Source organism: Conger conger, chromosome 12, assembly GCF_963514075.1.
Source record: "Conger conger chromosome 12, fConCon1.1, whole genome shotgun sequence".
Taxonomy (NCBI): Eukaryota; Metazoa; Chordata; class Actinopteri; order Anguilliformes; family Congridae; genus Conger; species Conger conger.
In genome coordinates, this window is record NC_083771.1 from 27,815,758 (window position 1) to 27,879,374 (window position 63,617).

Genomic DNA, 63,617 nt, shown 5'->3' on the forward strand with positions numbered 1-63,617 from the left:
TCACTCTTGATAAGAGTGTCTGCTGAATGCCATAAATGTAATGTTATATTGTTGCTCACAGCTCTCCTACCATTCCTGAGCCTGAGCCTATTACACCTTTTAGGACTAGATCTACATTTCTTCCCTGTGACACTAATCCCATTCTCAATACTGTTAATACAAATGTTACATATGAGGATTTTGTGCCTGCTCTCCCATCCTATATTCAAGACACTCAGGTACCCAACAACAATAATTATCATTGGATCATCTTTTTCTTTGTTACCATGCCAGTTCCAGACCAGCTGAATGTATGCCGCCTACTTATTTTATTTTACAATTGACTGTGTGGACTCTCAAGAATAATGTTAGTTTTTTCAAGACCAATACTTTCTGCCTGAGATATATTTTCTTGATCTAAAGATAAAATCCAATGGTGTTCTCCACATGTCTACATTCTGAAAACCAACAGATTGCAATACCATGCTCAGAGCTTTCATCCTCCATGATTGATTGAAAATGTACCTTTTGGCCTATTTCAGAGACTCATAGGTAGTTTTCAATTGGGTGATGCCGTAGGTTTTGCTAGAGGGGTGATGCTCCACATATCCTCTTGCAGGCTTGCAATGTACATAGAAAATTAAGAAGGATCTTATGTTAGTTCACTTGGTATGTCATGTTAATATCACTCGCTGTTTCTATGTTGCCATAATACCATGGTTGTGGTTATTGACATATACACTTCTGAATGCTTATTTAGTGCTTATGAATGTAATATTTAGTACTTATGAAGGAGTTATATAGCTCAGAAGTACGAGCCTTCAAATAAAGCATTACCCATATTTCTTTATCTAGTTTCATATTTACACTCACTGACTACTTTATTAAGAACACCTGAACACTTACTTATTCATGTGATTATCTCATCAGCCAATTCTGGGGCAGCAGTGCAATGCATAAAATCATGCAGATACAGGTCAGGAGCTTCAGTTAATGTTCACATCAACCATCAAGTTGGGGAAAAAATGTGACCGTGGAATGACTGTTGGTGCCAGACTGGGTGGTTTGAATATTTCAGAAACAGCTGATCTCCTGGAATTTCCACGCACAATAATCTCCAGACTTTGCAGAGAATGGTGCGAAAAACAAAGAACATCCAGTAAGCAGCAGTTCTGTGGGCAGAACATGTTTTTAAAGAGAGAGGTCAGAGAAGAAGGGCCAGACTGGTCGAAGCTGACAGGAAGGTGACAGTAACGCAAATAACCACACATTACAACAGTGGTATGCAGAAGAGCATCTCTAAACACATAACGTGTCAAACCTCTAAGGCTAATAAGTCTAAAAAAGTCTAATAAATACCTAATAAAGTGCTCACTGAGTGTAGTACTTAATTGATTTCCTATTTTCTTCCTCCAAAATATTTGAGAATGTACCACACTTAGGCCACAATATTATCATGAGGGTGCAGCTAAGGTCGCTGGCTGGGTCTGAGTACAAGTTCTGACATATCCCTGGCTCGTCATCTTAGCTGCTCAGGGTTGCAGTGGGCATGTCTGCCTCTGCATTCAAATAGAAGTGGTGCAATAGTCATACGGATGAAATATGGGAAATTCCTCTTCTTGTGTTCATGAATTTTTTTTCATATGAATGTGAGTGTATGTTTTTTATAAATATGTGTATTTGATGCTGGATTTTCCTATGTGAGAAGAGGCACACGGGCCACCATTATACCAGGCTCAGAAGACTAATGGCAGTTTTATAATAAATAAATGAATAATGGACTTTCAGTTACTTAAATGATGTAAATACACATGTATCAGAATTCCATATATGGATTAATCATTGGAACCTTTGGGATCATAAAAGTAAAATGTGATGAAGTTTGGAAGAGCAAACTGATATAAATAACTCCTGCCCTGCCTTCATTCAAACCAAAGGAATCTATTTTTCTATTATTCAGTTCTAAAAGAGGAAACATATGGTTGACCAGCAGTGACCTTTCAGATTTCAGTTCTGCAAACTGCTTGTATCCTTCATATTCATTTATGTGCGATGATATTCCCGTATATGTATATGTGCATGTGTGTGTGTGTGTGTGTGCAGTAATCGGTGTGAAGTATGTGAAACGGTGTACGTGTCTGCAGGAAACTGTTTTAAAAGTGTGTTTGTGTGTGTGTCTTACAGTAACCGTGTGCTGTGGTGTGTGTGTGTGTGTGTGTCTGGGCGCATGCATACATTTGTGTGTCTGTGTGTGTGCGTGTGAAAGCAGGGCGGTTACACTGAATGGTGGCTGGGTGTGAGGGGGAAAAAACATCACATGGATGAGTGGTAACTGTCCAGACAGAGCTGTGTGAGCAAGTGTCACCTGGGTGGTCATGTGACAGGGCGGTTCTTCTTCCCCCACCTACATTTTCCATTTCAGAAAATGAGACGAAACAGGATTATAAAAACAATCATATTTATTGCAACAAGTCAGTCCGAATCACCTGCCTGTCCGCTGCTCACACGCAGCGGTCAGTAGCATAACCGGGTCGCTGATTCTGCATCGCTGCCGACCCACACATTCACATACACGGACAGACAGACTGACGTTCCCTTTCTCACACTCCGGCAGACAGACAGACAGACATCCTCAGTGACATTTCCCAGCACAGAGGTCAGACAATTAATAAACATTATTGCCTCCTGGTGACAGCTCAAAGGACAGACTAAAAGCCAATGTGGCTATTATTTAGCGGTGACAGCAGCCACATTACCACAGCATGACCGCACCATTACCACAGAGCCTTGTCACATCATTACCACGGGCTGATTTGTACGGTACATACTGTAAACAAAAGACAGGTGTCCCAGGAGTGCATTCTTTCGGCTGTAAGTACTGTACACTGCAGTTAGGTATTACCCAACTCTATGAAAAGTAAATAAAACACTGTTAAATAAATATATTTAAATATATAAATAAATAAAAAGCAAACAGTTCTCAAGCCGTTCAGGTCCATTTCCTCGAGAGAACAGACAGGAAAATGCATGTAAATAAAATCATAAAAAGTGAAAATGATAAATATGTAAAAAGACTATCTCAGCATGACCCTCGGAGAGATTTCTGAGCCTGTATTCTGTCTCTGGGACCTGTGCTGTCCCTCCCTCAGGAGGTCCTGCGTTTGGCGCCCCTGAGTGACCTCCCCGTCCTGCTCAGACATGTCTGATCTTTGAACTTCAGGTCCTTAAGTTCGTGGTGCACGTGAGACAGGAAGTCCTTGTGATTGGTCAGGACTGCGCAGCCGTAGATCTTCTGCTGGAAGATGTTCCGGGCCGGGCTGGTGACAGAGCTGTGGTCGGATTCGGACACCTCAGGGGGCTCGTTGGGGAACAGAGTTTGCAGGATTCTGCTGACACTGCCGGCCAGGTTGGTGATGTAGGTCTGGGCATCCTGGAGCCCCTTCAGCAGGGGGTTCTCCCAATCCTGCAGGTTCTTCTGCTCCTCCAGCACCATGGTGATGTGCTGCCGGAACAGGCCCAGCGTGGCGTGAATGTTCCGCAGACGTTCCGCTGTTCCGTATCCAGTGATCTCCACCCTCGGAACCTCCTTCACTGGCAGCTTACAGAACATCTCCGAGAAATCCCCCTGACTGCTCTTCTGGAGTAACCATGGAAACAGACATACCATCACATTTTTGTTTTCAAACGGTCTAAAAATATATGCAGAATACAGTCACCTGACCAGTCCAATTATTAAACTGTCTTTCCTATGGACTTACACTCACCGAGCACTTTATTAGGAACATTTTTACTTTATTACACCTACTTATTCATGCAATTATCTAATCAGCCAATTGTGTGGCAGCAGTGCAATGCATACAATCATGTAGATCAGGTCAGGAGCTTCAGTTAATGTTCTCATCAGAATGGGGAAAAAATTTTATTTTGACCGTGGAATGATTATAGGTGGTTTGAGTATCTCAGAAATTGCTAAACTCCTGGGATTTTCACGCACACTAATTTCTAAAGTTTGCAAAGAATGGTACAAAAAACTTTTAAAAAATCCAGTGAGCAGGAGTTCTGCAGACAGAAACGCCTTGTAAATGAGAGACGTCAGAAGAGAATGGCCAGACTGGTCAAAGCTGACAGGAAGGTTATCCTAATGCAAATAACCGCACATTACAACAGTGGTGTGCAAAAGAAAATACACACAACGCATCATAATCCTAAGTGGATAGGCTACAGTAGTAGAAGAAAAAAAAAGTCTAATAAATACCTAAATAAATAAAGTCCTCAGTGAGTGTATTTTCAAGTTTTTTATGATAGACACTAGTCAATTTATGCACTGCTTGAATGATATTTCTGTGGTTCCAAATGTGGTTCTAATATACTTACATATGTAGTCAGGAGACCCTCTGCCTGTCTGACCATCAGTTTGGAGAGAGGAATGCTCTTGTGCAGAAGGCAGGCACATTCTCCCCCCGACCAACACCTGCTTACAGACCCTTCTGCACTCAGCACCAAAACCAGCGATAGCAATGCTGCAGAGACAAAATATACCACATTTACAGTCACCTGCAATCTTGCGATTGACATCCTACTCTGAAGTGCTCACTATTTGCACTGTCATATAATCTCATTATGAACATTAGATTCTGTTCTGCTGAACATTTAAACTGTCATGCATTCTTACTATTAACATCATACTACTGTATATCCGGCTCAACATTTCTTTAATTAAGTCCTCAACACTTACTACAGAATCAATATATACTTAGTACCATCAGTATTATTATACCATCAGTAATGCAGGTGAAGAATTAAACACACCATGACCGCACAACAGCTACCAGCATCTAACCTCAAAACACCAGATCCAATACAGGTGAGAGGTCATACTTCATATCGGTAAGCATAAGGTATAGTCAAGCAATACTGACAGGCATACACTTGCAAACTCAAAACACACATACTCATACACACAGCCACACACACATATACAAATGCATGCACTCACATGCAGTCACATACACATGTAATCACAAGCACCCACAGTCAAATACACACAAGCTCACAAACACATGAAGAAAACCGTATATGTTCACAGTGAATAAGCCCCGAGTAAGTATTTACCCAGAGCAGGTGGATTCCATGCATGCTGTAGAGCCATTCTGATGTGGCTTAGCCGTGCACTGTTATAACGGTTCACTCATGATCGACTGTCTGAAGTACTTTTTAAAGACAGACCGCAAATTTGTCATGAGGAAATGACGTGTGAGTGAGGCAAGACTTTCTGAGAAATCTTTTTTTTTTTTTTTCATTCTCTTAAGGTGACATAGATTTGCCCCCGCCCACACATGCAGTGGGGTGCAGAAATTTTGGGCACCCCTGGTCTGTCACAATAAATCTGTATGTGATCAAAAGCAAATCTGAACTCTAAATGGCACAGAGTTAAACATAAGATCTTTCTGCAAATTTTAAAGCAAGATAGCCTTTTCTTTTCATTTTTTTTCCTGTTTATAATTATATAAAAAACGGAAAAGAGCCCTGTGCAAAAGTGTGGGAACGCTTTTTGGTTATTCTTTGTTACTTTTTAAAAGGATGATTACTCAGGTCCAGACCCAGGTTATTTACTCATAGGGCTCCAATGAGTCTGGTGTATAATTCCAGGGCTGAACTTTTTATTCTGAAGTAACATGCCATTCTGAAGTAACATGCCATCAAGTATCCAACTGCAGTGTCTGTTCTGTCTGCCTAACAACCATGGCTTCCTCTAAACAGTTGTCCAAGGATTTCAGAAAATCCTTACCCTTCAGATAAATGGAACAGTTGAAGTCAAGGCAAGGTCTGGAAGACCGATAAATATTTCTGATAGAATGGCTCAAGACTGGTGAGAAATTCTCAGAAGAACCACATATTGCTGCAAAAGAGCTGCAAAAGAGAATAGCAAACACAGGTCTAGCTGTTCACAAGAAAACATTACAACGTACTTTAAACAACAAAGTCCTACATGGCTGAGTTGCCAGAAAGACTGACCTCGACACAAAATTAAGTGTCTGAAGTGTGCACTACAGGCCCCAGACTTGAATATTATTGAAAATCTGTGGAGCGATCTCAAACATGCTGTATATGGAAGGATGCCAAAGAATACTTCAGAGCTAGAGGAGTTCTGCCAGGAAGAATGGGAAAAATTCCAAAAGCAAGAATTTGAAGACTTAGCTGGCTACAGGAAACGTTTGCAAGCTGTTATAGTTGCCCGTGGAGGAGTTACTGACCGAATTAAAAACTTTTGCATAGCGCCTTTTCCCTTTTTTTTAAAATGTAAAACATTTAAATGAAAAGTAATCTGGTTTAATAATTTTATAGAAATGTGTCATGTTTACACGGATGGTGCAGTGGGTAGCATTGCCGCCTCACAGCAGGGAGGTCCTGGGTTCGAATCCCGGTCGGCCAGGGCCTCTCTGTGTGGAGTTTGCATGTTCTCCCCGTGTTCGTGTGGGTTTCCTCCGGGTAACCTACGGGTTCCTCCCACAGGCCAAAGACATGACGGTTAGGCTGATTGGAGAGTCTAAATTGCCCATAGGTATGAGTGTGTGAGTGAATGGTGTGTGTGCCCTGCGATGGACTGGCGACCTGTCCAGGGTGTATTCCTGCCTTTTGCCCAATGTATGCTGGGATAGGCTGGATAGCGGGTTAAGATAATGGATGGATGGATGGATGGATGGATGTGTCATGTTTAACGTTTAACCTTTAGAGGTCAGATTTGTGTCTTTTCACTTTTTGTCCAGGGGTACCTACATTTTTGCACACTTCTGTATACACGCACACACATGCACACACACGTACACACACATTCACCCAGATAGACACACACACACAAACACACATGCGCATACACATATTGTACAGCTCCCGACCTGTATTATCGCACCTCACAAACTCAGTGCAAGGATATACCCCACACACCCCCAGCAGCAAACCGCAGTGTGTTACCACACTCCTGTAAACTGTAGCGTGCTACTGCCTGAGCAGGTAGTTGTGGCGCTCTGAAGCAGTAATTTATTTCATAATTGTTTGGAATTTAAAAAAAAATCCCCCTTCTGAATCTGGCACAGGTAAGGGCCTGGAGGGAGTACAGGCATTTCTTCTGTAGGGTTACAGGCTGCACAGGCCTGCCCTGAGCCTGGCAGGAAGCATCCATCACACAGGAGCAGGAAGTGCGGTTTCTCAACAGCTCCACGTGGCTTGGGAGGGGGGACCATTGCTTCAGAGAGGCCAGACACACACGTCACTGTGATTGCACCGGCCATTTCTCTAACCTCACACTTTCGTCAAAAGCTCCGTCAAAATTTAGCAACACCACACTAACCCAATCAGGCGAGTTGACCTGTAGTTCCAGAGGAAACAGAACGGAGGGCTGTAAAATGTGTGACAGTTAGCTGACCTCTGTCAAAGCTTAGCACTACTTAGCTTAGTATACTGTATGTACTGTAGACCAGAGTGCACATGTGTGCAGCAAAGACTGCTTCCTGAAAAAGATTGAACTTTGACACATTTTATTTGGCTTGCACTTTTAGCAAATTGGTTACAAGCCTTTCTCAATACTGAGTTCACTTTTTCAAAACTCTGCATCAGTGTTCAGCTTGGCGCAACGGTTAGTTTTTCTCGATTCACGGATTCACACATTGTCTGAAACTACATTTAATTTCTCAGAAACATAGACACCAAACACAAAACTGCAACGGTTTCTGTAAAATTTGGGAAATCTCGGTCACAATGTAAGAATGCCCTTTTGAAAAATTGCTAACAAGCATTCTTCAATACTGAGTTCACTTTTTCAAAACTTTTTCATACAACTTTCTGCACCAAGAGTAGCTTGGCACAACTGTTCATTCCAATGCACCAGAACTACCAAAAACTACTTCTTATCAACATCACACTATATGTTCTCTTACTTTAAACTAGGGAAAGAACCTCTGTGCATGCCTGATCCATCCCTGGCAATCATCAGCTGATATACAGTACCCAGGAATCCAGCATCCATCCTCCATGTTGATTGGCACCACAAATTCTCTCTCTCTCTCTCTCTCTCTCTCTCTCTCTCTCTCTCTCTCTCTCTCTCTCTCTCTCTCTCTCTCTCTCTCTCTCTCTCTCTCTCTCTCTCTCTCTCTCTCTCTCTCTCTCTCTCTCTCTCTCTCTCTCTCTCTCTCTCTCTTTTGTATTTCTTCCCATGTCTATCTTGAACAAAATCATTCCAATCTGCATCAACTTCAAACAGCCCTATTATGAAAACCTTTTTGGGGGGGGTTTTGAATTTTAGCCTATACTGTATGCTTGAACTCAAGTTTATCAGTTTTGAAATAGTGTGTAGTATTTGCAAATGAATGGCTGTAACTATGTACTGTTTTTGGTGGTTCAGCCAGACTGAGAAATGAATTAAAGATTGTAGAAAACTGTGCCCATTGAATACATTTTTTGTTATAACAATGAAAAGAAAATGAAAGTTCCTGTCCCCTTGCCTGAGAGTGCCACCCATTGGTGTTCCTGCCATCCCTCTACCTCATCGCTGTTTCGACTTTTTCATTGGGCATTTATGTACTTTTATTTGATCTGTTGTAATGTTTCTGATTTTAGTCTGTAAGTCTATTTATTCTTCTTGTTATTTATTATTATTAATATCTGGTTATCTGTCATCCATTACAGGTTCCTTCTCAGCCTCGCCTTTTCTCACTTCCTACTTTTTCGCTAGTTCATGTTCTAGATAGCACTACTTTACTAATAACAACTAACATAGATATTGTACAGTACTAATTATATTAACACACTAACTGTCTAACTAATTGACTAACAGTCGCTAGTTTTGGGAAAATTAGATTTAATCACGTAAACTAACATACTAACGATATCTCCAGTTTAGATTCTGCTCTGTAACTCCGCCTCTCTATTCGATCACTAATTACTTGCTTTGATTCAGCCTCCTGCTATCACTACGTCTCTTCACTCTGTGAAATTGTCTACTCCCTCATCCAGAGACGTTTGTATTACATGTGAAGGTCTGTGTGTATCCAGACCATGTTTTCGTTTTCCCCCGTTATTGTCCTACTATCCATTCATGTTCCTTACCTGTTGTTTATTCGTTTAGCCCTCCTCACTCCTGTGCCACGCCTAGTATGTCACTTCCCTTCATTTATTTAAACCTCAGTCTCTGCTAGAAATTTTGTCAGAACGTTGATCAATGTTCAGAGCTGAATTCCTTGTACTGTTTATTTGAGATTCCCTAAGACACCCCTTTGCCTGTTTTTTTAGTTTGCCTTACCCTTTGGTGTTGTTTTCCCATCTGATTATTTGGTTTCGATATTCATTTTCTGCTTTCATCGACTTTGTTTTTGCCTAGCCCTTTTGTAACTCAGCCCTCAGATTTCCTTGATTTTGACCTCTGCTTTTGTTATTTTGTTTTGTTAGATCCTTTTTGCATCTCAATTTGGCACTGTGTCTTGTGATCTCTTGGCTTGAAAAAGACAACGTTTTTTGGATACTCCTTGGTCTGCGTTTGCGTCTCTGGGACGATATGTAACATCTGTTTGCATTTAAAACCATTCTTTCAACAAACCGGTGTCAACCAGTGGCAGATGGGTTCCCCTACTGAGTCAGACTCTGCTCAAGGTTTCTTCCTGTTAGCCAGGGAGTTTATCCTTGCCACTGTTGCCCTTGGCGTACTCTTGGGGACTGGTTTCTCTATAAAGCTGCTTTGTGACAAAGGCCCTTTTTTAAACAAATACAGATAAAAATTGGTGGATTGATTGATTGATAGTATGCTTTTGATTTTCAGTGCTGTAATGTACGAATTGTTATTCCAAATTATTATTTTAGTATACAGACCTCAATTATGAAAAGAACACGAACAGTGATATTGTTTTGCTGTTTTATATATTCCATAATATAGTGATAAATAAATTAATAAAACCTCTAATTGGGTTTTATAGAAAGGTGAATAAGGAAGGAGATCAAATTTTTTGGTGTATATTGTGGACCGGAGCAGCCTGGTGGAAACCTATGTTACATTACATTAATTGCATTTGCCAGATGCTCTGATCCAGAGCAACGTACAGTTGATTACAGTAAGCAGGAGACAATCCTCCCCTGGAGCAATGCAGGTTTAAGGCTTCCTCTGATGATGTGAGAGTATTGCAGTATGTGTCAAGGACAGTGACGATAGGATATTGTGACAGCACTGATTGGTACTGTGATTCCCTCCTATACTGTACGTCAGCTACTCTGTAGTTCAAGTAGTGCATTGATATGTTACAGTAAATAACAATAGAGCAGACAATTCTCATTCTCATAGATGTTTGTATGTTTCAGGAACATGGTCAACCAAAGTCACCCCTCATTCCTCTTCCTCCTCCTGCTCCTCATCCTCACTCTACCCCTATCATTCTGACACCTTCTCTCACTCTCCCTCTGGCTCTTGCAACAGAGGGATTTGCAATATCAGCCATTGTTCTCCAATACAGGAAAGCTAAGCTTTTGTCCTTTTATCTGTGCTAAAGCTGTGATTGCACGTTGAATAATTACAGTTTTTACAATTATTAACAAGCATTATTCTTTACAGTTTTTCTTGATTGCTTACATGCTCAATTTACAGAACTTAAAGTTAATGTGTAAAGAGAACACCAATTATTTAAAAAACTATAAGCATTGCTTGTTTTCACACAGATTTCAGTCTCATTTAACACTTTTCCTATATGGCAAATGGCAGGCATTTATATAGCGCCTTTATCCAAAGCGCTGTACAATTGATGCTTCTCCATTCACCCATTCATACACACACTCACCCACCGAAGGCGATTGGCTGCCATGCTAGGCCCCGACCAGCTCGTCAGGAGCATTTGGGGGTTAGGTGTCTTGCTCGGGGACACTTCGACACCGCCCGGGCGGGGGATCGAACCGGACTGCCAGACGACTGCTCTTACTGCCTGAGCCATGTCGCCCCCGCTATATGTTTAACACAATTGTATTCTTTAGGCCCATTTTTAAAAAACCCTCAATACTCCAAATATTATACGCATCCTTCTTTCCTACTCTCGTGAGGGAAGGACATGATAGAGGAAAGGAGGATGCATTTTTTGAGTATTGGGCTGCACCAAAGGAGTAAGACTGAGGGGGACTAGAATGAGGAGGAGGAAGAGGACAAGGAAGAACAAGGAGGGCAAATATCTTAGACATGCTTTTTTTTGTCAATGGACTCTTTTATTGGATTAATACATGACTCTTACTTTTTATGTTCGCAAGTTTTATTTTATCTAATGTCAGCGTGGCCGGGAATGTAAGTGTTACAGCTTTAGGGAATTAGCAGGGATACAGGGAAGGTAAAAGTGGGTGGGGGGGGGGGGTGATGGTTATCTGGCACCCCTTATTCCGGCGTTCATGCAGAGGGTTGCTCAAATCTTCTAGTAGCCAGCCAGGGGAAAAAAGTAGCCAGCTAGGGGTGTTGGCAGTGGTTACACAAATTGTTCCGTTAACAAAGTTTTAGAAAAAAAGAAACAGCCAAACAGAGGTGTGTAGTCAGCCAGCAGGACCAGGACAGCTGGCACTTGTGGAACACCTTGCCCATGCCTTCCTTCCTCTGTTTTGTGAGGTTAATTCCTGCCTCACCAATTAATATGAATATGTGGTGTCTCTGGAAGTTATTCCAGATATATTCACTTCAAAAAAGTGTGTGTGATTAGGCATACTGTAGAAGTACAGTAAATCACTAAAACACATTAGGAAAGCTAGGCCATCGTATAGGCTGCAGTACTGTGTATTCTCCTGAAATATATAACCCAAAAATATTGTAAGACTAATCGCACCTCTAAGCGCTGACTTTTTTTGAATACCTTAAAATGGGAACATGGTAGGCTTGTTTCCTTTATATTCTGTTTGCATCAAAGGAAATATAAAAAGTACTGTTGGGCTATCATCATCCATTTAGCCACAGCATTTGGAACAGGCAAATATGACGGAGCTGTGACCAACCATGTATTCAATTACTCCTGGTTCTCAAGGCCTCCAGCTCAGAGGATGTCCCCCCCATTCCCCCTGCCATGGGCCTTCCTCTGTGGAGCTCCAGGGCCAACTCCTCCGGCTGAGGGATATTTCGGTGCTGGCCCCCACCAGCGGCCCCCACCAATTCAGTTTTCATTCAGTTTGCTTCAATTCTGAAAATACACGAAGATAAGATTAGAAAAAAGGGCAGACTGCTCTTACTGCTTCTGCCTTTTAGATGACAAATCCTGAAACATCAGAATGATTCAATTGGAGAGCCAAAGAACTAAGTAAATCAATCAGATTTATAAAACATTGGTTATTTCAAAATCAACTGTTTGATACAATATTAGGAAGCGAGAATGCACTGCTGAGCTTCATAATAGCAACACCTTGGTAGACAACAGAAGAGCACTGCAGTGAATGACCAAAGAATGCTATCAGATTTGAAGGAAAGCCCCTTTTTAACTGTCAGGCGGATCAAAAGCACTCTCCAGGATATGGATCAAGATGTGTCAACGACTTCCACAAAAAGAAGACTACATCAGCATAACCTCAGGGTTCACCGCATGGAAGCCACAGGCCTCAAGAACAGAACGGCTATGAGTTTGCTCAAAGGCACCATTTAAACTATGAAATCTATGAATCATGGTGGAGGGGGGATTACGGCTTGGGCATGTATTTCTAGCACTGGAACTGACTCACTCATCTTGATGATGTGACTCCTGCAGGACTCCTGGTAGCAGCAGGAGGAATTTTGAAGTATTGTGTACAGAAACATCATGTCCATTCAAATGCGACTAAATGCATTATAAAAACAAAATGAGTGACTACCTTCCAGCAGGACCAATCAAGTTTTTCAGGGCAGAAAGTGACCAAAAATATTCTTGACTGGATCCAGCTGAATATGCGGTTCATTGCTGAAGATGAAACTGAAACCCCTGCCCCTGAAACAAGCAAGAACTGAAGATGGTTGCAGTACAGGCCTGGAATAATAAGAAATAGGAGAAAAATAGTGGAATAAGTGGGAACCCATTCTCCCCATTTAATATCTACTTTTGTCTGCAGTAATGACTTTAATGTCATATTCTGATATGTTTTTCATAGATTTTGTCGAAATACTTTGTACTTCTGCTTGAAATGTGCTAAACAAACAATATAAATAAATAGTGACAGTCAGGGTGGCCTGATACTGTATATGCAGAGGTCATTTGTAGGTTGAGAACATTACAGTAAGTTCAGTGTGATATTACAACTTCTAGATCATGTGTGCACGGAGTCAATGACACAACATTTCAGGAGATTCAGAAGGGGAGTGACATTTTGACAGGGTTCATTAAGAACGGTTGAATAAAATCAGGAAGATTAGCCTCCTTGAATTATCATTGGATTACCTGCTGATATAATTTAAATTTGAGCCTTTTTAAAAATGTAAATATTGACTTTTTAGCTCTGTAAGAATAATATCCTTGTCCAGGTTCTCCCAACTTATGAAATCCAGACTTTTCTGCACATTGTTACCATAGAGGTGAATACAGAACCTGATTGTGTGACTGATAGGATATCCTGGGATGGGTGATGGGTACGTCGCTCTGGATATTAATCTGCCAAATGCCATTAATGTAATGTAATGTAATGTAATGTAATGTAATGTAATGTGATGGGGGATAGGATTGGCCTACTGTTGCAATGGGATGTTGTGTCTGGTGGAGACTAAAGTAAGCATTTACATTTACATTTACATTTTAGTCATTTGGCAGACGCTTTTAATCCAAAGCAGAACATTCAACTGCTTTTGACCTAATATTTACTTAGATGCGTAGAGGGTGGTGTGGCTGCTTAGCTTCAGCAGTTTGACACAAGAAGGGTACAAGCAGGTAATATTGCTGTTTAGCTTTGCAGCTTAACCTGAGAAGGGTGCAGGGTGGTGTGACTGCTGGCCCCAAGGGCAATAAATATGGTCTGGCAACAGCCTTCCACCGGAGTGCACATGCTTAACTACAGTTAATGGTACTTGTATGGTAGCCATAGAGGGTTCCATTCACATGCCTCCTCCTGCTTCTGATATCTAACATTACATACATGTAGGAGAACATTAAACTTTTCAAGATTATATATTTTTTTGAGAATTGATTTCAACAGACCAAAAAAATCCACATAAAGATGAAAAATAATATAATCAGAGGTGTTTAAAAAAAAAAAAAAAAAAAAAGTATTTGTCAACGGAAAATGTATTTACGATTAACCAGAAGAATGTGCTGGTAATTGGCACATTGAAAAGGTTTCACTTCCTGCTTCATATGTGTGATGAGATTTGTGTGCAACTACACAGCAGCAGGGGAATGGGGCCACTGGTCTGCACTGGGACCCCCCTCCCCCTCCCCCCAGAGATCTTAGCTCACAGGATACCAGGGAAAAGAGTGGGGGAACTCAGGTGACCACACATCCAGGTGCTGTGGTGTAGCCCATGTACTTTCCACAGTACCAGTCTCCTGTGCACCCCTGGGCTTCTTAGAAGCTGCCGCTGGCTTCTTGCCACGCAGATACCTGTGTACGAGAAAGCACTAAGGGCTGAGTCTGAGGGGCAAGACAGGATCGACAGGATTGGGTAGCACCGAAACACAATGCCACAACACATCCTGCCTTTACTTTCGCTTGACGCCTCAAACACTTTCACAGCACGAAGACCACAGAATTCTCCAGAAAGAGAAACTGAATTGAACTGAAACTCAGCTCAGATGCAAAGAAAATGCTCATATATGTTCATAAAATACCTTTAAATAACTTTGTTTTCAGTAGTACTCAGTATTTTATATAGTTTAATAACATAAAAAAATGCACCGATTTATTGATGGTGAATTAAAAGCTTATTGCGCAACAAAGAGAGCAAGTAATAATTCACTGACTATAACTACGCATAAACCAGATCCGTTACAGCACTGTGAGCATTGAACTCCTAACATACAGTTGAAATAGGCATTGATGGCATCATTACTGCAGAGGAAATGTGTGCGGGGCTGTAAAAGGAAAGCCCCGCTTTTCGAACAAATTCATCTGAGGAAGCAGCTCTGATCTTTTTGGTGAGGTGCAGTAAGAAACCCCATACTGCTCACTCCCTACTTAACTTCAGAAAACAATTCAGAGTAAAGTAAAATGTATACGATAGGACCATAAACTTCTTGATATTAGTGGTACTTCACAGTATACAATGTATTACGCATCATGCAGGGAAGATGGCAATTCACCCTTGTGCACCGCTGCAAAGGGGGTGCAAAGGACTGTGTAGTACAAGAGTGTAGGATAGTGGTTAGGGAAGTGGCTTACAGACCCCATAACACTCATAACAACACTATACAGACATGAATCTATGTATGTAGTTCCATGGAACTTCTGAGAGGCAGGTAGCAGTTGAACTGTGAGTCTCGTCACTCTGTGCCTCATTTTCACTAGAAAATGTAGATAACAAAGAACTTTGCGTGGTAAGTATGACATACAGGATGCCTAGAAACCCACGGGTGGAAATCAACTCATTTGCCAAATTTTTACATCCAAGTTCAGCTTTCTTCTCCAGCAGAACCTGATCACCGTCCATAATGCAGTGTCCCATAGCTTTCCCGTTGTGCAGTTCTGATAGACGCTGCTGGCTGGAAATAGAGTTGACTTAAGCCAAGGTTTCAGCCTCCCTTAGGTCATCTCTCATTGACTGAACATACTTGTCATAATCAATGATGCCATGCTGTAGTTTGTCAACATTGCAGAACATACTGGCAGTTGGACAGCCCTACCACACATTTAATGGAACAGTGCATACCCTGGTGTCTCATGTTAAAAATGCAAATGTCACAGTCTGTAGCATCTGTTGGCATATTTGTTTCACTCTTGAGACCACTGCTCTGATCAGCCTACACAATATTTTGATTGCCTCTTTTCCTTTTTGGCACTGCAGTAAAAGCAAAAAGAGGTTCTGAAATGCTGTATCAATTTGGACATTGAAAATGACTTCCCTGTAATGGTGTGACCCTATCAGTTTCAGCCATGGTTTATACTTTCCCTAGGCCTGTTGCTAAACTATTCTCATGACCAAACCTCACATTGCTAAAGCAATCAATCTATAAACACTCTAGAGGTATCTAGAAACATTTCATGACTTCTTCCTCACTTGGACCAAAAACAACAACAACAAATCATCCTGGTAACATAACAGACACAGAAATTTCTGATCACAAACTATCTTCTGAGTCGCATAAAGCTTGCAAGAATGTATTATACAATCCTTGTGCTGATATGTTCAATATTCTTTCCCTAGCCATCTGTTCCATCTGGTGTTCACCTCTTGGGCCTCTGTGGCTGTCCATGCATTCAGGCTTTTTGAATGGTGTTTGGACAGGCAGTGTTTACGTTCCTTTTGTGCAGTTCTTGGTGACGTTTTAGGTCAGAGAAGGAACCCTGTGGAGAACTCGTATTTTTGTTTTCAAGGGATTAATAATCACTGTTTGTTTTAGACCAGGTGTTGCGGTCTTCTGCGAGCCCTACTTTGGCCTGGTCTGTACCCTGTCCAACACCTATTACTGTTTGTCGTTTTATTTTTGTTTTATATGTTTTTATAATAAATGTGTATCTTGTATTGCTTTTGGGGGAAGTTTTGTTTGAACTTTGCCTTGTTTTGAGCCCAAGGGACTTTGTTGGTGCATCTAAACTGCACTCCCCACTTAGGGAGTGGGTGGCCTGTAGCATAGTGGTTAAGGTACATGACTAGGACCCGCAAGGTCGGTGGTTCAATGTTCAATCCCCAGTGTAGCCACAATAAGATCTGCACAGCTGTTGGGCTCTTAACCCTGCATTGCACCGGGGGCGGACTGTCTCCTAGATAGTCTAATCAACTGTAAGTCACTTTGGAAAAAAGTGTCTGCACTTGTGCTTCGAGATTTAAGTGCAGCACTCAACTCAAAAATCTTGTAGGCCTCCATGGACAGGCTCTCTCTTGGTTTAGATCAGAACGATATCAATTTGGGCATTTTAACAATGACTCCTCTTATCAGTCCAGGGTTAGATACGGAGTACCACAAGCGTCTGTGCTTGGGCCCTTTGATTTTCTCTCTATATATGCTTCCCCTGGGACAAGTTATTTGCAAACATGGCATTAACTTCCACTGCTATGCTGATGACACACAGTTGTATCTATTAGTCAAAGGAGGAGGAAGTTGTCTAAAGATTAAAAGAAATGGATGAAACATTTCACAACTTTTGCTAAACTCAGATAAGACAGAAATAATGGTAGTGGGGCCAAAGTCCCTGAAAAGTAAATCTGATGATATGCCAAACATTGATGGAATTTCAATCACTTCAAATGCTTTTACATTACATTACATTACATTACAAGGCATTTAGCAGACGCTCTAATCCAGAGCGCCGTATATCGAAGTGCAGATCAAACCCAAGTACAAGTGCGTCATCAAAGATCTTGGTGTTACTTTTGATTCAGATCTTGCATTTCATACACATATCAAAAACATCTCTTGGGTTGCTTTTTATCACTTGAGGAATATTTCCAAAATTCAGAAGATACTGTCCCTAAATGATACAGAAAAGCTTGTCCATGCTTTTGCTACCTCAAGATTAGATTACCGCAATGTTCTTTTGTCTCGACGTGCAACTTCCTCTCTGAAAGGGCTCCAACTAATTCAAAATGCAGCAGCTCATATTCTTACTAGAACAAGGAGATTTCAGCACATCAGCCCAGTGTTAGCTTCACTTCACTGGTTGTCAGTAAAATTCTGAATAGATTACAAGATACTACTTTTAAAGCCTTACATGGGCTTGCCCCTCTCTACTTAAACAATTTACTTCATCCTTATACTCCCTCACGAATACTCCGTTCGCAGGGTGCAGGCCTCCTTGTTATTCCTAGAATAACTCAAATTATCATAGGTGGCCTTTTCTTATCGTGCTCCTTTCCTGTGGAACACATTTCCTGCTCATGTTCGGGGTGCAGATACTATCACCTTATTTAAAGCTAGGCTAAAAAAAGTATCTCTTTAGTCTGTCCTATACTTGAGAGGCAGGAGTGGGTGGCTAGCATAAACTATAGAGTCTCTGGTGGACTTAGCGGTCAGTGCTGTCAGTGGATCATTGTTGGTAGTGTTGTGTTAAGCCGAACCAGTCATGGTCTGGTGGTGACTGTCTCAAGCCTGCCCCCATGGCTGTGTTGGCCACTGCTTCTGTTTCCCTTAGCTATGCTGCCATAGCCTTATTCTGCCGGGGTTCTCCTTGTACGCAGGCACCTCTCTCTCTCCTCCTTGACCAAGTACCATCTGAACCCCCTAACAATTGTACTTTCTTCTTCTCCCCGCTCTGGGCACCTGCCCGACTCACCCAACTTTTCCTGTGCAGAGCTCCATCCCAAGTTGTACAAGACTAGCTGTGCACCCCCCTCCTGCTACTGGTGATTCAGCTGTAGCAGCAAGCCTGGCCCCTGGCCTGAGAGCGCCACCCATTGGTGTTCCTGCCATCTCTCTATCTCATCTCTGCTTCGATTTGGTTTGATTTGGTTTGATTGGCCAAGCTTTGATTTGGTATTGCTTGTGAGCAATTGTAGGCCATTTAAATAGGCGTGTCAGAGCGACGCTAGCGTATATTAGACTGGCGAAAGTTGTCCTTAGCCAGTAAGTGCATCATTCTGACCAGGTGTTTAGTATCGCTGCGGGTTTTCCTCTTGACGCGGTAACGTAGATTTTTTAAAATTGCTCATTTGAACAGCAAGGGTTAGGGCTTGAGCCAGGTTGTTTGTCTATTACCTGTTAATCACTTCTACTGGTTGCATACCTGTAGAGTGATTGAACATTTGTCTTAAGTAACTTAAATAGCTGTGGAATTTATCAGTAGATTAGCTTTGATTTGGTATTGCTTGTGAGCAATTGTAGGCCATTTAAATAGGCGTGTCAGAGCGACGCTAGCGTCGCTCCGTCCCCGTTTGTGATGTTATGTTTCTCCCCATCCCAGTCTGCTCTCTCCCTCGAAGACCCCCCCTGCGACGTGGGCCTCCACGGCGTCGGAACCCCTCAAACCTCAGCTATCCCCCGCTGACCCCCTGTGAGGACTTTGCTGTCACAGGGGGACTATGGAACTGCCAGTCTGCCACTCGGAAGGCTGACTTCATCCCTGCGTATGCCTCCCTCCAGTCCCTACAATTCCTTGCCCTAACTGAGACCTGGATCACACCTGACAACACCGCCACTCCCGCTGCCCTCTCATCCTCCTTCTCCTTCTCGCACACTCCCTGGCCTTCCGGCCGTGGCGGTGGTACTGGTCTTTTAATTTCCCCCTCGTGGAAATTCTCTGTTCTCCCCCTCTCTGACCTGTCCATATCCACTTTTGAATTCCATTCTGTTGCAGTATCCTACCCTACTAACCTTTTCATTGCAGTTATCTACCGTCCTCCAGGGCCCCTGGGAAACTTCCTTGATGAGCTAGACACCCTTCTCAGCTCCTTCCCTGAGGATGGCACCCCACTGATTCTCCTTGGAGACTTCAACATCCACCTAGAAGCCTCCCAGTCTGCTGCCTTCCTACCGCTAATCCACTCCTTCGGCCTCTCCCTGCAACACTCTCCTCCAACCCACAAGGCGGGCAATGTCCTAGACCTTGTCTTTGTAAGGAACTGCTCATGCTCCAATTTCACGGTTACCCCTCTGCATACATCTGATCACCACTTCATCTCATTCTCCCTCCCTCTTCCTCCCCATCCTCCTCTCCCTCCTCCCTCCCACACTTCCTCAGCCCGCCGTAACCTCCGCTCCCTCTCACCCTCTTCCTTTGCCAGCACCGTCACCGCCTCACTCCCCCCTCTCGAATCCTTCTCCAAACTCCCCGCTGACTCTGCATCTGCCACCCTCCTTTCATCTCTCTCCTCCGCCTTTGACTCTCTCTGTCCCCCTGTCTCAAAGCCACCTCGCACATCCCCTCCCAGTCCTTGGATATCTGACACCCTCCGTACCTCCAGGGCCAGCCTCCGCGCAGCGGAGAGGAAGTGGGGGAAATCCAGAGACGCTTCCGACCTCATGACTTACCAGTCTCTCCTGGCGGCATTCTCTTCCGATGTCACTGCCGCCAAAGCAAAATACTATCAAACGCAAATTCAGAACTCTGCTTCTAACCCCCGGAAACTTTTCTCCATTTTCTCCTCTCTCCTCAACGCACCGCCTCCTCCTCCTCAGTCCTCCTTCGCTGCTGATGACTTTGCTGATTTCTTCGATGAGAAGGTCGCAGTCATCCGCAGATCCTTTACAACCGCCGCCCCCCTCAATGTGCCCTTCCCCCCCTCTAGGCCCATCCCTTCCTTTTCCACTTTCTCCCCCCTTACAGACTCTGATGTTTCTCAACTCCTGCTCTGCCACCACCCTACAACCTGTGCCCTTGACCCTATCCCCTCTTCTCTTCTCCAAACTATCACACCTGACATTCTCCCATTTGTCACCTCCCTTGTCAACTCCTCCCTGTCTTCCGGCTGTTTTCCGGCATCCTCCAAGAGGGCCCACATCACTCCGCTGCTAAAAAAGCCTACCCTGGATCCCTCCATCATCCAGAACTACCGCCCGGTATCTCTTCTTCCTTTCCTTTCTAAAACTATAGAACGAGCCGCTTCTACTCAACTTTCTTCCTTCTTTTCTAACAACAACCTGCTAGACCCCCATCAGTCTGGCTTCAGATCGGGCCACTCGACAGAGACTGCGCTCCTCTCCGTCAGTGAGTCACTTCATGCCGCACGAGCAGCCTCCCTCTCCTCTGTCCTCATTCTTCTAGATCTCTCTGCTGCCTTCGACACTGTGGATCACTCCATCCTCCTGTCTGCCCTGTCAGCAACGGGCATCTGTGGCACAGCCCTGGACTGGATTGAGTCCTACCTCTCTGGTCGCTCCTTCCAGGTTGCCTGGGCTGGTTCGGTATCGACACCTCGGCCCCTCGCCACAGGAGTTCCCCAGGGCTCAGTCCTTGGCCCGCTTCTTTTTTCTCTCTACACTCGCTCCCTTGGCCCTGTGATCACTGCACATGGGCTATCCTACCACTGCTATGCGGACGATACCCAACTCTTCGTCTCGTTCCCGCCGTCTGATACGCAGGTTTCAGCCCGTATCTCTGCTTGCCTGAGGGACATCCAGAGCTGGATGGACAACCACCATCTAAAGCTCAACCCAGGTAAAATTGAAATGATATTCATCCCTGCTAATACCTCTCCCCATCTGGATCTCTCCATTTCCCTCGGGGATACCACACTCACGCCGTCACCCAGTGCAAGGAACCTCGGCGTGGTGATGGACAGCAGACTGTCCCTTTCCGAGAACATTGCGGCGGTGACCCGGTCTTGCAGGTTCTTCCTATACAACATACGGAGAATCCGCCCCTTTCTCACCCCCTACTCGACCCAGCTCCTGGTCCAAGCAATGGTTCTGTCCCGCCTGGACTACTGCAATTCCCTCTTGGCTGGCCTCCCAGCGTCTGCCATCAGACCCCTCCAACTCATCCAGAATGCAGCAGCTCGTCTGGTCTTCAACCTTCCCAAATACTCACACGTCACCCCCCTGCTTACTTCCCTCCACTGGCTGCCTGTCATGGCTCGCATCAAATTCAAAACATTGGTGCTAGCCTTCCAAGCAGTTAAAGGGTCTTCCCCAGCTTATCTGCAAAAAATCATCAGACCCTACACCCCTGCCAGACCTCTTCGTTCAGCCTCCACAGGCCGCTTGGCACCTCCCCCTCTCAGAACCTCCACCTCACGCTCACGACTACTGTCTGTTCTGGCTCCACGGTGGTGGAACAAACTCCCCGTTGAGGTCAGAACTATAGAATCCCTCCCCACCTTCAAGCGCAAGCTGAAGACACACCTCTTCAAACAGCACCTCTCCCCATCCCTCCCTACCTCCCTGTGAACCTTAATTGTTGTGACTTGTGTATCAGTATTTTAGTTGGCTAGGTAAGCAGTGTTTGGATAGTTAACTTTGGTGACTTTTGCTCTGTTTGTTTGTTTGTTCAAAAAAAAAAAAAAAAATAAAAAAAAAATGGCCCTTGTCCTTATCTTTGTTGTACAGGTAGCAGTTGAAATTGTACTTACCTCTAGGGTCTTTCAGCGAACTTATCCCTGGTTATGGGTATGCACTTTGTCGTACGTCGCTCTGGATAAGAGCGTCTGCCAAATGCCAATAATGTAATGTAATGTAATGTAATGCTTCGACTTTTTAATTGGACATTTACTTTTATTCATCTGTTTTTCTTTTTAAAACCATTCTTTCAACAAACCGATGTCAACTGGTGGCAGATGAGTCAGGCCCTGCTCAAGGTTTCTTCCTGTTAGGCAAGGAGTTTTTCCTTGCCATGTTGCCCTTGGCATACTCTTGGGGACCGGTTTCTCTGAAAAGCTGCTTTGTGACAAAGGCTCTATACAAATAAAAATAGATTGATTGATGGTTTGGCAACCCTCGCTTATAGTAGCCATGACATCAATCAAGTTATGGCTTAATGCATAACAATAGTTGTAACTAAGTATATACTAAGAATAGTTGTAACTAAGTATATATTCTCTAAGTATACATCTATACATGTCTAGGAACCTTTTGACAACTGATTATTTGGTGTATTGTTTTGTTTTATGTTGCGATTTATTGTTTGTTGTTTCCAGTCATTAATTTGGGAAAACTAAAACATTTGATTGCACCAGTCAAGGCATGAACATGTAGAAGACATTTCAATATAAAATTTAATCTGAAAAAATAATCTGTTTTCACAAGATGAAATGCTGAAAGTATGAAATTAAATCTCTAAAAAAGCAACATAAAACTGAGAAACCTACATTTTGTGTAAAGGATTCATGCTGCCCCCTCCTGAAAACATGAGAAATTACAAATGGGAGTGAAGCCCCATCATGATGACAAATCCAAGAAGAATCAACATTTCAAGTTCCATACCTGGGTCAATTACATGAGTGTTTTCGATTCAAATTCTCTGTGCGTGATTAAGCTTGCCTGGTGAAATTGTGCCAACCAAAAGGAACAGAAGACAGGGTTCGCACTTTTTGAGAGTTTGCCATAGGTTCCAGCAGATAAGCTCATTACAGCACAGAAAAATATTTGAATCAAAAACAATTATGTAATCGATTCAGGTCCAGTTTCAACCCACATCGGGTCTTCATCAGGATAACAGAGTATTTGACTGCATCCACTCAAATAGACTTATGGGCTACCTGACATGATGACATCAGACTGAGAAAGGAACGCTTACAATACTTATAAAAATGCGTCAAACACCTCTCACAAGCCTCCAAGAAAATTCTACCCACAGTGTATCAAAACCATACTGTCAGAAAGAGCACAAGGGTAATCACCTCAATAATTCAGATTGAGTAACATGTCATGTTAACATAAACATCATAATGTCAATACAATTGATACAATAATTGAAATGAATACATTCTAGAAAAACAACATTAAAGACAATTGACAGACATTGCCCAGTGTGCCTAAATATTGTAATATAGTATCTCCAAAATATAACATACAAAAACAAATTCCACAATAGATGCACTAACACCCGACATTGCGGTGCATATGCTGATAAAGTAAGCAAATGGGGATACAAGAAAAGGCCTACTTGTTCTGAATGAGGAATGAGGTCTGGAATTAAATATACATATTTCATGAATTCATATTGAATTTGTCAAAAGTATGCAGTGCATGTACCGTAAAATACACATCGAATTTAGAGGACTGCATAAGGTGTTTTTAAAAATGACGTGTCAGTGAGAAAGCAGGCAGGCACTGACACATGGGGCTCATTCTAATCCCTTATTTGTATTTTTTTAAGCTAGAACTTGAAGTTAGGAACTCCAAGTCCTGCCTTTGAGCAAGGAAACATGAGTGCATCTTTTGCGGAAGCTGTTTTTTCGAAAGCGTGATTTATACGTAAATGATCGACCGATGGATCCAGCTCTTTTCAAACTGACGTTTGAAGAATGAAGGACATTCCATTCGCCCATTTCACGGTTTCTTTATTTTCCTGTCGTCACTTCCTTTTCCAGTCTCCCGATAGGAGGAGCTAGGAGTAGAGGAGCAAGGAAAAGAATATATAAAAGCAAGAAATATAAGCAATTGGAAGGAGCCCACAGTAAATTGGAATGGCAGAAATGCACTTGTGAAGTGACCCATGACCTCTGACAGCTGTAGCTGTGGACCCCTGCTGCTGTGACTGCTGTTACCACCCCCCTGCGCTAATGAAGCTAACATTTCCTCACCATGTCCCATTCCTGTACAGTATATCCCCCAGGGAGACACAGGGCATAATACTTCACGTGAGGATAATGCCCTCTGCAAGACAAGTGGTGTAATAGCACATGCAGGAATAGGACTGCCCTCCAAAAGGTTTTTTTGTGTTTTGCCCCTATTTTTTCCCGAAATGTGCCCCCTTGGGGAATCTGTTGTGACTATATAGCTAAATACACTCAGTGAGCACTTCATTAGGTATTCCTGGACTTATATCTTTAGACTTATTGGTCTTCTGCTGCTGTAGCCTATCCACTTAAGAGATACTCTTCTGCATACCACTGTTGTAATTTATGGTTATTTGTGTTACTGTTACCTTCCTGTGAGCTTTGGCCTGTCTAGCCAAAAGCTAAAAAAATGTTTTTGTACAATTAATATGTACGCAAATACGGGATGATTTTATTTTTGTCGATGATATTTTTCATAAGCTCAGCAATATTCATTCATAGTTTACTAATCTTCATTTGAAAAGGGTAAATACAGTTCTGTGATAAAATGTCCATCCATCCATCCATTATCTGAACCCACTTATCCTGAACAGGGTCGCAGGGGGCTGGAGCCTATCCCAGCATACATTGGCCAAAAAGCAGGAATACACCCTGGACAGGTCGCCAGTCCATCGCATGACACACACCATTCACTCACACACTCATACCTATGGGGAATTTAGACTCTCCAATCAGCCTAACCTGCATGTCTTTGGACTGTGGGAGGAAACCGGAGTACCCGGAGGAAACCCACGCAGACACAGGGAGAACATGCAAACTACGCACAGAGAGGCCCCGGCCAACGGGGATTCGAACCCAGGACCTGCTTGCTGTGAGGTGGCAGTGCTACCCACTGCACCATCCGTGCCGCCTTAAGCTCAGCAATATGAAAAACTTAAAAAAATATATTAATATACCTTTGCTCAGCAAAAAATCTTTAATACAAAATAATTTCAAACATCACAATTACTTGCTCAACTACTTTTAATATGTAATACACCCTTGTTCTGCTAAGATAACTTCACTGAGACTTCTTAAGTTTCAGGAGGTTTGGAAATACATAGCTGTGGTCTGTGGTTCTCCAGGCTTCATGTGGTTTGACAATATAAGTTTTTATCAAGCCTTCCAAATAACTTGCGGCTTGGAATTGGCATCCTTCATTTTGGCCCAAGTAGTGTAGTTAGATTTTTTTAATGTGTAATCTATGAAGGTCAACAACCTTTTGTATCATTTAATCTGTGTGTTCTCTAACCATCCCCACGTTGACGCATGACTAATTAAGTCACCACATATTAATATCGCAGATCAACCGGAGTTCCTGAAATTAAAAAGCAAAATATAAACACAATATAATTCTATTAGATCTTGTTCATAAGAATATCTTGGGTAGCCTACTTGAGAAAAATATATTCAGGCAAAATTAGTAAGTTAGAAGTAAGTAGGCTACCTCAATTAAATCTAAATTTTTCCTTCATTTCATAACCATAAGTACACATCATGGGATATATTCTATAAAACAAATAAAATAAAATACTTGTGTATTTTCATACCAAAGCTTTTTTTTCCACTTCTGGGAAAACGATTTGAATTGAGATTTTATGTCATTGTGTGCCAGTGCCATATATCGTGTATGCCAATCAAATGTCTGTCAATTTCCAATTTCCAATTTCATAAATATCCTTCCACGCAGCGGCGTGCTTGACACACATATGTCATATCACGGAAGTTACTGTAGTGCTGCTTCCATTTCAGCTCGTCTTTCTAGGTTAGATTCCGCTCACTGTGTGTTTTTGTCATTGGCATGAAAGTAGACAAATGCAGACACATGCCACATCTACTGTAACAAAAACAAGTCATTACAATCTACATGAACACAAAAAGTCAAACACACACACACACACACACAAGTAGAGCAGTGGTGTCCTTACTCACCCTCTGTGTGCTGTTCTGCGGTCAGCCAAGAGCTTATGAAAGTAAAACTTGTTTCCAAAAAAGGATGGGTATCGTGACACACAATCCTCAGGGAGAAACACTATCCGGTCAGAAGTTTTATTTGCAAGCAGTGCTGCACTGGGGTCAACACAATTAACCTTACATGTTCATTCAAAGCCTACTGACTACTTTAACACTGGGGTCAACCCAATTAACCATGCAAGTTCATTCAAAGCCTATCAACTAAATCAAAACATTTGGGCCTACCACACAATTACACACACAAGTGAAATCAAACATATTTTGCACAGACCAAGCAGGGATAATTTCAATCACTGCATAATAGAAATAATTTCCAGGGCAGAGGCATTTCAGATTATTTCTCTCCAAAATTTACGAGCATTATTCCCATAAAATAAAATGAAAATTTCCAAACATTTTTGCATACACTGGATTTAATATCCATATTTAAAATGTATATACGTCCTATTAATTATTACTCGGTCAAATTATTACAAAGGATCTGATTGAGAACTAACGATCATAGCTCAGAGCCTGCATTACATTCAATAATTACTTCAGGAATCTTGACTGCATTGTAAAAGGAAATGATATTCACATTGCTTAATATGTTTGCTTTAAATATAGTAAAATAGAGCATCTTTTGTACCCACAGCGGTTACAGGAGCAGAACAGTCAGTGAAACTCACTCACCACACATGGAGTGGGTCACTGGTCCTGAATTAGACTCCCCCTGCAGTGAGGAACTCACACAAGTGCTTAGTTCCTGTCATGGTAAACATGTCGGGAATGCTGATGAGTAGTGAACAGATGCTGGCTGCTGCTGTGGACTGACCATCAATCCTGCCGAGGAAATAAATATATCCTCACCTTCTTAACCACTAAGAAAACCTCATAAAAATTTACCGTCAGTCATGCGAGGGCACATTCATTCAGCAACAACCCAAGAGTGCTATATAGAGTGATGACGACATTATTACACAGCTTAGATTCAGTGATAACAGGAAAATGCGTTCAACTGTAAACACTGAGCTCATATAATTTATGTTATATATTTTGTAAGTAAAATTATTTATACGTATTTAACACGTTTCCGCTAAAACAACTCTGTTGCTACAGGTGTCTCTCCTTGACTGAAAATTGCCATGTAAATCATAATATGGCTATCCATGCATACAATTTCCTCTTGGTTGCACTGCACTGTGACCCAGGCACAAGCATGGATAATATAAATGAATATAAATACAATATGAATTAATCTGGATAAAGAAAGGACTATCTATGATGAGGGCATATGCAATGTTTCCATGTATCCGTCACATTGTATGTCACAGCCTGTCAAGTTAAAAAAAGACTTTAAAATATTAAAATATGTCTGTCACTTTACTTTTATATGTTATCACAACAGAAAATGCTAGTTGTGCAACGATAAAGAGAATGACTTAAAAATAAAATAGTATTACGGTGCAATGATGGTGGGTAATGCATGAAATATCCAATATCAAATTGTGTCTTAGAAAATCTAAAAATATGCTAAACAAAATATAAAACCTGAGAGCACTTTTGCAGCAGCTGCTTAGCCATAAACCTTTTGACTGCCATATCACAAGACTAAACCTAATACTAGCTGGATGATCCTTAGCAATCCCCATTAGTCAGTAATGATTTTCAGGAAATGTATATTAATATGAGCTCAAATAAATATTTTGTATTATGAATTAGATTTTGTTTGTGTGTAAATGCCAAATACATATCATTTTACAACACAATTTCTGTATGTGTAAAGGGAAAACTTAAGTCACTGAAGCTCTGTTTTAACTCATATTAATTGTGTTTGTATGTGATTGGTTCACTTTACAGTAAAACAATGGTAAAAAAACATCATCTTCCCATCACTAGCTGGAAGCTTGACTAGTTGCTAGCTTTGGTGTAGCTTTCTGACTTGTCATACATTTATAATATCCTTTTAAACTTCTAAATTTGAAATACTTAAATATGTTTGAAATACACTTTTTAGTACATACATGACTGTAATTGTTAAACTCAGCAAAAATGTGAAAATATATATGTATAGATATTGGAAAAAGTAACTACATCTTAACAAACCCATAATTGGCTGAAACTACTGACAATTCCTTACCTCGACCAAAGATGTCCAAATTTAGCTTGTGCTGGGCTGGCACTTACAACCCAATATAAGCAGCCCCACAGAGATGTTCACAACACAGAAGCACATCAAGCTTGTGGTGAGTGCCATACACTGTAAGATCCCAAGTCAACATTTTACAGTCTGTATTTGATGATGTACCAATACAGTTATCCTGAGTGACAGTGTGTGTGTGTGTGTGTGTGTGTGTGCGTGTGTGTGTGAAACCTGATTCTTAAAACACAGCTGAAATGCAGTCTTTATGGAGTTGAAGCATGAGAAGAGATCAGAGCACTTTAGTGTAGCAAAAAGATGATAAATCAGTGTAGATGGCTGAATGGCATGGTTCTCATGATTCGATATGTACAGAATATGTTTTGTTGATAGTCAAAATGGCAATTCATATTTTCATTTGACTTTTTTGGTTGCGGAAATCCAGCAGAATTACTGGAAAAGTGTTTTTAAAAACATACTGTTTTGCAGTGTCCTGGAATACAACTGCTCTTGGGGGGTGAGAAAAGGTATGTCATTTCATATGATTGTTTATTTACCCAGTCGAGTCCCATTGAGAAGAAAATATTTGTAAGGGAGGTTACAACACACAGCATAATATAACAGTATAACAGTACACAAATAATCATGAAACTGAAAGAGTCTTCTTGATCTGACAGCATCTTATCTGTCAGAGAAAGATCTGACAGCTTTTACTTAGCTTTCTTAACAAGCTCGAAATAATAAATAAATAGGATGAAATGCTAAAACTGAGCTTATTCAAAAACTATGGGGCTCAGTAACTAACAGTTGGCATCCCAAAATCAGAAGAATATTTAGGCACAGTGGAAAGCAAATCATAATGGAGGATGACAGATTTTGTATTTGTGATAAAAGGCAAGACACTGTGATAAATTAGGCCAATGCACAGAATGTCTCCATTATCACTAACAGGCAGATAAGCAGCTACAATATGTTTCCTTCTAGCATTAAACATGAAACGGTATGTATACAAAACAAAAAAGGACACTCTAAACTTATTTACAAAATTGTCATGACGTGTTTCCCATACAGCCAAATTCCAAAATATTTGGAAGATGTAATGGCATCAATATATTTTCCAATACATGGTAGATATATATTATTAGCAATAGCTTGGTAATGACATCTGAAGAAATACTTAAATACCCATTTAAGCTTGCTGAGAGAGGCTAGCAGGTTGCGAAAATAAATGTTGTAGGTCCTGAACTGCTTGACGCAAGGTAGTATAAAAGTAAATGATGATGTCATGTGACTAAATATGCTACAATTACAGCCCTACAAAGCTAAAGCGATATTGTTAAAATAGATTTTAAATTTAGTTCTTTTATAGAGATAATTATGACACCAACCAGCTGCCTTGGATCAATGTTACAATGATAAGCATAAAATATCCATTAAAGTAAAAGAAAGTTTGTAGAGGGAGACTCAGTGTTGATGGAACTGACCTGACCTGATCTGTACTTCCACAGTGAGCAGCAACCATGAGTACAGACGCCGAAATGGCCATTTATGGCAAGGCTGCCATATACCTGCGCAAGCCTGAGAAGGAGCGAATCGAGGCACAAAGCAAACCTTTCGATGCCAAGACAGCCTGCTATGTGGCTGATACTAAGGAGCTGTACCTTAAAGGCACAATCCTGAGCAAAGATGGAGGCAAAATCACCGTCAAAGTGCTTGATACTCAGGAGGTAAGTCTTTCACCCTTTGGAGAAAAAGTATCCACTGAGCAGGTTAAGAGTGCTTGACTATGTGAGTGTCTTGGCTGATTATCATGCTATGACTTCTTTCAGACTGTAACAGTTAAGGAGGATGATGTCACCCCAATGAACCCCCCCAAGTTCGATAAAATTGAGGACATGGCTATGATGACTCACCTCAATGAAGCCTCTGTGCTGTATAACCTCAAAGAGCGTTACGCAGCATGGATGATCTACGTAAGACTTTTAAAACTGTTCACAATTAATGATTTTTCCATGCTACACAGAATCTGCTGTTTATATGAAATGCATTACTTTCCTGTTTCAGACCTACTCTGGGCTCTTCTGTGCCACTGTAAATCCCTACAAGTGGCTCCCAGTGTACGACCAAGATGTCGTATCGGCCTACAGAGGCAAAAAGCGCATGGAAGCCCCACCACACATCTTCTCTGTCTCAGACAATGCCTATCAGTCCATGCTCACTGGTAAGGTTGCATTTGCAATAGTGGATAAGTTTTACTTTCAAATTTCCTTAATTGTAAGTAAAAAGATTTCCTAAAAAAATACACTTTGTTTTTGCAGATAGAGAAAATCAGTCTATCCTGATTACGTAAGTATTTCCATTAAGCGTCTTGTACAAATATAAAACAGTCCAATCTTGTGTTGGACCCAGACTGATCTGATCTCTTCTCTTTCTTACTTCCCAGTGGAGAATCTGGTGCTGGTAAGACTGTGAACACCAAACGTGTCATCCAGTACTTTGCAACAATCTCAGTGTCAGGTGACAAAAAGAAAGACACAAGCAAGGTGAGAAAATGTTGGTTTTTTTGCACATTAGAACGGAGGAATTGAAAATGCAGGAACATGTTGGAGTTTATCTGCTGTGACCTGTGTTTGCTTCCATAGGGATCGCTGGAGGATCAGATCATTGCAGCTAACCCCCTGCTGGAAGCTTATGGCAATGCCAAGACTGTGAGGAATGACAACTCCTCTCGCTTTGTAAGTCTGAAAGGAAACCATAAACCATTAAAGACATTTATTGGTATCTGATGACAGTTCACCAATGCTAACAACACTGTTTCCAATAGGGTAAATTCATCAGAATTCATTTTGGCACATCAGGAAAACTGGCCAGTGCTGACATTGAAACTTGTGAGTTGTGTTTAAATCTGTTAATTTGAACATTTATAGATTGATACTTTGGGAAAGTTGATTTGATTTTAAAAACATGTCTTGCACAGATCTGCTGGAGAAGTCCAGAGTGTCATTCCAGCTTCCTGATGAGAGAGGGTATCACATCTTTTATCAGATGATGACCAACCACAAACCTGAGCTGATTGGTGAGATTGCTTTGACCAAACTTAAATAATAAAAAAAAACTTTGGGAAATGTCTGACTGATTGAAAATCAACATTTTTCTCCCACAGAAATGACACTCATCACAACCAACCCCTATGATTTCCCCATGATCAGCCAGGGCCAGATCACTGTGGCCAGTATTGATGATAAGGAGGAGCTGGTGGCTACAGATGTGAGTGATGCACTGATTCTTCAGCTACTACAGCTTGTAATTAGAATGAACTTTCTCTCTCTAATGTAAACCCATCTTTATCATCTAGACTGCCATTGACACCTTGGGCTTCGTCAATGAGGAGAAAATGGGCATCTACAAGCTGACTGGTGCTGTGATGCATCATGGTAACATGAAGTTCAAGCAGAAACAGCGAGAGGAGCAGGCTGAACCTGATGGCACAGAGGGTGAGTCTATATTCTGTTTGGCCAAACTTACATACATGTTAAATGTATAAATATGAACTCTGTGGGATGAAATAAAAGTACAAGATTAAATCTATCAAGCAGGGATATAGTAAATGAGTGCATTTGTTTGACTACTCATCCAGTTCACAGAAATTATATGACAATCCCCGAATCTCACCTTGCTATATTCTCATTTCAGTGGCTGATAAAATTGGTTATCTCTTGGGCTTGAACTCAGCTGACATGCTTAAGGCTTTGTGCTATCCCAGAGTGAAGGTCGGCAATGAGTTTGTCACCAAGGGGCAGACTGTACCACAGGTAGAGTATTTATAATTGAACATACCTGTTCTTCAGTTCAACTGCATTACAATGCACGTTAAACTCTCATTTTCGTGAAAAAGGACTGCTGAAATGCTTTAACAACGTCCATTAGTAGTTTGTTTGTATTGAGTGTTCATATTATTTTCACAGGTCAACAATTCAGTGAGTGCTCTGGCCAAATCTATCTATGAGAGGATGTTCTTGTGGATGGTCGTCCGCATCAACCAGATGTTGGACACAAAGCAGCCCAGACAGTTCTTCATCGGTGTGCTGGATATCGCTGGCTTTGAAATCTTTGATGTAAGTATTGAAGTAATAAGACTACAAAATCATTGCTTTTAACATACAACATAAGTGCTGACTTGCATCATTATTTTCACTCAAAGTACAACAGCATGGAGCAGCTGTGCATCAACTTCACCAATGAGAAACTGCAACAATTCTTCAACCACCACATGTTTGTGCTGGAACAAGAGGAGTACAAGAAAGAGGGAATTCACTGGGAGTTCATTGACTTTGGTATGGATTTGGCTGCCTGCATTGAGCTTATTGAGAAGGTGAGGAAATGTTTCTGAATGAAATCAGAAAAAGGTAAAATTGTGCTTTTTGTTCACGTGTTCATGACTTAATTGTGTTCATGTTCTATTTTAACAGCCAATGGGCATCTTCTCCATCCTTGAAGAGGAGTGCATGTTCCCTAAAGCTTCAGATACCACTTTCAAGGGCAAACTGTATGACCAGCACCTTGGCAAGTGCAATGCCTTCCAGAAACCCAAGCCTGCCAAAGGCAAGGCTGAGGCCCACTTCTCCCTTGTGCACTATGCTGGCACTGTGGATTACAACATCTGTGGCTGGCTGGACAAGAATAAGGACCCCCTGAATGACTCTGTTATACAGCTGTACCAGAAGTCCCCAGTGAAACTGTTGGCTCTCCTGTATGTACCTACTGGGGCTGAGGGTAAGAATCAAGAAACTCATGTCAGCACTATTCCCATGATTTTAACCTTTAAAAATCAGATGGCATTACAGAACCTTTTAAATAATACTAATCCTTAAAATCATGTTTTTAATCTTACTAATTTGTCAATATCAAAATACAATGATAAAATCAGTGAAAAATCTTTTTTTTCTTCAGAGTCAAAGTCAAAGAAGGGAGGCAAAAAGAAGGGTGGTTCCATGCAGACTGTGTCCTCTCAGTTCAGGGTAGGTTTATATAACTTAATTACATAATAGGAAGCCTGCAAAGCTGTAATATTGTGGCATAAATTGACCTCCATTTATTGTATCACGCTGCAGGAAAACTTGGGAAAGCTGATGACCAACTTGAGAAGCACTCATCCTCACTTTGTGCGTTGCCTGATTCCCAATGAGTCCAAAACACCAGGTACTGTTTCAACAGTACACAAATTAAGTGTGAAATCTGTCTGCACATTTGAAGTGCAGGTCAAGTAAACAGCCCATATACACTTAAAACTGTGATACCTAATGCTGAATACCTCAACAGGTCTCATGGAGAACTTCCTCGTCATCCACCAGCTGAGGTGCAATGGTGTACTGGAAGGTATCAGAATCTGCAGAAAGGGTTTCCCCAGCAGAATTATCTATGCTGACTTCAAGCAGAGGTGATTCAGACTCTCACCATACCCGCATATGCATGTTTTTCTTTTCTATTTGTCACAATGTCTGAGAACATCAACTTCAATCTAAATGTTACAGGTACAAGGTACTGAATGCCAGTGTTATCCCAGAGGGGCAGTTCATTGACAACAAGAAAGCTTCTGAGAAGCTCTTGGGCTCCATTGATGTGGATCACACCCAGTACAAATTTGGGCACACAAAGGTAAAGGAGCTACTTTTCTGTTAACTGAAAATATGAGTCTGTTTTTTAAGAATGTAACTGAAAATGCTTGTACTGTAGGTGTTCTTCAAAGCTGGACTCCTGGGTACCCTGGAGGAGTTGCGAGATGAGAAACTGGCTAAACTAGTGACCATGACTCAGGCTCTGTGCCGTGGTTTCCTCATGAGAAAGGAGTTTGTGAAGATGATGGAAAGGAGGCAAGTATAGTCAATACTAAAGTCAGAAACAGATGTTTTACCTTAAATACCCATCTTGATTTGTCCTATATATCAGTCTTCTGTGTGTAAGTATCACTGTTATTAACTTCCCTGGGTACATTTACAGAAATATGAATGTGCATGGATGTACTTGAGGGTGGCACGGATGGCGCAGTGGGTAGCACTGCTGCCTCACAGAAAGGAGGTCCTGGGTTCTAATCCCGGTCGGCCGGGCCTCTCTGTGTGGAGTGTGCATGTTCTCCCCGTGTTCGCGTGGGTTTCCTCCAGGTACTCCGGTTTCGTCCCACAGTCCAAAGAAATGCAGGTTAGGCTGATTGGAGAGTCTAAATTGCCCGTGGGTATGAGTGTGTGAGTGATTGGTGTGTGTGCCCTGCGATGGACTGGCGACCTGTCCAGGGTGTATTCCTGCCTTTCGCCCAATGTATGCTGGGATAGGCTCCAGCCCCCCTGCGACCCTGTTCAGGATAAGCGGGTTCAGATAATGGATGGATGGATGGACATTTTATCACAGAACTGTATTTACCCTTTTCAAATGAAGATTAGTAAACTAAGAGATTAGTTAAACCAAGAAAAAACTTAATTTGAAAGTTATTTGTTCTCAGAACGTTTTTGCATCTTTACCCAACAGTATTCATTATTAGTACTAAAGTAAGTTAAATAAATTTCATTAAATCAATAACATAACATTGTGTTCATTACACAGGGAGTCTATTTTCACAATCCAGTACAACATCCGCTCATTCATGAATGTGAAACATTGGCCATGGATGAAGGTGTACTTCAAGATCAAACCACTTCTGAAGAGTGCAGAAGCCGAGAAGGAAATGGTCCAAATGAAAGAGGACTTTACCAAATGCAAGGAAGATCTGGCCAAGGCAGAGGCGAGGAAGAAGGAGCTTGAAGAGAAAATGGTCTCTCTGCTGCAAGAAAAGAATGACCTGCAGCTCCAAGTAGCATCTGTGAGTTCTAATGTTTAACCTTAACACACACACAAAATGATTGCATGGTATTGCTAATCAGTATTAATACCAACACATTACTGGTCCAGGGGATGTTATTTCACCCACTTATAAATCCTCTTTCATTATAATCCAAGGAATCTGAAGGCCTTGTAGATGCTGAGGAGAGATGTGAGGGACTCATCAAAAGTAAGATTCAGCTGGAAGCAAAACTCAAGGAAACATCCGAGAGACTGGAAGATGAGGAGGAAATTAATGCTGAGCTCACTGCTAAGAAGAGGAAACTAGAGGATGAGTGCTCTGAGCTGAAGAAAGACATTGATGACCTGGAGCTCACCTTGGCCAAAGTGGAGAAGGAAAAACATGCCACAGAAAACAAGGTTTGAGCGCAAATGTCTTATCAAAAATGATAAATTGAGCTCCAGATATGTTCTCCTATACTAATGCTGTTGACTATTTCTAGGTGAAAAATCTGACTGAGGAGATGACCTCTCAGGATGAGAGCATTTCCAAGTTGACCAAGGAGAAGAAAGCCCTCCAAGAGGCACACCAGCAGACTCTGGATGACCTGCAGGCAGAGGAGGACAAAGTCAACACTCTGTCCAAAGCCAAGACCAAGCTTGAGCAACAAGTCGATGATGTGAGCTTGCTTTTCTTTCTTTTAGATGTGAGCTTGTATTTTATATGAACATGGAAGTGATCCTTAATTCCTAACTATGTATTTTAATTTGTAGCTTGAAGGTTCTCTGGAACAAGAGAAGAAGATTCGCATGGATCTTGAGAGAGCTAAGAGAAAGCTTGAGGGGGATCTGAAAATGGCTCAGGAATCCATCATGGATCTGGAAAATGACAAGCAGCAGTCAGAGGAGAAAATCAAGAAGTAAGAAATAATTGGACTGAACAATCCACTTCAGAATGGAGTCTGTGAGCAGCTCTACATATTGAAAGTATTTGTGCTTCACAGGAAGGACTTTGAGACCAGCCAGCTCCTCAGCAAGATAGAGGATGAACAATCCTTGGGTGCTCAGCTTCAAAAGAAGATTAAGGAGCTTCAGGTAAAGTCCCCTCTCATCCCTTATATTAATTCGCTACCACCTAATTCCATTGGATAACATACCATCTAACCCTTTCAACATACAGGCTCGCATTGAGGAGTTGGAGGAGGAAATCGAGGCTGAGCGTGCTGCTCGGGCTAAGGTTGAGAAACAGAGAGCTGATCTCTCCAGGGAACTTGAGGAGATCAGTGAGAGGCTGGAGGAAGCAGGGGGTGCAACTTCTGCCCAGATTGAGATGAACAAGAAGCGTGAAGCTGAGTTCCAGAAGCTGCGCCGTGACCTGGAGGAGTCCACCCTGCAGCATGAGGCAACTGCTGCCGCTCTCCGCAAGAAGCAGGCCGACAGCGTGGCTGAACTGGGAGAACAAATCGACAACCTTCAGCGAGTTAAGCAGAAGCTAGAGAAGGAGAAGAGTGAATATAAAATGGAAATTGATGACCTCTCCAGCAACATGGAGGCTATTGCTAAAACTAAGGTCAGTGACCTTCTGACTGTCTTCATGAAGGTTATAATAATGATAAATAATTGAACAGATCAAAAAACTGACATCATTTTTCTTAACAGGGAAATCTGGAGAAGTTGTGTCGTACTCTTGAGGACCAACTCAGTGAAATCAAATGCAAAAATGATGAGAATGTGCGACAGATAAATGATATGGGTGGACAGAAAGCCAGACTGTTGACAGAGAACGGTAAGGACAAGTTTAATAGATTTTGTCTTCAACATCCAAAAAAAACTTTAGTGGAATACACTGCAGTATGTGTAATTTCATGAGTAATCTCTGGACAACCCTCAAATTTTAAATAAAACAACCCTAATCAGAAAAAATATCGTTCAAACTGTGATGAATATGAATATATGTGATTAATTATATTTGGTGTTGTGACACTAATACGAATAAGGAAACAGCAGACAAAACAGCAGACATACAGTAGCATTTATTTCAGGTTTCAACAATTTAAAGAGAAATACAGAAATAGATTGTTCTTTCCAACTGTCTCCATGCAGGTGAATTTGGTCGACAGTTGGAAGAGAAGGAAGCTCTGGTGTCACAGCTAACAAGAGGCAAACAGGCTTTCACTCAGCAAAGCGAGGAGCTGAAGAGGCAACTTGAGGAGGAGGTTAAGGTAATACATAATACCTCTTATTCTACATGCAGATAAGTAGAGATTTGCCTTGTGGTAACAAACCTCATGCTAACGTCCTCTATCTTCCACAGGCTAAGAATGCACTGGCCCATGGGTTGCAGTCAGCCCGCCATGACTGTGACCTGCTGAGGGAGCAGTATGAGGAGGAGCAGGAGGCCAAAGCTGAGCTTCAGCGTGGAATGTCCAAGGCCAACAGCGAGGTGGCTCAGTGGAGAACCAAATATGAGACTGATGCCATTCAGCGCACTGAGGAGCTGGAGGAGGCCAAGTAATCTCACAATCCTGCATACATTAATCTCACATACATCAATAAACTTATGTCGATGCGTAAATAACATCAGATATCTTACAAATTTTAATTGATACCACTTCCATCAGGAAAAAGCTGGCTCAACGTCTACAAGAGGCAGAGGAGCAAATTGAGGCTGTGAACTCCAAGTGTGCCTCTCTGGAGAAGACCAAGCAGAGACTGCAGGGAGAAGTGGAAGATCTCATGATTGATGTGGAGAGGGCAAACGCCCAGGCAGCCAATCTTGACAAGAAGCAGAGGAACTTTGACAAGGTAATGCAATAACATGCATACAATTACAGTCTTATGATGATGGTGCCACTGTCTCTATATATTATATAGTCAAAGGGGAGGTTTAAGGATCAGTCCCAGTCAGTTTATTTGTTCGCTCATTGGTCACACTGTAGTATAATGTGTCCACCACAAGGGGGCGGCAATGCCATTATAACGTCTCTCCATCTAGTTTTCACATACAGCTAACTCCAGCAGCCAATTTGTTTTCTTCAATAAGCCCCTTACCTCATTTTAATAATGCAGAATGTCCTTTTAATCTCCTTGTGTAATTCCTGCAACTTGTAACTATTTTTAATTTTATTATGTCATCTTAATCAGCAAGATGAACTGTTTTAATTTTATTAGGCCTTATACAACGCCAATGAAGTGGATTGCTTAGCTAAATATTATAAAAGCACCAAATATGATAGCTAACAGACAAGTGTTACACCAAACAAATATCCTTCAAACTATAATCAATAGCTATGTAATGAGTAAGCATTTAAAATGTGTACTTTGCTCTGGTGATTTAACATTACTCCACATTTCCTAACATGCCGTCAGGGTCTGGCAATGTTAGCACTGTACTGATTTCTTTTTACATTAATGGCATTTGGCAGATGCTCTTATCCAGAGCAACATACAACAAAGTGCAAAGTACATACCCATAACCAGGGATAAGTGCGCTGAAAGACCCTAGAGGGAAGTACAATTTCAACTGCGACCTGCACAACAAAGATAAGGACCAGGGCCAATTTGATCATTGGAATTAAAAAAAAAATCTTTGTCATTATTACTATTTTTAATCTTAGTACCACAACATGCAAATGCAATTGATCATATTAATATTGATCATATTAATAAGGCTAAATTGGCATATGCATTAGATGGCAAGTGACATGCAATGTACATTGATTGCACTATGCCAAGTCTCTCTGGATAGGACCTTTTGCTAATTTAAGGTAGGAATGGGTACGTTGGGCAGATTAAATGTTAAGCTGTTCATTTTTTTGCAGATGAAACTCAAGGTTAATTTTCCAGGTTCAACTGCCGCTGTTACACTTTTTTGGAATGTCATACAATTTTAGCTAACCACTTCAAGTCACTATCATTTACCATTTAAAAGCTTAGTATAATTGTATTCATAATAAGTCTGCATCAATAACCGCATCAAGCAGTTGTCCGCCACCCAATGAAATCAGAGGTGGTGACAGTACATGGGGGTGGGGGACAACATGTTTACAATTTGCTTGTTTCTTCTAGGTTCTGGCAGAATGGAAGCAGAAGTTTGAGGAAGGCCAGGCTGAGGTAGAAGGGGCTCAGAAAGAGGCCCGTTCTCTCAGCACTGAGCTCTTCAAGCTGAAGAACTCCTATGAGGAAGCTCTGGATCATCTGGAGACTCTGAAACGAGAGAACAAGAACCTGCAACGTAAGTTTGAGCAAAATGAACGGCTATTTCTTGAAATTTAAAATAAAGCTTTGGAAAAAGAGGACACAATAAAAGTAACTGAGAATCCAACCAAAGTTTAAAGTTAAGAGAAAAGTAACTTTGTATAAGTGTAACTGATAGCTTTTCCAATTATATTTAAAACGGCAATGACTGAATTAAAGTGTACTGTATTTGCAATTTACCTTTCCAATCAGATGGCTGTCTCAAACAGATACAAGTATATTAATATACATAGAATACATTAAGTCAGAACTGTATTGTGGTGGTAAAGGACTTTTTTGTTTTTGTTTTTGCAGAGGAGATTTCAGACCTGACTGAACAGATTGGTGAGTCAGGAAAAGCCATCCATGAATTGGAGAAGGCAAAGAAGACTGTGGAGACTGAGAAGGCAGAGATCCAGACTGCACTGGAAGAGGCAGAGGTATATAACCATATCATAATGATCAAAAGCTATGATATATTTTAGTTTAATTTGTATTTAATGAATTGGTACTTTAGGGAAGTTGTATTTGTGTGCTCAATGCTGAATCAATCTTTCACTTGGTATTCCCTACCTTGCCTACACTTAAAAATGAACCTTTTCTAAAAACCTTGACTAAACAATGTAGCAAACAGCATGTCTAAAATTGGCTATATTCACTTGCAGGGAACTCTGGAGCATGAAGAGTCCAAGATTCTCCGTGTCCAGCTGGAGCTGAACCAGATAAAGGGAGAAATTGACAGGAAACTTGCAGAGAAGGATGAGGAGATGGAGCAAGTCAAGAGGAACAGCCAGAGGGTGACTGACACAATGCAGAGCACCCTCGACTCTGAGGTCAGAAGCAGGAATGATGCCCTCAGGGTGAAGAAGAAGATGGAGGGAGATCTCAATGAGATGGAAATTCAGCTGAGCCATGCTAACCGCCAGGCAGCTGAAGCCCAGAAACAGCTGAGGAACGTCCAAGGGCAGCTAAAGGTAACTTGTCCTGTAACTTATCCAGGTATATATGTTGTGAATTTCAAATGATTGTGAAGAATTCCCCAAGGACTTATTAAGTCTGGTTTATATGAATCCTTAGGATGCCCAATTGCACCTTGATGATGCGCTCCGAAGTCAGGAGGACCTGAAAGAGCAGGCTGCCATGGTGGAGCGCAGGAACTGCCTGATGCTGGCTGAGATTGAGGAACTCAGGGCTGCTCTGGAGCAGACAGAGAGAGGCCGCAAAGTGGCAGAGCAGGAGCTGGTGGATGCCAGCGAACGTGTGGGTCTGCTGCACTCCCAGGTACATATGAAAGCTTATTTTTCACACACTTGGTTTCAGAAGCTCACTTGCTTAAAGCAGAATACACCTTCATGAACATTATATCTGTCTCTGCCTAGAATACAAGCCTTCTCAACACCAAAAAGAAGCTGGAAGGCGACTTTGCTTCGCTCCAGAGTGAAGTGGACGACACCATCCAGGAAGCTAGGAATGCAGAAGATAAGGCCAAGAAGGCCATCACTGATGTGAGTCACGGTACCAACCTAGTGAAGGCAATGAAATGCATCTGACTGAGTTTTCTTGAAAGTCAGGTAACTCATCTCATATCAGCCAAGATATTCCACATCTTCATCTGCTGGCTATTGTTGGGGGCTCACATAAAATACCAAGTGTTAATTCTGGCCAATGGTCCAGCAAGAGGCTTTACTACCCCTGGCAATGCAACATATAAAACAATATCCTCAAATCCATTCCAATTCCCTCTCTTCCGAACACTAGCTACACTGCCTCCACTGTCCTATGACACTTAACATTATGTTGTATGTTTATGTATTTACTACTTCTAAGTCATGGATATACGGCAAACTATTGTGATTAAAATTACTCACCCTTTATGTAAGCAATCGGGATAAGTGTATCAGCTGACAAATGAATGTAACTCAGTCAAATGTAACTCCATGTGACATTCTAGGCTGCCATGATGGCAGAGGAGCTGAAGAAGGAGCAGGACACCAGTGCTCACCTAGAGAGGATGAAGAAGAACCTGGAGGTCACTGTCAAGGACCTGCAGCACCGTCTTGATGAGGCAGAGAACCTGGCCATGAAGGGTGGAAAGAAACAGCTCCAGAAACTGGAATCAAGGGTAATCTATCAGTTGTCCATTCTTAACAGAGACACTATAGTATGAAGCTTTCTGTGTATATCCTCAAGTGATTTTCTGTAATGACTTGGACTCATATGTACAACATGATTCTTATTTGAAGGTTCGTGAGTTGGAGGGCGAGGTTGAAAATGAGCAGAAACGTGGTGTTGATGCTGTTAAAGGAGTCCGTAAATATGAGAGGAGAGTCAAGGAGCTCAGCTACCAGGTATAAGAAAAGGTTTCCTTCAATAACATTGTAGAAGTGTTCAGGCGTTGGACTGACAAGATAATAATAATACAAATAAAACTTTACTTACTTTACTTGTATTTAGACTGAGGAGGACAAGAAGAACATTGCCAGACTGCAGGATCTGGTGGACAAACTTCAGCTGAAGGTCAAGGCCTACAAGAGGCAGTCTGAGGAAGCGGTGAGTCACATTTTCTTTAACAATTCTTCAGGTTGTGACTACATGCTATTTTTCAGTCAAAGGGAAAAAAGCATTATCTTTATATTCATTATTTTAGCCAACACTCACCCAAAGTGCCTACAAAGCTTATATTATTTGCATATACTGCTGTATATTTTCTAAAGCAATTCAGATAAAGAACCTTGCTCAAAAATAGCAGTTACTAGCCAAGGTAACCAATATGCATATAACCATGACAAAATGTCTGATGCCCTTACAGGAAGAACAAGCCAATACCCACCTGTCCAAGTTCAGGAAGGTCCAGCATGAACTGGAAGAAGCAGAGGAGCGTGCTGACATTGCTGAATCCCAGGTCAACAAGATGAGAGCCAAGAGCCGTGATGCTGGCAAAGTAAGTTTATTAATTTTATTAAAAAACCCTTTTTTTTAAATCCAGCAATGCCAATGGAAAATACCTATTTACCTCTCTTGAACGTTTTCACATTTTATATTGTTGCACCTTTTATGTAGTAAAATATTTCTCCCATTCACCATGACAAATTCAACACATGGTGCAAAAATATTATTTACTTTCCTAACAGTGAAAAAAGTTTCTTTATTACTTCTTGATTTCTCCTGGTATTATTAATGGTTAATTTAAACTAAGGAGTAGAGCAACAAAATGAGATTAATCTTTTTAAAAATAAAGCTATAGTAAATTAAATAGTAATCAAGACATGATTACAGTTCTTAGAATTGATGTACTTTCACGTCACTTTGAAGTTCTTAACATTTACAAACAGCCACTTTTCCCAAAACATGCAGAGCTATTTTCTAGTGAGTAATGAGTGATTAATAGCGATCAGTTTCACTGTAACAAAAATATAACATGCCGTGATAAAATAATGCATGTTCACACATTAAAATATGTTTTACTTAACTACCCCTTCATTACATTCTAAATTGTTAGTATTCAAATTCTCAGACAAACCCTGGTGGTAGGACCACGTAATCCAAATATTTGGATATTAACAAAGATGGAAACTAGATGTCAGTGATTTTTAGATTCTTTCGTTAAAAAAATGCTATTTCAAGATGCATGTACTGTATGTAAATAATGGAATCTGATCATAAAACTCAAAAACCCGGTTATACTGGTCATATAATTTTGTTTCAAGACAATGCGGCCATGAGACACTAAGTGGCACTATAGTCCTGTTTTGGCTGACTCCTGGCTATAGGGTTTGGGATTGTGAATTTAAAGGTTGAAGGCAAGAGCTGTATTAATGCTATGGCTCTTCTTAAGCCCATATTGAAACCTCTCATACACATCGTTAACCTGCAGATACTACCTATCATCAAAGCAAACTAATGCACAAATAGCTAGTAACTAACTCCTTGTGCATTTTTATAATGCCACATATTCAACAGATTATGCCATACTTTTGCTATACCTCAACTCATACATGAGTTTTCCATGAACAAACCAGAAAACTTGCACACTGACTCTTCCTTCCTTGTGCTTTTCTTACTTTTCTTAACCAGATGGTTGCATTGCTTGCTTAAACTATTAGAATGGCCATAAACATTAACAGGTTTCACAGTTGAGAATCGGCCATTTGACAAATTGTATGTAATTAATTCAGTTACTTCGTACACAAAAACAGCAATGTACAGAACATGTGTAGATAACCCTGTTTTACTGTGTAACTGACATTTTCCTCTTATTTTAAAGGGAAAGGAAGTAGCAGAATAAACAAGATTAATCTGCAGACAACACTTCTTCAGGTTTCATACAGTATTAACACCATTGTGAAAAATGCAAAAACTGAATAAATAAATTTAATGAAACACAGACAATCTTGTGAATTTATTTAATAATTTCAGAGCTATGACTATAGCGACTATGAAGTGAAATGCAAAATACTTTGCAGACTAATTTGGCGGCATTTACATCTATATTGGGTGATCATAGTAGGAATCACAACCTTTTTATACACAGAAAAATACACTCAAAAATAATAGTCTCAACGTCCCAATACTTTGTGTTTAATTCTATGTGTTCACAGTTTACATCACACAGAACAGTCAGTAAATGTCAGTGAAACACCCAGCAGCAGAGCAGAACAGTAGAGCTCCATCTTAGGCACAACCAGCCACTCAAACCCTCTGGGCCCCAACAGCTGTCACCTGTGACTCTGAGACGTTGCCATATTAGGGAATATCTGATGGCGCTTGCATCAGGTAGCAGACCAGTGCAAAGGTGACACTCTTTGACCCCGTAATTGCTGTGATTGCTACTTTTATTCCTGACTGCATGCTGTTGCCCAGGTTAAAAAAAACCCAACATATCTCACATTCCATCACAACATGGTTGCTCTTGTTAAGTTGCAAGCTAATAGCAGGCCTCATTAAGTCATTAAGTTGAGTAAACACTAGATAAATGCTTTCCAAAAATGCATTCAAGGAACAAATTGAAAGACATTACCTACTGACATTACATGAAATTACATTAAAATGAACTGATGTATTATTAGTAAGAACCCACATATTTGACACACAGTATTACAAAGATGTGATGCACATTATTATAATAATTATTATTATTACTATTATTATTATTTATATTGTGGAGACTCTCTACAAGTGTATCTACATGTAATTCCCATCTAGTAGTAATCTAAATGTGAGGATTTTGATATTACTCAAATGTAAAAAATATCAATTGAATAATAGGCTTGAGAAAGAAATCCACAAAACTAGATATTATTTCTGTGAGGCACTATAGAGACCAATGTGTCTCCCAAGAGATTTTTACTAGCTTTTGTGGAAGGAATACATTACAGTGACAAGACAATTCAATAAATGCAATCTCTTGTTTGGTTTTCTTTCATTCTGTAATTTCATGCTGAACTTGACGTTGTGGGGTTATACACGTTTTCTATATTTAAAAAAATGAATTCTGCCTGTAGACTTCAAACTTGTAAACGAGCTTGCCATTCTAAAAAAAGAAAGACTTTTGCAAGTTGCAAGGACTCCTTCTCCATAGGTAGACTCCCTTCTCACTTTGTAGTCCCCAGAGTTGAGTTAATTTATTACCACAAATCTGGAACTTTCTTCATTTTTTTTGCCTAGTTTTGTCTTTTACCAATTTAGGGCTTTCATTACAATACATGTCATTTGGCTGATGCTTTTATCCAAAGCGATTGACAGTTGATTTAGACTAAGCAGGAGACAATCCTACCCCCTGGAGCAATGCAGGATTAAGGGCCTTGCTCAAGGGCCCAATGGCTATGTGGATCTTACTGTGGCTACACTGGGGTTCACCCAACTGGGGTTCACCTAATAGCTTAATGTCCTACACCTGTGTTAGCAATTAGCAATTAACTTGATGACGTGAATAGAAACTGCTGTTTACCAGCTGTTTACTCACACAAAGACAGCAGCATTGGCTCCAAAGATCTCCCAAAACAAGTCTGTGACAAAGTTGTGGAAAAGTACATGTAAGGGATATGAAAACGTGTCCAAGGCATTGGTCAGGCAATTGGTCAGAGAGGCTACCCGGAATCGGGATCTACAGAATTTTATAGCCAACAGAGGAAAACATGTGCATCGCACAACAATATCAAAGATATTGGACATATCTGGCCTGTATGGAAGGGTGGCAAGAAAAAAAAGCAGCTTCTCAAAAAGGCCCATCTGGAGGTCCGTTTGAAGTTTGTAAAAAAAAAAAAAAAACACTCTGAGGATTCTACAACTTGGCATAAATGACAAATGGTATGTTTGGCGAAAACACAACACCGCCCATAATAAAAACAACACCATCCCGACTGTGAAGTATGGTGGCTACAGCATAATGTTGCAGGAATGTTTCTCATCTAAAGGTACTGGGGAACTTGAAGTGAGGATGGATGGAGCCAAATAGAGGGGGATCTTGAGAGGAACCTGAAGATTTCTGATGAAATCGGGTCAGAAATTCATATTCCAGCAGAACAATGACCCAAAGCACCACTTCTGTGTGCAAGAGAGGACAACAAAGACTCTCTGCTCTCAGGAAACTTTCAGGTGGATAAAACATTGATGACACTGTTCTATAGAGCTTTTATTGAGTCTGTCCTGACGTTCTCCATTATTTGCTGGTATGGAAACGTCACTATCAAAGACAAGAATGCACTTTTTAAAATTGTGAATGTGGCCAATAAGATAGTGGGAGTGAAGTTCAATAGTCTAACTGAGTATTTCAACAAGCAGCTGTTTAACAAAGCCATGAATATCTATCAAGATACAAGTCATCCTCTGTATACAGAATACATGTTGTTGCCATCTGGCTTACGATTTAAAACTCCCATTGCTTTAAAACAGAGGTACAAAAATTCCTTTATTCCTCTTTCTATTCAAGCACTGAATGCACACAACAGAAGAAGATAGCCTTGTCCACTTAGTGACCCCATACCCCAATCCACTACCTCTTTTTACATCTACCTTCTATTTATTGAAACTGTATCTTGATTTTAAATGACTCAGTTTTTAATGCACTGCCAATATTTATCACAACTGAACTATTTATTATGCTTCTTGTGCAGAATCTGTCTGTCTGTCTGTATTGTGTTATGCCTATTGTTGTGTGGTATGTGTGTGGTCCTGCTGCAAACAAATTGCCCATTTGGGACAAAGAATAAACTGAACTGAACTGAACTGAACTGAAAGCACAAGGCCAAAGCTACCGTGGAGTGGCTTGCAAAGAAAAAGATGGATGTGCTGGAGTGGCCTTTAACCCAATTGAAAATCAGTGGAATGACTTGAGGGTTGCTGTCCATCACCGAAAACCAACAAACCTCTCCCAGTTCGAACAGTTCTGCGAAGAGGAGTGAGGGGAAAATCTCCAAATCCAGGTGTGCTAACCTTTTGTAGAGCTACCCAAAAAGACTGGTAGCTGTAGTTGCTGCCAAAGGAGCTTCCACCACGTATTGTATACTTAAAAAAAGTGGAAATTTCTGTTATGTTCATTTAATGCTCTCTTTTTTCACATTTTTCCACTGCATTCATTATGATATGTTGTATACTTTGGGTCAAAACAAGTCCCATTTTAATCCATGCAAGGTTAAAGGCCTTGTTCAACGGTCCAACAGTTGTGTGGATCTTATCGTGGCTACACCGGGGCTTGAACCATTAACCTTGCAGTCATGCACCTTAGCCACCAGTCTAATATATAATTGAGCATATTATATATATCATACAGGGTATAATATATTATTTAGTAAATGATAATATTAATTAATACTGAATCGCCCTCCGTGAGCCATGGGGAGGTGGGGGTCGGGTAGGAGGGCTGAGGGATTGGCATGGATGTGGCGCAGGGGAGGAGGGAGGTGCAGCCGGACGGCAGAGGGGCTGATGACTCTAGTGATGGGGTAAGGACCCATGAACCGAGCTGCGAGTTGGCGGTAGACCGTGCAAAGGGGTATATCCCTAGACGATAAGTAGACTCTCTGTCTCACAGTGTACCGGGGAGCGGAGCACCGGAGGCAGTCAGTGAACCTATTCATCTTGGCCAGAGTACAACAATACAATATTTAATACAATACAACAATATATATATACAAGTGCCTTTATAATCTATGGCATATACATTACATTACATTATTGGCATTTGGCAGACGCTCTTATCCAGAGCGACGTACAGTTGATTAGACTAAGCAGTAGACAATCCTCCCCCGGAGTAATGCAGGGTTAAGGGCCTTGCTCAAGGGCCTAACGGCTGTGCGGATCTTATTGTGGCTACACCGGGATTAGAACCACCAACCTTGCGTGTCCCAGTCATTTACCTTAACCACTACGCTACAGGCCGGCCCATATACAGACTTGGTGAAGGTTCTGGTACAAAGGTGGCATGTTGGCCAGTTCAGCGGGTCCTTCCTCGACTAGCAGAACAGAGGTTGAAGGACCGGAAGCAGAATGGAGGCCAGAGCTCTAATAGTCCCTTGGACCCAGTCAATTTGCGGATTGTGGTGTAGGAGCCAGGGTCTGCCCAGGACCACGGGAACGTGAGGCGACTTCATAACATAGCAGGAATTCTCTTCACAATGATTCCCAGAGATCAGGAGTTCCACGGGGCTGTCGATGTCAGCCAGGGGAGCACCAGTGAGAGTCAAATGCCAGGTGGCATTGTACCCTGGGTGCTTTGAAAGCTTCCATACTCATTGAATGATTTGAATGATAAAGAGGCAATCCGCACCCAAAGGTTATTACTGATAAACGTTTCAGGGCTGTCTTGATGGCTGTCGAGATGCAAGGCGTTCCTGCTCCAGTGTGACTTTGTGTTCCGGCAGCAACCACAGACCTATGACAGTGATGACCACCGGATCGGCTACGTGATGGGGTTACTCAAGGGGAGAGCCTTGGACTGGGCTACAGCTGTGTGGTCCGGAGGTTCATTCCCTCCCCAGTACCGATCTTCGCCAAGGAGATCCGCAAGGTCTTCCAGCACGCATCCAGCGACCAAGAGCCGTCTCAGCGTCTGATCGCCCCTCGCCAAGGCAGGAGGACTGCGGCGGACCATTCCATTGACTTCCGCACTCTCGCGGCAGCCACCAACTGGAATGATGCGGCTCTGGCAAACCTGTTCCTGGCCAGCCTGAGTGAGGCACTCCAGGACGAGTTGGCGTGTCTCGATCATTCAGTTCGACCTACTCGTCCGTGCCGCCATCCGTTTGGACAACCGTGCCAGACAACACTGGACTGAGAGACAGGTCCCACCCACCCAGGCTTACCCCAGGCGAGGGTCAAGTCCCCGACCGGAGGAGAAACTAGCCGAAGGAGTCGAACCCATGGACCTTTCCTGTGCCGTTATGAAAATATCACCTGAGGAACGGACACGTCGGAGGGCTACCGGTTCCTGCTTCTATTGTGGGAAGCTGGGACACACCCAAGTTCGGTGCACCCTCCAGTCCAAGAAATCCGGCTCATCTGTTGAGGTGAGAGTACTCAACAGATATGAAGGGTCTGCCAGGAACGACCACGCTTACGGCCATGTTGATGCTTCCTGACAGAGCTGTCCAGGTTAACACGTTGGTGGATTCCGGAGCTGATGCAAACCTCATTGACGAGGTAATAGTCATGGAACTGGACATTCCCACCCTCCCACTGCCCCATCCCGAGAATGCTCGGTCATTGGATGGAAAGACGTTTTGCCGCATGACCCACATCACCAAACCCATCAAGCTGATCATTTCTGGAAACCATCATGAAATGATTCAGTTCTGCGTCATCCGGTCCCCTAATGATCAGCTCATTTTGGGATTACCCTGGCTCCAAAGACACAACCCCACCATCGACTGGAGTTCAAGCCACATTCAAGCCTGGAGTCATGAGTGTCACCAATCCTGCCTGCGATCTGCTCCTGCACCAGCAGAGGGTGCACCCGACCCACTACAAGTCCCCAAGCCCTCCCTGGAAAAGGTGCCCACCCCTTACCATGACCTAGGCACGGTCTTTTCCAAGACACAGGTATAAACTCTCCCTCCTCACCGACCCTACGACTGCGCCATCGAGCTGCTACCAGGTTCCACACTCCCCTCAAGCCGTCTCTACAATGTCTCCAGACCGGAAAGGGAGGCCATGGAGAAATATATCCGGGACTGTCTAGCTAATGGACTGATTTGCCTGTCCTCTTCACCTGTGGGTGCCGGATTCTTCTTTGTCCAGAAGAAGGATGGCTCATTGCGTCCCTGCATTGACTTCAGAGAACTCAATAACATTACAGTAAATAACAAATACCCTCTGCCATTGATGGACTCCGCCTTTCACCCGCTACACGATGCCACAATCTTCACCAAGTTAGATCTACGCAACGCCTACCACCTGGTTCGTATCCGAGAGGGTGACGAGTGGAAGACCGCCTTCAATACCTCCCTCGGACACTTTGAATACCTGGTCATGCCATTTGGCCTCACTAATGCACCCGCCGTGTTCCAGGCATTAGTGCATGATGTTCTTCGGGACTTACTGGGCCGACACATATTCGTTTACCTGGATGACATTCTGATTTACTCCACCAATGCCAAGGAACATGAGATTCACGTCAGACAAGTTCTCCAGAGACTGTTGGAAAACAAACTGTTCGTCAAGGCGGAGAAGTGTGTCTTCCACACTGACAGTTCCTTGGCTTCATTTTGGAGAAGGGACAGATCAGGGCGGATCCCAAGAAGGTTCAGGCGGTCACTAACTGGCCCACGCCTGTCTCTCGTAAACACCTCCAACGCTTCTTGGGATTCGCCAACTTTTACAGAAGATTCGTCCGGTCCTACAGTCAGGTTGTCTCCCCCCTCACCAAGCTTACATCCACTGCCATGCCATTCTGTTGGGGTCCCGAAGCGGAGGGGGCATTTACCAAGATCAAGAGACTATTCTCCTCCGCTCCTATCCTGGTGCACCCTGACCCCACCCGCCAGTTTGTTGTAGAGACGGATGCGTCCGACACTGGAGTGGGAGCCGTGCTGTCACAAGTCTCTGCCTCCAACAACCGGTTACACCCATGCGCTTTCTTCTCCAAAAAGCTTTCTCCAACGGAGATAAACTATGATGTGGGGAACCGAGAACTCCTTGCTGTGAAACTGGCACTAGAGGAGTGGAGGCATTGGCTAGAGGGGTCCGAGAAACCTTTTGTCGTCTGGCAGACCACAAGAACTTGGCATACCTCCAAACAGCTAAGAGACTGAACTCACGCCAAGCTAGATGGGCACTGTTTTTTGGAAGATTCAACTTTGCCCTCACCTACCGCCCAGGTTCCAAGAACGTTAAGCCAGATGCCCTGTCTAGACAATTCAACACCTGTCCCGAGCGTGAGGCGCCTGAGAACATCCTCCCGGTTTCCTGCACCATCGTGTCAGTGACTTGGAAGATTGACGCGGTGATCAAGAGGGCTCTACGGGAGGAGTCCGATCCCAGGTCCAACCCTGGAACCCGCCTCTACGTCCCCCCAGCTGTTCAGACACAGGTGCTTCAATGGGCTCATTCATCTCCCCTGTCCTGCCATCCTGGCATTACCCGCACATTGGCGGTGCTTAAGCGGAAGTTCTGGTGGAGCACCATGATCCCCGACACCAGGCACTTCATCAAGGCGTGCACCACCTGCACCAGAAGCAAGGCCTCCCACCAAGCCCCTGCTGGTCTGCTCCAACCTCTGCCTGTGCCCAGCCGACCCTGGAGCCACATTGGGGTGGACTTCGTTACCGGACTTCCCTCTTCCGAAGGTAACACCACCATCCTCACCGTGGTGGACCGGTTCAGTAAGGCGGCCCACTTCATCCCTCTACCTGGATTGCCCACTGCCCAAGAAACCGCAGACGTACTAGTCAAGGAAGTGTTCCGCATCCACGGAATCCCCTCAGACATTGTATCTGACCGGGCTCCACAATTCATATCTCAGGTGTGGAGAGCTTTCTGCCTGGTCCTCGGTGCCACAGCCAGCCTCTCATCCGGCTACCACCCTCAATCCAATGGGCAAACTGAGAGAGCCAACCAGGATTTGGGAGCCGCACTACGTTATGTCTCTGCCCAGAATCCATCTTCATGGAGCAAGATGCTCACCTGGGTTGAGTATGCGCACAACACCCTGCCATGCGCCGCCACCGGAAAGTCTCCGTTCGAGATCTCTCAAGGCTACCAACCTCCATTGTTTCCCGACCAAGAAGCTGAGATCGCTGTTCCCTCCCTCGCCACCCACATGAAACGATGTGCCAAGATTTGGAGGGACGCCAAGGCCGCGCTCTTACACACGGCAGATCGTAATCGGTGCTTTGCTGATCGCCACCGCACACCAGCCCCAGCCTACAAACCAGGTGACTCCGTTTGGCTGTCCACTAAGGACATTCCCCTACAAGCCACATCTCACAAACTGCAACCCTGCTTCATTGGCCCCTTTAAGATCCACACCATTATCAATCCATCCTCTGTTAAACTGTCACTCCCTGCTTCACTTAAAATTCATCCCACATTCCATGTATCATGTATTACGCCTGTATCCTCTCACCCCCTTTGTCCCCCCGATCCCCCCCCCCCCCTCGCATCATTGATAACCACCCTGCATTTACTGTGAAAAAACTGTTGAACATTCGTAAAAGGGGTTGTGGTGTACAATATCTGGTTGACTGGGAGGGCTATGGCCCTGAGGAGCGTTCCTGGGTAGCTCCCAGTCTCATCCTAGATAAGACATTAATCAAGGACTTCCATCGTGACCACCCTGACAAATTCAAAGGACCGCCAGGAGTCGGTCGTTAAGGGGGGGTCCTGTCACATTTCAGGTCTGTCTTGCCATGTTTTATGTTTATTCATTTTGTCTTAGTTACGTATTGTCTTATCATGTATTATGTTAGTCTAGGTTCGTCATCAGTTTATTTCTTGTTACGATTTTTTTTTTCGTCATGTCTAGTTATGTTTCGTTACGATTATATTATATTACCTTGTTGAGTGGTTATCGTCTTAGTTTCGTTTTGTGTTATGTTTTGATTTATGTTTATTGTTACGTAGACGGGTTACTGTTTAAACATACACTTTTACATGTCTTTCCGCAAACCTTGCGTTCCGCCTTTTCTCTCTCTCTCTTTCTGTCATTCACACCCTAATTGTTTCCATTTGTCTATTTACTAAACCTACTAACGCTAGATCAGGATTGGGTAGAACTAACAAACTAATTATGTGTTCATGTTACCTTACGTTTCTCGTGCATGTCATTTACTAATTTACTAATGCTAGGGCATAGGATAGGTTTATTACTAACGATTACTAATTGCCTTGTTTAACTCGTCATCCATCGCACCTGTTTTTCATTTCCTTTCTGCTCTCTAAACTAATTGTCTACACCTGTCTACACCCGCATTTATAGCCCAGTCGCGCAACTGTTCTTTGCGAAATTGTCTGCCTCTTGTTATCAACGCAACTCTTGAGCATTTACATTATTGATTACACATTACGATCCAAGCCTGTTTTACCGACCATTGATTATTGATTTCTGTTTTGTTGACCATCGTTTGTTTTTGACCATGTTCTCGCCTACCGATTTTGTACTTTTGCTTCGCTGTTTGTTTTATGGTTTCGACTTCCGCATCGCCCACGACTACGACCCTGCCTGCCGTCCGCCTGTACTTCAGCCCCGCTGACAGCTTTCCTGCTACCGGACCTCCCTGCACGTCTACCGACTACGAGTTTGCCTCTTCCCTCGGCACCGTGCTTTTTGTTTGTTTATTGTTTGTTTGGCTGGATCTTCGTGTATGGACTTTGCTTGTGTTGACCACTCTCCTGGGATTCGTCCCGAATAAAGCCCTGACGGGACTTTATCTACTCATTGTTTCTGAGTCGTGCATTTTGGGTCCAACCCCCACACACCCGTCTCAGTTGGGCCACCACCAGTGTCTTTTGGCCCCGTGAAGTTTTTTTTTGGGAGGAATAGTTCAGAATAATTCAGGCATATGCAGAATTCAATCTTGGTCCAGGGTTATTTTGTGATTATGGAAGCATTTGTAGTTCTCTGAAACTGCAATGTTTTCACCCATCTTTATGCCTAAACAGACAAAGATGGGTACAAACAAAAAACACACACAGGCCATATATTATTCTGCTGGGGAAGGGCGATTGGGAGGTGACACTCTTCCCAACAGAAAAGCCATTTTTGTCTTCTTTGGTATTGTTATTGCTGAGAGACACTTCGACACACCCAGGGCGAACCGGCAACCTGACTGCCAGACCTGCTCTTACCGCCTGAGCCAATTTCGCCCCATTGTTAATGTTGGTATCTGCAAACAAAACAGAGCTGCAATAAAGCAAATGTGTTTACAATTCAACCATTTCCTTGGTACATCTGGCCCTCAGAATGTTTTCAACTTTTCATCTTAATCATATGTGACGTATGGCATTATGTTATCTTCATGACACATTATCTATTAAACATTAAAGGGATAAGAATTATCAGCAGGTACTATTTCACCAGGTCTAGATACACCCACCAGTAGTAAGGCTCTGGAGCCACGTAAGGTGCAGTGGAATGATCTGTGAAGAAAGTTAACATGAAACACAACACCACAGTGATAGTGGGGTAAAGGGTAACAGTTACATAACAATATAACAGTGAATGCCTAGTCAGTAGAACAATAGCCCCGGTACATTCGCTAGGCTATTGGCTTGTGTGTAAACTATAAGCAAAACCCATGTAAAGCGAGGGCAAACAAATCATAATTATAATCATACGAGACAGTAAAACATGATTAAGATAATTATTGCCAATATAGTATTACCTCTGACTAAGTACTACACATAGCATAATCGCCATTACATTGCCTCAGGAAGCCAAAGCTTCCTTACGTATTACCGCTAACATTGAAATCAAAAGTATTACCTTGGCTAGTTGCCTCACCAGTCTCCGTCACCCAGCCAAACCTTCTGGCTGCTATATTACTGGCTCAAACCTCCGTCGACAACGTCTAGTTACTGGAAACCAAGTGTAATCAAATCAGAAAGATCTGTAGGTAAATTTATAATCCACTTTTATGAAGACAACTGCCATCTCTCACTGTGGTCAGATAGGTTGGTGGTCACATAATCCCATTTCTCACTATGGTCTGGTTGGCATGTTTAGCTGTGTAAATCTGCTATGTCATAAACTCTTAAGAAAACTGTACTACTTAGCAAGCTGTTTTCAGCCATCATAAATTATGCCAGCCTAGATGATGAGACATGAACATTTAAAATTCATTCTAGAAGTTATTCAAAACAAATATAAATACATGTACACATGACATTCATACCAGCCGTTAAACATATCTCTTCCGCCATGCGTCAAACTTTAAAGCAGTATCCAGTGTCAGCAGCTCGAGCATAGGTTTTTCTTTGCTTTGCTCATATGTTAAATATTAGCAGTTGCTCTTTTCTGAGAGCAAACTGAAAATGATTAATTTATTTTATCTAAAGAAGGTGTACTCTTGTCAAGGTAACTTCCTCTTCTGAATGATACATTTAAGCACAAAACATTTCAACTGACAGGTAAGTAGCTTGAAAAGTTTACGATTAAGGACCCTTTCCTATGATTCAGGGAAATGTACAAGTGAACGTGAACTTGTAAGAAACAAAGTAGGGTGGGAAGCAAGTGTTCATACTTGTGAAAACAATCAAAGTATTTAGGCTGACCAGATTACCTCTTTTTCCTGGACATTTATTCTTTTTGGGACCAATATCTGTCCATGTGGGATTTCAAAATTCCTGTTTAGGTCTCCCTGAACCGTTTAACCTGGCAAGGAATAAAATTAAAACACTACTGTGGTAGGAATGCTGCTTATTAAACTAATCACCTAACTTCAAAATTTTACTTTTTCATCACGTTAGATGAAATTTAGGCACAAGCTTGGATAAAAAGAGCCTTTTGGTGAATGACCTGACCCAGTGACCACCACCTGAAAGTGCGCTGTTCTCCAACTGTATGGGCATTATCGGTCCTGGCTTGTCTGTGTCTATACTCTCACTCTCCACCTAACCTCTTCTGTAATGTGATTTTGACATTCAATCCTGTCTAAGAGGCCTTGACATGGTCCAGGGATGTTCTGGCCAGGGCCCCTAATCCATAAAATGAATCTGTGAAGAAGTGGGAAATAACACAAAAGCTGATAACCAGATACTATCCTTGAGAGACTATGATCGTTTGATTCATGGGGAGCATCATAGAGAGTGGATCACTGTCTGAATTCAGGATTGCAGGATTGTAAAATCTAGTAACAGTCAAAATGCAATTTACCAAAGTTTCTGCTTGGCACAAAACCATCACTGCAAACCCAATGAGAGGTATTATTTTCATTGTGACATGAAAAATATACTATAGGACAATTACATTCAGCTATGGTTTACACTGTCCAGGAAAAAGAGTGAAAAAGAAGAGATATGTCCATGCTCTAATAGAAATAGCATCTTGTTCACGTATTAGCAAAGGAGAAATAAAGAATTACACACAATTAGTAGAGACAGAATGATAGTGCAGCAATGCCTTATGCAATGGCAAGGTTGCATTGCTGTCTGTGAGACCAAAATTAGCCATTGAATGCATCCTGCCTGCCTACAGCAGGTCTAAAATAACACTGCTGAACATTTAACAGGAACAAAAAAGTAGACAGACACATGGTACTCGTGGCCTCATTACATGAATTTTAAAAAGTAAAAAAAAATTTCAAGTTTAATATTTTATTAATATAAAGCATTGCGGGGCCAAGCTCCCAAAGAGTCAAATCAAAATAATAGGAATTACTGAACGATTCTTTATGGACTCTGAATCCTCAGTCCTTCATTTGTACCAAACTATCAGAGCTGCACAAACATGAATCAATTAATCAATTTCACATTTTAATTCCTGATCTTTCAAGCACCTGATTTTGACCTGTATTTGTATTACATTAGCCGACTTCAAACCGGGAGGCACGGATGGTCCATCCTCCTGTCTGCCCTGTCAGCAACGGGCATCTGTGGCACAGCCCTGGACTGGATTGAGTCCTACCTCTCTGGTCGCTGCTTCCAGGTTCCCTGGGCTGGTTCGGTATCGACACCTCGGCCCCTCGCCACAGGAGTTCCCCAGGGCTCAGTCCTAGGCCCACTTCTTTTTTCTCTTTACTACGCCTGCTACGCGGACGATACCAACTCTTCGTCTCATTCCCGCCGTCTGATACGCAGGTTTCAGCCCGTATCTCTGCTTGCCTGAGGGACATCCAGAGCTGGATGGACAACCACCATCTAAAGCTCAACCCAGGCAAGACTGAAATGATATTCATCCCTGCTAATACCTCTCCTCATCTGGATCTCTCCATTTCCCTTGGGGATACCACACTCACGCCGTCACCCAGTGCAAGGAACCTCGGCGTGGTGATCTTGGGGATCTTGTGGTGACTCTTGATAACTGCCTCACCCTGGCTCCGCAAGTATCCTCCACTGCCAGAACCTGCAGGTTCTTTCTGTATAATATACACCGTATCCGTCATCTCCTGACTGAGAAAGCCACCCAGCTCCTAGTCCAGGCGCTCGTCATTTCCCGCCTGGATTACTGCAACTCCCTCCTAGCCGGTCTCCCAGCGTGTGCCATCAAGCCCCTCCAGCTGGTCCAGAATGCTGCAGCCCGCCTGATCACCAGTCAGCCCAGGTTGGCTCATGTCACCCCGCTTCTCATTGGCCTCCACTGGCTTCCTATTGCCGCACGCATCCGTTTTCAGTGTAATAGTGTTGGCATTTCAGGCTGCTAAGGGGACTGCCCCACCTTACATACAATCCCTCATCACTCCCTACTCCCCAGCTAGACCACTCCGGTCTGCCAGATCTGGTCGCCTTACGGTTCCCTCTCTATGTGCACCTGGTGTTCGAGCTGCACGTTCACGCCTGTTTTCTGTTCTGGTTCCTCAGTGGTGGAATGACTTGCCTACCACTGTCAGAACAGCAGAATCCCTCCCCCTATTTCGACACAGACTCAAAACCCACCTTTTCAAACTCTACCTAAGTCCTCCCTCCTGATTTCCCCTGCCCCTCCTTTCTGATATCCCTATCCTTGTCTAACCCCCCCCCACCCCCAAAAAAAAAAAAAAAAATCCACTTCTGATGACAACTATTTCATCATTTCATATGAACAGCATTTCATGTGCATTTTGCTAGTTTCTGGATGTGATGCTTTGACTTATGGTAGAACCTATGCACTTGTAAGTCGCTTTGGATTAAAAGCGTCTGCCAAATGACTAAAATGTAAATGTAAATGTAAATGTGATGGACAGCAGACTGTCCCTTTCCGAGAACATTGCGGCGGTGACCCGGTCTTGCAGGTTCTTCCTATACAACATACGGAGAATCCGCCCCTTTCTCACCCCCTACTTGACCCAGCTCCTGGTCCATGCGATGGTTCTGTCCCGCCTGGACTACTGCAATTCCCTCTTGGCTGGCCTCCCAGCGTCCGCCATCAGACCCCTCAAACTTATCCAGAATGCAGCAGCTTGTCTGGTCTTCAACCTTCCCAAATACTCACACGTCACCCCCCTGCTTACTTCCCTCCACTGGTTGCCTGTCATGGCTTGCATCAAATTCAAAACATTGGTGCTAGCCTTCCAAGCAGTTAAGGGGTCTTCCCCAGCTTATCTACAAAAAATCATCAGACCCTACACCCCTGCCAGACCTCTTCGTTCAGCCTCCACAGGCCGCATGGCACCTCCCCCTCTCCGAACCTCCACCTCACGCTCACGACTACTGTCTGTTCTGGCTCCACGGTGGTGGAACAAACTCCCCGTTGAGGTCAGAACTGTAGAATCTCTCCCCACCTTCAAGCGCAAGCTGAAGACACACCTCTTCAAGCAGCACCTCTCCCCATCCCTCCCTACCTCCCTGTGAACCTTAATTGTTGTCTCTGTGACTTGCTTTGTGTATCGGTATTTTTAGTTGGCTAGGTAAGCAGTGTTTGGATAGTTAAGTTTGGTCACTTTTGCTCTGTTTGTTTCTTTGTTCAAAAAAAAAAAAAAAAAAAAAAAAAAGGCCCTCGTCCTTATCTTTGTTGTACAGGTAGCAGTTGAAATTAGTACTTCCCTATAGGGTCTTTCAGCAAACTTATCTCTGGTTATGGGTATGCATTTTGTTGTATGTCGCTCTGGATAAGAGCGTCTGCCAAATGCCAATAATGTAATGTAATGTAATGGTGCAGTGGGTAGCACTGCCACCTCACAGCAAGGAAGTCCTGGGTTCGAATCCCCGTCGGCCGGGGCCTCTCTGTGCAGAGTTTGAATGTTCTCCCTGTGTCTGCGTGGGTTCCCTCCGGTTACTCCGGTTTCCTCCCACACTCCAAAGACATGCAGGTTAGGCTGATTGGAGAGTCTAAATTGCCCGTAGGTATGAGTGTATGAGTGTATGAGTGTGAGAGTGAATGGTGTGTGTGCCCTGCGAAGGACTGGCGACCTGTTCAGGGTGTATTCCTGCCTTTCGCCCAATGTATGCTGGGATAGGCTCCAGCCCCCCTGCGACCCTGTTCAGGATAAGTGGCTTAAGATAATGGATTGATGGATGGACTTCAAACCGCTCCCAAATACTCCTATGCAGCAGTAAATCAGAAAAATAAAAATATAGAGGCCATATATACACTCAGTGAGCACTTTATTAGACATATTTTTTAGACTTCTACTGCAGTAGACTATCCACTCAGAGATATCAGGCATTGTGTGTTTAGAGATGCTCTTCAGCATTCCACTGTTGTAATGTGTGGTTATTTGCGTTACTGTCACCTTCCTGTCAGCTTTGGCCAGGCGGTCCTTTCTTCTCTGACCTCTCCCATTAACAAAGCTTTTCTGTCTGCAGAACTGCTGCTCACAGAATTTTTCTTTTTGTTTTTTTGCTAACTCTAGAGACTAGTGTGCATGAAAATCCCAGGAGATCAGTAGTTTGAGTTGAGATACTCAAACTACCCTGTCTCCCACCAACAATCATGCCACGGTCAAAGTCACTTAGATCAATCATTCTGATAGTTGATGTGAACATTAACTGAAGCTCCTGACCTGTATCTAAATGACTGCATGCATTTCACTGCTACCACACAATTGACTGATTAGATAATTGCATGAATAAGTAGGTGTTATAAAGTAAAAATGTTCCCAATAAAGTGCCTGGTGAGTGTATATATTTCATTGACATACAGTACACTCTATGATATTTGTGGGCTATTCACAATTACGTAAATTGGAGACGATAAATTTCCTGTTAGTGTGAGTCTGTGTGTGCATGTTCACCCTGCAAAGGACTGGTGCCCTGCCCAAGAGTTGTTCCTGCTTTGTGCCCAGGGCAAACTGAAATGGACTCCAGCTCAACTCACATCCTGAGGGGGACATGTGTGTACAGTAGATAATAGGTTGATGGATGGATTTTACCCAGAAAACAGGACGGATTTAATAAACCGTTAATAAACCATATGCTAAAAACCAAATATAACAAAATGCTGCTTCAACCTGCACATGTGCACATTGTGAACACCGGCTCCCAATGAATGCTCACATGCAATTCAAATCTCTCACGCTGACATTCCGAGGCCTCTCACACCCATTAGTTCTTGCCTGCCCTCATCTAATAATGAAACATCCTTCTTTAATAAGTCAAGAAGGCTTCCAAATTACACCTCAATGTTTCTATTTAACAGCTAGAAAAAAATCACAGGCCTTCACCTTTGCCATTTTTTGAGACAAGTGCCTTGGTAATACCACTTATGCAGTCATATTTATCTACTGTAGCTCTACTGGGGCGGCCTGTAGTGTCGTGGTTAAGGTAAATGACTGGGACACGCAAGGTCAATGGTTCTAATCCCGGTGCCACAATAAGATCTGCACAGCTGTTGGGCCCTTGAGCAAGGCCCTTAACTCTGCATTGCTCCAGGGGAGGATTGTCTCCTGCTTAGTCTAATCAACTGTATGTCGCTCTGGATAAGAGCGTTTGCCAAATGCCAATAATGTAATGTCTTAGTCTTAGATTTTCTTACCATGCAAAGTGCACTTTTGTAAGTCTCTTTCAAAATGTCTACCAATTGAGTAAAATGTAAGCTGGGAAAGACTTGCTTTAAACCTGCTTAAACATCATGGTTAGCTAATATCAAAATAAATATCTGCACATACATTTTTAGATAAATTATTGCATTTTAACATTTCAGTTCAGGTTTTTCACCCTCATGCATCCTGCCAGTCATAAAATATGTACAGTAGTACTGTGCAAAGGTTTTAGGCATGTGTGAAAAAATGCTATCAAAAATAGAAATGTTAGGCTAATAGTTTATTTTTGTCAATTAACAAAATGCATGAGCAGAAGAAGTGAATCAACAGAAGAAAAATCTAAATCAAATCAATATTTGGTGTGACCACCCTTTGCTTTCAAAACAGCATATACTTGCAGTTTTTGAAGGAACTCAGCAGGTAGGTTGTTCCAAACATCTTGGAGAACTAGCCACAGTTCTTCTGTGGATTTAGGCAGCCTTAAATGCTTCTGTCTCTTCATGTAATCCCAGACAGACTCGATGATGTTGAGATTGGGGCTCTGTGGGGGCCATACCTTGTTCTTCTTTAAACTGAGGGTAGTTCTTAATGACACTGGCTGTATATTTGGGTTCGTTGTCTTGCTGCAGAATAAATGTGGGGCCAAACAGATACCTCCCTCATGGTATTGCATGATGGATAAGTATCTGCCTGTACTTCTCAGCATTGAGGAGACCATTCATTCTGACCAAATTCCCAACTCGCCCTTCAGCGAACAAACTGCCTTCTGCTACAGCCAAATGTTTCACATTTTGACTCATCAATCCAGAGAACCTGCTGCCATTTTTCTGCACCCCAGTTCCTGTGTTTTTGTGCATAGTTGAGTCGCTTGGCCTTGTTTCCACGTTGGAGGAATGCCTTTTTGGCCGCAATTGTTCCATGAAGACTTCTGACTAGACTTCTCCACACAGTAGATGGGTGTACCTGGTTCCCACTAGTTTCTGCCAATTCTGAGTTGATGGCACTGCTAATCTTCCGACTGCGAAGGGAAGTAAGCATGATGTGTCTTTCATCTGCTACACTAAATTTCCTTGGCCGACCACTGCATCTATGGTCCTCAACGTTGCCCGTTTCTTTGTGATTCTTCAACTGAGCCTGGACAGCGCATCTAGAAACCCCTGCCTGTCTTGACATTTCTGCCTGGGAGAGACCTTGCTGATGCAGTATAACTACCTTGCGTCTTCAGCAACCTCACCTTGGAAGCAGAGTTTGGTTGTTCCTCACCCAGTTTTAACCCTCCTACACAGCTGTTTCTGTTTCTGTTAATGATTGGTTTCCAACCTACATATTAAATTGATGATTATTAGCTCCTGTTAGGTATAATTGCTTCATCACAAGCCTGACTATATGCCTACAAAATCCATGTGCAAGTGTACCTAGAAGAATTGATGCTGGTTTGAAGGCAAAGGGTGGTCACACCAAATATTGATTTGATTTAGATTTTTCTTCTGTTCACTCACTTTGTATTTTGTTAATTGAGAAAAATAAACAATTAACATTTCTATTTTTGAAAGCATTCTTACTTTACAGCATTTGTTCACACCTGCCTAAAACTTCTTCACAGTACTGTATATGTGCATGCTCTGCGAGCTTAGCGCAGGGGCAGCTGATGGTAAGTTCACTGTGTGAGAGCCCATGGAAATGGGGGACTGAAGTATGCAGTCTCACAGAAAGGCATCATAATCTCGGCATGTGTTGCCAGGAAGACAAATTACACGCTATGACAGCCCAGCACATAGTGATGACAGGACCATAACACTCAAATCGTATTCAAAGTTAAATCTTCTGAAAAAGAAACATGAAATGAACCTGCGAAAACTATTTACTAGAGCTGAAAGAGAAGGCATACCAAAGTATCTGACAGATCTGAAAATATACGTGAGAATCCTTGCCCCAGATGACAGCTGGTGGCACCAGTTGTACAATGATAAAAAAAAATTCTGTGACATGATAGGGTTGTATTGCATTCATTATCCATTTAGGCAAGATGAGCCAACCAAGCAGCGAAGTACAGTGAAACAATGAAAACAATTAAAAACACAATACAAATACATGGCATTTGTACCAGATGCTAAGTAGTAAAACGTAATGACTGTGGAATGTGCCATGGTATTTACAAGCAGGAACCAGCTCAAAGAGGGTAACGGCAACATCAACATCTCCTATTTTTGCAACACAACCATTTTTCACATAAAAAAATCTGCAATAATGTTGTCAATTGGTAGCATACTGTATATAATATAATATATACACTCAGAGAGCACTTTATTAGGCCTTACAACAGACCTGTACAACAGTTAATTTTGAATCAACCAATCATGTGGCAGCAACAAAATGCATAAAAGCATGCAGACCTAGTCAAGAGGTTCAGCTGATTTTTCAGAGCAAATGCCAGAATGGGGTAGAAATGTGATGTAAGCGACTTTGACCGTGGAATGGTTGCTGGTGGCAGACAGGGTGGGTTGAGTATCGCAGAAACTGCTGATCTCCTGGAATTTTCACACACAACAGTATCCAAGTTTGCAGAGAATGGTGTGAAAAACCAAAAACATCCTCTGAGCAGCAATTCTGTGGACAGTAACGCAAATAACCACAGATTACAACAGCGGTATGCAGAAGAGCATCTCTGAAAACACAATGCGTGAAATCTCTGTGGATAAGCTAAAGCAGCAGATGTCCAATAAGTCTAAAAATAAGTCTACTAAATACTTAATTAAGTGCTCAGTGAGAGTATAATATATCAATCACATAAGTTTAAAATACATAAGTAGGCTACAGGCACTTATATAGTCTATACATACCATGTGTTTGAAACTTGGAATTGAAGTAAAAGATAAATAAGCTACATTTATGACAGAAGAAACAGTCTCAATGTTAGCAATTTGTTTAAAAGGTCAGAAATAAAATTTTAAAAAGACTTTGGGCAACAAATGCTGCAGGAGCACTACACTTGAGCCAAGTTAATGATGTCAGACCCCCTCCCCAATTATACAATTGTGTTGTAAGACAGTGTGGAAATGGAAGTGGTTTCAACATAATTTGCTTTAAGAACTACATCATAAATAGCTGCACTGCCAGGCTGAAGTACACAAATCCCTACATTACCATAAATGTG

At 42.3% G+C, this 63,617-nt stretch overlaps 2 protein-coding genes across 2 annotated transcripts; one reads left to right on the plus strand and one right to left on the minus strand.

The window, feature by feature from the left end:
• Positions 1-2,420: 2,420 nt before the first annotated feature.
• On the minus strand, positions 2,421-5,178 carry m17 (IL-6 subfamily cytokine M17). The gene is made up of 3 exons (XM_061215659.1): positions 5,092-5,178; positions 4,354-4,499; positions 2,421-3,616 (listed from the first exon to the last, which is right to left on the minus strand). The coding sequence occupies exons 1-3, from the start codon at positions 5,126-5,128 to the stop codon at positions 3,125-3,127; spliced, it is 675 nt and encodes a 224-aa protein (XP_061071643.1). The 5' UTR covers positions 5,129-5,178; the 3' UTR covers positions 2,421-3,124.
• Positions 5,179-28,885: 23,707 nt separating this feature from the next.
• LOC133141705 (myosin heavy chain, fast skeletal muscle-like) lies at positions 28,886-43,701 on the plus strand. The gene is made up of 40 exons (XM_061262348.1): positions 28,886-28,897; positions 29,879-30,097; positions 30,200-30,343; positions 30,435-30,591; positions 30,689-30,716; positions 30,814-30,913; positions 31,013-31,105; positions 31,195-31,258; positions 31,348-31,446; positions 31,534-31,637; positions 31,726-31,864; positions 32,064-32,182; positions 32,336-32,485; positions 32,572-32,742; positions 32,840-33,143; positions 33,321-33,388; positions 33,482-33,569; positions 33,690-33,807; positions 33,902-34,025; positions 34,104-34,244; positions 34,969-35,220; positions 35,358-35,600; positions 35,684-35,860; positions 35,955-36,100; positions 36,185-36,275; positions 36,361-36,750; positions 36,840-36,966; positions 37,284-37,402; positions 37,495-37,691; positions 37,802-37,985; positions 39,249-39,414; positions 39,732-39,856; positions 40,082-40,390; positions 40,494-40,697; positions 40,796-40,921; positions 41,368-41,538; positions 41,660-41,764; positions 41,871-41,966; positions 42,226-42,357; positions 43,681-43,701. Exons 2-40 carry the CDS (start codon positions 29,891-29,893, stop codon positions 43,699-43,701), a joined length of 5,799 nt encoding a protein of 1,932 aa, XP_061118332.1. The 5' UTR covers positions 28,886-28,897; positions 29,879-29,890.
• The last annotated feature ends 19,916 nt before the right edge of the window (positions 43,702-63,617 follow it).

Excerpts from the sequence above, each read along its gene's own strand:
- m17 (XM_061215659.1), bottom strand. The coding sequence starts at position 5,128 with ATGGCTCTACAGCATGCATGGAATCCACCTGCTCTGG. Across the intron at positions 4,500-5,091 it reads ATGGAATCCACCTGCTCTGG|CATTGCTATCGCTGGTTTTG; the intron begins GTAAATACTTAC and ends TTGTCTCTGCAG. Across the intron at positions 3,617-4,353 it reads AGGGTCTCCTGACTACATAT|AAGAGCAGTCAGGGGGATTT; the intron begins GTAAGTATATTA and ends TGGTTACTCCAG.
- LOC133141705 (XM_061262348.1), top strand. The coding sequence starts at position 29,891 with ATGAGTACAGACGCCGAAATGGCCATTTATGGCAAGGCTGCCATATAC. Across the intron at positions 36,967-37,283 it reads CAGACTGTTGACAGAGAACG|GTGAATTTGGTCGACAGTTG; the intron begins GTAAGGACAAGT and ends GTCTCCATGCAG. Across the intron at positions 42,358-43,680 it reads AGAGCCGTGATGCTGGCAAA|GGAAAGGAAGTAGCAGAATA; the intron begins GTAAGTTTATTA and ends CTTATTTTAAAG.